This window comes from Cupressus sempervirens, chromosome 8 (assembly GCF_028749045.1).
Source record: "Cupressus sempervirens isolate cs-2001-9-10 chromosome 8, ASM2874904v1, whole genome shotgun sequence".
Lineage (NCBI taxonomy): Eukaryota > Viridiplantae > Streptophyta > Pinopsida > Cupressales > Cupressaceae > Cupressus > Cupressus sempervirens.
The window spans coordinates 322770155-322842243 of NC_143125.1; positions in this window are offsets into that span (position 1 = coordinate 322770155).

Genomic DNA, 72089 nt, shown 5'->3' on the forward strand with positions numbered 1-72089 from the left:
GTGAGTAGACAAATTCAAACATTTATATGCTTTACTTTTGTAGGAGTATTTTAGAAATATACCTTCATCACCTTTTACATCAAACTTTCCTTTTCTAAAATCTTTCAAGATATAACATTTGCTTCCAAATACTTTTAGGTAACTTACATTGGGTTTGTAGCCATACCATAGTTCATAAAGAGTCTTGTCTGAATCCTTCTTCAGTTGAACTTGGTTCAAAGTATGGACTGCAGTGCTGATAGCTCGCTTCTAGTTTTTGATAGCAATATTCTTTTCAATCATCAGATTCCTTGCACTATCTATGATGGATCTATTTCTTCTTTCAGCTATTCCATTCTACTCAGGAGTACCAGGGGCTGATACTTGTCTTTTAATTTCTCTTTCAATACAATAGTTATTAAATTCATTGGAGATGAATTCACCACCTCTATCTGATCTTAAGGATTTCAATCTTTTCCTTGTTTCCTTCTCTACTTTTTCCAAATGCTATTTGAATTTCTCAAATGCTTCTGACTTTTCTCCTAGATACATAATAGTCATCATTCTAGAGTAGTCATGAACAAAAAGAATAAAGAGTTTTTCTCCACTATAGCTTTTTACTCTAATAGGTCCACATAAGTCAGTATGCACAATTTCCAAGATATCTTTAGATTGATAGTTTTTGTTTTTAAATCTAGTCTTTTCCATTTTGCTAATTTGACAATTCTTGCATAAACCAACATCTACTTTCTTCAAGCTAGGAATACCTCTTACTTTCCTGAATTTTCTTATTTTCACTATGTTATCAAAGTTCACATGACATAACCTTCTGTGCCATAACCAACTTTCTCCTAATTGAGCAATAAGACATGAGCAATCACCAAGATCAAGATAAAATAGATTACCTTTTGTTTGTTTGTCTGATCCAATCAGATTCCCTTTGTCATCTAGTAATCTTGCCTTGGCATGCATGAATTCTAACTTGAATTCAATGTTGATTAGCTATGCCACACTCAGCATATTATGTTTTAGTCCCTCAACCCAATAAGCATTGTCACATACAAGTTCATTGGTTAATGAGATATGTCCTTTTCGTTTGATGCAACAAGGTTCATTGTTTCCAAATCTTACACTACCTCCATCATAATGTTCAAAATGTTCAAACTTTGTCTTTTCTCTAGTAATATGGTGTGAACATCCACTATCTATGATCCATGTATCATTTTTACTAACATGAGAGATAAGTGTCATCTTATCTCCCTCATCAGATTCATCTTTCATAGCAATGTATAATATTTCATCCTTACTATTGTTAGAATCCTTAGCCATAAAGAAAGTTTTCTTACCATTGTCCTTGTATGATTTGTGATTTTTGAAATCCTTGTTGCCTTTGTACTTGTGACTCTTCTTCTCATCCTTGATCTCTTTGTTTGGGCACCTAGCAGCAATATGACCAATTTCTTCACATGAAAAATAGATTAGGGGAACTTTACCTTTGTATTTTCCTCTACTTCTAGAATGTTTCTTTGCAAGTAAAGCTTCAACAACTTCAAGATCACTATCTGAGTTTTCCTCAGTTTCTTCTTCACTATTAGACTAATTTTTCTTTATCTTATTTCCTTTCTTTTTGAGTGAAATTTTGACCTCAAATGCAAATTCAATATTTTTGGAAGCTGGAACATAATTGTCAAAGTTGTCTAGCTCAAAAGCTATCAATCTTCTTACTAGGGCATCCAAACTTATCTTGTTATTTGAATCACATCTCACTTCTTGAATAGAAGATACTCTAATTACATAGATGGGAAGAAAATTTCTAATAATTTTACTTACAATAGTTTCTTCTTTGATCTCTCCTCCAGATGCTCTAATTGCACTGACATTGGCTTTGATTCTTTCCACATATTTGGCAACATTTTTATCTTCTCTCATTCTCATCTAATCAAATTTTCCTCTAAGGCTTTCTACTTTGGATTTCCTTACATTTTTATTACCACCATAAATGTCATTGAGTTTGTTCCACATTTCAAAAGCAGTTTTGCAATCTTCGACCTCATCAAATTCTTCATAGCTAAGAGCAGATGCAATATCAATCATCATGACGTTATGGTTCTTTTTCTCAGCAAGATCTTCAACAGATAATGTACCAATGGGATTTTTGTATTCTACATCAAGATATTTGCAACTTGAATCATTGATGGTAGCTAGATCAAGCCTCATGAGTCCTTGCCATGCTAAAAACTTGTCTCCATTAAGCCTTGGAATCTCTCTTTTATAAGACATCCTAATCTTTAGCTTAGGTCCTTGAAACCTTCCTGCAAACACCAAAATCTCTGATACCAATTGTTGAAAATATAGGAGTAACTAAAGGGGGGTGAATCAATTACCACAAAAATAAATCCCAAATCCCTTAGATGTCAACAAAAGTAAACTGATAAAACTAATTACTACTACAGCTCGATAAATATATAGAAATTTTTGTAACTTGGTAAATGTAGAGTATGTATTAATTTAGCAAATCTAACATTAACAGTAATAACTTGCAAACATGAGAGAAAGGAAATGAAAACATAAGACACTAGATTTAATATGGAAACCCAATATGGGAAAAACCACCAATGTAACTAGTTATTGTTTTTCACTTTTCTAAAGTGAGCCCTGTTAGGAGCCAACCTAGTTAAAGGTTACAGAACACATTGTTAGGTTTGACCTTGTTAGAGGATTTAATCACCCTATTAGGAGTGGCCTTGTGAGAGGTCTTAAAAAAATTTAATGGAACTATCACCTTGTTAGAGGATTTACAACTGGCTATTAAACCAAATATGTTAAGAGATTTTAGATCACTGCTACAATGGTTAGAGAGTAACAATGAAATGATCTAATTGTGATGTAATTGAATTGTTGAATCTAGATCTCTGTTCTACTTAAAATTTGATCCTTCCTGATTGAATATTACTTTTCTTCTCCACAAGGATATCTTCTTATCCTCCAAGTTCGCTCTCACTCTTTCCTTCTTAATTCAATTAACACACTTGCACACACTTGAAAATCACAACTTGACCTTATATTTATATCATCTAGATTGTCGAGTTGGCTCAATAAAAATTAGAATGATCACTAATCATTACCATAGTCATCTAGAACCAATACTTAAAATAATTAAGCTTCTCATGCCAAAACAACAAAATCCTTTATTATACGACCCTACTCAGTAAACATTGGTTCTGAGATGATTTCCTATGTTAACCAACAGAAGCTTGATTAACACTACAAACTTGCAAAAATAATTTGGTAACCAAGTAACTCAATTAGCACTAACTCTATCCAGCTTTCCCTTATTAACCATGTAAACTCAATTAACACTTTTTTCTACCATAATTTCCTTCGATGCCCAAGTGAGCTTAGAAGACACTGTCTTCGCAGAGTAAACTTTAGGAACACTCGGTAGACAAGGAAAACTATCTTGTTAATCAAGTGAGCTCAATAAGCACTAACTAACAACTAATATGACATTTTTGTGACATTAAAGAAAATACACAATTAGACAATTGTATCCAAAAGTACTATTCTTCATCTTCTTTTAAGATCAGCAATAATTGTACATGGTAAATAGCTTCCAATACTCTCTCACTACATCTGTGCACTTACACATCCTTCAGTGCACTTATATGAATCTTTCTAAATCTCCCTAAAGAGATAAATCTCCCCCATTTCCATCTCAATAGGTGCATCTCTTCTTATGTACATTCACTCAATATGTTTTTCATGTACATTCTCTCCCACATTGACATCAATTTCAAAGATTTCAAACACAATATCAATTGTTAATTAGCTACTCAAATCATCAACTAGCTTGAGTGTCCAACGACATTGTTCAATACTAGATACCTAGAGTCCTTAATGACTTAGTACATATCATATACTCACCAATACAAGAAGCATCAGCATGTTGTCCAATTTAACCATAGTGCTCTATACCACTAGACTAATGCACTCCTTGCATCAACTACTCTAAATAGTAGGGGCATAAGCCCTAGTATACCTCTTAGGTACTCAAAAGTATCTTTAGGCAAAGGTTTCATAAAGATATTTGCAATCTAATATTTAGTGCTTATATACTCCAGCTTTATTTCTTTCTCTCCTACCTTTTCTCTCAAAACATAATACTTTATGGATATGCACTTAGTCTTAGAATGCAATACTAGAATCTTAGACATACTTACTATACTTGTGTCATCATAGTAAATGATAATAGGTTATGTAAACTCAATTCCAATATCCTTCAACATTTGTTTCATCCACATAACTTGATTACAGTTATTTGTTGTTGCAACATACTTTGCCTCAGTTGTACTCTAAGATATACAATCATGTTTCTTTCTCAACTAAGAAACCTATCTTTCTCCAAGAAAGAATGCTCCACCACTGGTGCCCTTTCTGTCATCTATACTGACTACCCAATCTGCATTAGTATATGCACACAAGGTGAAATTACTTGATCTATCATACCATATTCCATAATCAAATGTACCTTTCAAATATCTAAATATCCTCTTTACTAATACATAATGATACTATTTTGGATTAGCTTGGAATATTTTCACAATCCCAATTGCATTTTCTATATCTAATTTGGTGTGAGTCAGATGGTCTAATCCTCCAATCATAGATCTATACTTCTTCTATTAAACTGTAGGTGTCTCATCCTTATTGGATAACTTGTGACTAGTTATCATGAGTGTACCAATAGGTTTGCAATTCTCTAAACTAGATATTTTCAAAAAATCTTTTAGATACTTAGTTTGTGAAATAAATATCCCATATTTATTCTGTGCAATCTGCAATCCTAGGAAAAACTTCATTTCTCCTACCATGCTCATTTCAAATTCATTTTTCATATTTTCAAAAAACTAATCACTTTCTTCATCATTTTATCTAAATATATTTTCATCCACAAATATTAAAATGATAAATAGACCATCATCAATTTTTTTCAAATACAAATTACCATTTGTTGTACCTTTTATAAATCCAAGCTTTGATAAATACTTGTCTAACCTTGCATACCAAGTTATAGGTGATTGCTTTAGACCGAATAGTTCTTTCTTTAGTTTGCATACAAAATATTTATCTTATGTTAGAGGGAATCCATCAGGTTGCTCAATGTAGACTTCTTCAAGTTCTCCATTAAGAAAATTTGACTTGACATCCATCTGATAAACCTTAAAATTCTTGCTTGCTGCATAAGCCAAGAACATCCTTACTACTTCCATTCTTTCCATGGGTGCATAGATTTCTTCATAATCTATGCCTTGTTGTTGCGAATATCCTTTGCAAACAAGTTTGGCCTTGTTTTTCACAACTTCTCCTTTCTCATTCATCTTATTTCTGAATACCCATTTGATTCCTATTGCATTCTTATCTTTAGGTTTAGGAACTAATTCCCATGTTTCATTCTTCATAATTAGATCTAGTTCTTCTTTCATAGCTTGCATATAGTGATCATCCTTTCATGCTTCATATATGCTTTTAGGTTCCACTTGAGAAATTAGACACAATTCATCATTTACTCTATTCCTTGTCATCACACCTTTATTCTTGCTCCCAATTATCTTCTCTAGAGGGTGATTCTTTGTCATATTTCTGCTAGAAGTGGGAATTGACATCTCAAATTTGATCTCTTCCCTAGGCTCATATCTTTGTTCTTCTCTATTCTCAATAAATACTTCATTCTACAAATCATTGTTAGTCTGAAAAAAAACTTCAGCATTATGTCTAACAATTCTAAAATTATCCTCATCTTCATCAGAATTATAATCTACCATTTTCTCTTTAGTGCCAAACTTTTCATCAATCCTTACATTGGTGCACTCAACTATTTTCTTAGTTGTATAGTTGAAACATCTATATGCTTTTCTTTTTAATGAATAACCAAGAAACATTCCTTCATCACTTCTAGGATCAAACTTACCAATATCATCATCTCTCTTTATGTAATACTTACTTCCAAAAAATTTGAAATATTTTACTGATGGTGAATGACCAAACCATAACTCATAAGGTGTTTTGCTCATACATTTTCTGATATGTACTCTATTTAGAGTATATACTGTAGTGTTAATTGCTTCTCTCCAAAATGTCTTTGAGACATCATTCTCAAATAACATCACTCTTTTTGCTTCTACTACTGACTTCTTCCTTCTTTCAATGATCTTATTTCTTTTAGGTGTTCTAGGTGAAGATAATTGTCTTTTGCTTCCATTCTCTTCACAGAACATGTTGAACTCTCTAGAAGTGAACTCTCCTCTATCTAATCTTAACACCAGATTCATTTTTCACTCTATTGTTAAATATCTTGAATTTCTCAAAAGCTTTAGACTTCTTTTTAAGAAATGCTATCCACATCATTGTAGTGAAATCATCAACAAAAATCATAAAGTAACTTTCACCATAGAATCCTCTAGTCCTTGCAGGACCACCCAAATCTATGTGGACAATCAATTTCTCTATAGCAGAAAATTTCTTGTTAGGAAAACACACTTTCATTTTCTTAGCCAAAATACACTCCTTGTATACAACATTAATGGCCTTGATAATCTTAGGTAGATCTCTTATTGCGAATGTATTGCTAACTTTCACAATTTTATCAAAGTTTATATGACAGAACCTTCTATGCCATAACCAATTGTTATCAACCTTCGCAATAAAACATATTATTTCAATAGGATTCAATTGAAATACATTATCTCTAGATCTAATTTCAATACCAATTAGCTTACCATCTTTGTCTTTGATAATGCAAATCTTTTCTATGAACTACAATAGATATCCCTTGTTTACCAACTATCCAACACTTAACAAATTATGTTTCAACCCATCAACAAAGTAAACATCATCAGTATTAGTTTTACCATCAAGAGTGATAGTTCCAATCACTCTAATATGATAGGTTGTATTGTTACCAACTCTAACAATACCTCCATCATGATTTATGAACGTAACCAATTTGTTCATTTCATAAATCATGTGATGTGAACATCCACTATCAATTATTCAATATGATTTCTTCTCAACTTGGGTAACTAGAGCTCTTTCTTCTCTATCAAGGTTATTTTCCTTACTAGCCACGAATCCTAATTCATCATCACTTTCACTCTGATCCTTTTCATCATATTCTTCATCCTCATTAGCATATAAGAGATTTCTATCCTTATCTCTTCTAGACTTAAATTTTCCTCTGAAATTTCTCTCTCTTTTAGGACATTTAGATGCAAAATGACCAAATTCATCAAAAGTCCAACATTTAAAGATTTTCTTACCATCTTTTTCTCTTCTTACTAGAAGGGCTATTCTTTCTTCAATCTTCTTATCTTCTTCAAATCTACTACTACTGACAAAATCTCCTCTTACACTTGTACTTCTTGATAGATTAGGTTGAATGTGCATAGAACTAAAAGCTATCATAAATCTAGCTAATTCTCCAAATTGTTTCATTTTTGCTTCTATAGATTCTAATCTTCTAAGCAATTTTTCCTTTATAAAATCTTTAGTGCAGGGCATTACTAGCTGAATTATCTGAGATGTTTTCTTGAATGGTGATGATAGACTTTTCAAGATCTTCCATATAACCTCATCATCATGTTTAGTTCCACCAAGAGATCGAATACCTACAACAATTTTTTATATTTATAATTTCTAATGGATTCATCTTCCATCATCTTGGCATCTTGAAATGCACAAATCCAACCTTTTAATTTCATTCTTTTTGCATGATCATCACCTTCAAAAGTAACTTCTAATGCTTTCCAAAGTTCATGAGAAGTTTGAAATGTCTTTACCTAATTGTATTCATTATTTAGAAGAGTTGATATTAGACCTTCTCTAGCTCTCATGTTACACATGAATAGATCTCTTCCTCCCTCACTACATTCCTCTATCTTTGATTCTTCAACAATTTCCTTCTTAGCTTTCATCAAAAGCCAATATCCTAGACCCATGCATAACAAATGAGTATTCATCTTTTCCTTCCAACAATCATAATTGGCCCCATTGAATCTCAAACTATCTATCTTGAACATATTCACCATTGATCTCCCAAAGTTGTTAAGCCTTATCTTCAAGGACCTGATGATTTGACACCAATTGTTAGAATATAGAGTCCACTGATATAACTAAGAGGAGGGGTGAATCAGTTATACAACCATCATTACAAGCATTAACCTTTAAAAAATTAACCATGTGAGTAATATAAATTGAAACCACAACAAGATACTCATGCATAATTAACACCAAATATGTTAGCTAGGGAGACCCTTGATCAGAGGGAAAACCTCAGTGGTGATGGTACCTACAAGATGGTGTACTAATATAAATATTCCTTGTCAGAGGATAGACCTTGTTAGAATTTTATTACAACATTCAATACATATGATTCCATGTCAGGAGACTTTGAATCCCTATTAGGAGATTCCAACCTTGTTAAGAGTTGTACCAACCCTGGTAGGAGTTGTGGAAGATAGCTAGACCCACTTCCTAAACAACTTCAAGGTTAGGATTAAAGAACCCACTATCCATATGATCTCTATATTATTCCTTGCAGAATAATAGAACTAAAATGTACTTCTTCCTTTGTCTCTTTCCTATCAACCAAACTTCTTCTCCTTCAGATCTTGTAACCAAATCTCATATTGTGCATCCAATGATCCCTTGGATCACTTATATGCATTAAGTAAACATTTTTCTCCTTCTTGAGCTGTGCACTAATACTTCACATTCCACTTGATCCTCTTAATCCAAGTCTCTTTTTAAATAATCAAAACAACTTTCCTTTATACAATATCTTTATAAGAATTCCTTGAGTTACCCTTGAGGCTTTCCCAATTATTTAAAATAAGATAAGTAATTAATTCAAAATTACAACAATGTTGTTAGCTCATAGTTTATACAAAACTTTTATACATGTGAAACCATGTCTTGTGCATATGCTATCATCATCATACAATCATCCTCTATCACTATTATCTGCACATCACCTTCATTACTTCTTAGATGAAAGATAGCAATAGATCATCATAACTCTATTTTCCAATGCTTTGTTTTTGCTCGGCTTCTAGTAAAATAGGTGTGACTTTTGTACAAAATTGAATTAGACTTATTCCTTTGAATCACATCATCAAGAAAACCTTAGGAATATGTCCTCCACTACACATCACCTAAAACTTCATCATCTCTTTTGCATACTAAGAATATTGATTTTTATTCTTCTAGTCCTAATAGAATTACTATTGTGTTGACATTAATGAAAAATACAATCATGAATGCAACATATCACTACTCTTCAATGCTTAGGTTACTCCCCCACTATAGTACCATCAACATTCATGCTAACAAGTGTGGATAGCTTGGAGATTTTTTATGACAGCTCTAGAACACAGCTATACTTAGTGGAAAGAGTTGTACAAAATTTTGAGCATCATTTCAAGCATTTTCCTCTAAGGCTCTAAGTTGGATGATTTTGTAAAAGGCAAGAAGTTCATGATTTCCATAGGGATGTAAGGGAAAAAAATGAAGCTTTAAACTTATTAAATCCTCAAGAAATCACTTTTTTTATCTAAAATTTCAAAGAAGCACATCTAAAAAATATTTTGCTCAAAGGTCAAGACCCATATGTTGGAAACTAAGAATTGTGAAATTAATTTTTCAAATTTTGATCTTGTCACCTCCAAAAGTGAGTAGGTGCACAAGCGCACAAATTTTGAAGTCTTAGAGTAGCACAAGGTCCCAAGGGGCATAATTGCAAAGGTTCATAGGTGCAAAGGTGCACAAGTGTGCTAACAGTTTTGGATTAGTTGTAGTGGCACCAACACTTAACTGCCAATTCTATTTTTATTGTGTTTCATGCACTAACAATAAATTTTGGTAGTAGTTTAATTGGTAGAGACACATAGTGAAGCCCAAGTTTTCATATAAAGAAGTGTTAGAGACTCCTAAATCATCCCAAGTCCTCTCTCTTATTATCTTGTTCTTTTTATAAGTTTATCAGTCATGTAAAGGTCTATGCACCTTGTAATAAATAAAAATAAGAGTGCAAGCCTACTTAACACCTACTTAGGAATCTTTTTGTACATAATTTGCTTAAAATTAATGATTCTAGCATGATTTTTGCAAGGAAAAAGCCCTAGATCCAAAAATTGCATTAAGGATGGGGTTTCCTATAAACACAAAGATGTAATATATATTCAAGGCCAGTGTTTTGATGTAATGAAGTATGTTATTGATGCTCTCATTATGTTTGTAGTGTTTCTTGTTGGAATGTGTGTTTCCTTTTTGAATTTAATGTTCATGAATAGCAATGGATCCAATGGTTGTATTTTTTTTAAATGATTTTTCAATCTATTACTTTTACTTTTTGTCATTTGCTAAAAAATTCCTCTATTGTGATGAATTGGAGAAAGGATCACCTTTAAGTTTTTGCATTACAATTTGTCTCATTTGCACAAACTTTCTATGGCAGTATGATTTGATGAGTTGTAAAAAATCCTATAGTTTTTATTTTTCCCCTTAATGATTGCATCAATGGAGTTTAGGACATGCTTCTCCTAATTTCATTGAATTCTACTTGATCTCTTTTAAAAATTTAATTCACAAATGCTTTGTGGCTATGACTTATGTCTATTCAAAATTTCATTTTCAGCAATTTCCTTTTAATTTCTTGTTACCCTATAACTTTTTATTTACTTTTAGACAAGTGGTTAGAATAGGAATTCATATAATTGAATTTTTTTTAGAATTTGCATTCATCATTAAAATTGGAAGATACAAAAAATACATTAGTTTTTAATAGCATTTCTTCAAAAAAATTACAGATCCAAAGATACCAGCAAAGGTCTCCTTGTAAACATTCATATTTATCTTCAATTAAACTATCTAATGGATTGAAAAAAAATCATTTGGAACCTTGGAGTTGGTTAATTTGATTAATTTCTCAAGAGAGAAATTCAAAAGGATTTCTACCATTAGCATTGTGCAAAATGATTGCTCAATAGAAGTGGCGCTAAAAGGAGGGCCAAATTCTACAAATTTTCTAAGTCTGAAGTTTTCTAGTCACTAAGTCATGAAAGTGCAAAGGTGCACCATCCCAAAGGTGCAAAAACTAGAAAATTTTGTTCGATCATCTCCCTTTTAGAGAGCATTGAGGTCTTCACCCAACAATGTGAGTTCCTAGAACTCAACCATTTTAGTAAACCTTGTAGTGACAAATGGATTCCCAAATTTTGTTCATTTACACTAGACATTTCATCATCATAATCTACCTCACACTCTACTACCTCTCTCAACCCTCACCAATAAAAAATTTGGCTACCACCATCATGCACCATGGATTTCTTCAATGCCCAAAGTTCACCACTAAATCTAACTAGTCCATTGCATGACTTGCCCAAAAACCCTAAAAAGTTTTGCCCATATTTTATCTATGGAGAATTGCAAATAGCCAAAGAACATATTAAAATTTTCAAGGAAATATGTAATTGGAAGAAGATTCAGCATATGGATGTGGTTTATTTCTTTTTCCCTTACACTTTGGGGAAAACAACATTCAATTGGTATCTCAATCTACCACCAGCATTTTGGCATAATTCAAGGTCTACATTGATCCAGCTATCTTACATCATCAGTTCATATGAATTAAGAGAGATCTATATGAGTCCATTTTTTAGTTAACCATTTCTTCTATAGGATGTATCAAAAAATAGAGTCTCCTTACACTATACCCCAAGAGGCTACCAACCAGATCTATTTAGGAACAATGGATTCATTAACTTCTATTTTTCTAAGAAGGATCCCTCCTTGGACATTGATACCCTTGAGAAGGTCTTCAAAGATGTCATTACATTCATGAAATAGATACATCCACATTGTGGAGGAACTTTGTGGCTCCTCTCACTTTAAATAATGTAGCAACCATACCACCTTTTCTAGCAAGAGCACCCACTATGGTCAATCAAATACCCATATTGAATCAAGTACCTTCACTGCAATAGGTTACTACTACTCTACTACCAACATTCACATATTCATGGTATGAGCCCCAAAAGGTTGCATTCTTTGAGAAGAAATCTTCTCCACTTGCTAAACTTAAGAAAAATATGGATATTGAGTTAGAGGCCTTGAAGAAGATGATGTCTCTTTTATCCAATGAACTCATGCAAATAAAATTGAATTCCTCAAGAAACCAAGGAAATTATTCAAGACAACTTGCTAACCAAAATAATTATTCTCAAAATAGAGAAAAAATTATGGCCCCTACAATATCATCAATAATGAGAATAATGGTATTATAGGTATGAGTCCAAGTAAAAATAGATATGAGTACAATGATGTTTCAAACTAGCCTCCCCAAATAATGGAAGAATAACCTTTGTAGTTTAGTGCAATGTTTTTTGAATCATATGATAAATTTTTAGGAGAACAAAAATGATGAAGATGATCAAGAGGAGTTGGTGTTCCTATTCAATGAAGGGAAATAGCATGGATACTTTGGGATACATGTATATTGTAGAAATAATAGAAAGAAAGAACACAAAGTTTGAATAGTAGAGAAGAGCCTCTAATTGATGATGTCTCTATATGGTTACACCATTCTCCTCCAGACATCTAGGTTTGTAACAATCCAATGCATTATGAGGCTCCAACCAACATTACCCCATTAGTTCAAAAGAAATTACATGTAAAAGATAAGGTTTTGAAAGGTTTTATGGATAACATAACAATAAATTTGAAGTACGATGGAGAAGGTAATAATTCAAACATCCTTTTGCCTCCTAACTATTATTTTCTCCATCAAAGGATTCAATCCAAGTTGGAATATGCTAGTTGTCAAGATGTAGTATCTATTGTGTTAGTGCAAATAGATCAGCCTACTAAAATTGCTGAAAATAGTGAAATTTTTGCAAAGTTTTATGTTGCAATGAGTGTGGATATTACAAAAAAAATTGAGGAAAAAAATTTTGAGGTTCCAAAAATCTATGGAGTTGCAAAAATTCTCCAAGTTGCAAAAAGTGATAGAAATGCAAAATATTCTAAGGTTATTGAATCTTTTGAATCTTTTGAGTTAGTTCTGTTTAGGTTTTGTGTCTTTTTGCATATCTTATTTTGAGTCTTTGAGTTAGGGATATAGTGTTTTTTGTTGGTGTTGTTCCCAGTATATGGCCCATCCCAATTGGTTCTAATTTTTGCAAGAGGTATTTCTTAGTCATGGCACTCAAGGGATAAATATTGTAAGAAACTTTATACAAGTCTCATGTAAGCAAGTATTAGTCTTTGGTTGTCAATCTTAGATCCAAAGTTTATAGTTCTAACCATTTCACATATTTAAGAGTGACACATAGGTTATTGTTCATCTAGGTTAGTAGTTATTGAGATTCATCCAAGTTGATTTATATGAGTGATGGTGGTTTCTAGTTTCCCAAAATTTAGAAAAGAGGAACACAAAGAATGAAAGTCAAAGAAAGTAAAAAGATTAAGAAAGTTCAAATGCTTTGGTAGAACAGTCAAAGTGCTACCCAAGCACTTTGAAAAGAAAAATCTTATAAAGGGTAGCACAATCTAATTTAAGCCTTGTATACAGAACAAAGCTCAAGCAACAATGAAATAATTATGAGATCTCTAAAATTACAAAGATTACAGAAAAGGAAATCTAAAGGATGACTCATTAAAAGATCCCTCTAAGTGAATTCTCACATCTGGCCAAGAGTGACAAAAAAGGGTTTCTTGAAGATTCTCAAAACTCTTATTGATGGGTGAAGATGGTGTTAGAAATGCCAAGGTTTTTGTTACACCAAAAGATCAACCTGTCAATGCCTGATACAATCAATAGTCTTTTAGAACCATAGGAGGTGGTTAATCCATGTCATAAATTTTGTGAGCGACGTTGGCCCACTACCAATAATCCCCCTCCTAGCATCACCCATTGTGACCTACAAGATTTGGACCTATGACCAAGATCAAAGATATAGAGCTTGGACATACAAACCTAAATGAGTTCCTCTTCTTATACAACTATTATGTCAAGATTCAACCCATGCATTTTGGGAGTTCAGATTGAAGAGGCATAAGGAGCTCAAGTCCATGAAAATGTTGGACTATAAGGAGGGAATAAATCATCAATAGAATCATAAATAAATATTTAGAAGTGCTCTAAGACCTCATCTAAGGAAAACCTAGAAATTATTTTCAAATCTCAGAACTTTGATTTTTTGGGACTTGATCAGCTTGTGCAAGTCTCCAAGGTATGCAAGTGCACAAGTGCATAGGTGAACAATTATAAAAGTATTGGAGATTCCCAAAGTCCCAAAGGTATAAAGGTGTATGAGTTTGATATCTATATAACATCACTAATGCATATGTTCCTATGTGCACATGGAGATGTCCACCATGAGGTAAGAATACCAAAAGGAGAAATTGCAATGTGTGAGTGTGCCTAGAATTTGAGCAAAGATTGTTTATATTTTATTTTTTTGAGTACAAAGATAAGTCATCATTTTTTAGAACTATATGGGGTGGTTTATTGTTGCTGCTCATAATGAGAAATCTATAGACAACCAACCCCATGTTCTTATTGTTCAAGATTTTTGTATATAGGTTTTTGTTCCAAATCTTTTCAATCAAATTAGGTAGTTGTTATTTTTTTTTTAGGTAGTCTTTTTTAGAGTTTCCATCTTCTTCTTTTTGAGACTTTAATTGAAGGATTCGGTGTGTTCTGCCAGGGTTGTTCCCAACATATGGTCCATCCCAACTAGTTCTAATTTTTGGAAGAGGTATTTCTTGGTCAAGGAACTCAAGGGTTGTTGTAAGAAACTTTATGCAAGTCTCATGCAAGGAAGAATTGGTCTTTTCTTGTCAAGCTCATATCCAAAGTTAATCATTCTAACCACTTCACACATTTAAGAGCGATGCATAGGTCATTGTTCATCCAAGTGAGCAGTGATTGAGATTCATCCAAGTTGATTTGTATGAGTGACAATGATTTCTAGAGCCTCTCTATGTTGCTTCTTGGCTTGTGAGTTTCCAAAAAATCAAAAAAGAGGAACACAAATAATAAGATTCAAAGAAAGTAAAGAGGTTAAGAAAGTTCAAATGCTTTGGTAGAATAGTCTAAGCGATACTCAAGCACTTTGAAAAAAAAAGATCATGGAGGGTAGCATAATCTCATCGTTGCCCTAAATACACAAAAGAGTTCAAGAAATAATGTAATATAAATGAAGATATCTCTCAAATTACAAGTATTGCTAACAAGGAAATCTAAAATATGACTCATTAAAAGAGTTGTCTAAGTGGATTCTCACATCTAGCCAAGAGTGACAAAATTGGGTTTCTTGAAGATTATCAAAGCTCTTGTCGAGGGGTGAAGATGGGTCTTGGTTATTTCTCACTTGTGGTTACCTATGCTTGAGAATCGAAAGGAATTAAGATGTTATGCACACACTGAATGTAAAAAATAAATTTTTGGATTGATGGATAAAATTATTTGTAACATTTTATCAAAATAATGTTAAGTCTATTATTCAAATGAATATGAGGGTGCCTGCTGATAAAGAAATGCCTCTTTCATTTCTTCCTTTTGTTGAGCCTATTTATTATGGTTCCATAATACATGCCCCATTTTTTACTTCAAAAATGGGGACCACCCTTTTTTCTTTTAGGTAATGGAAATCCATTCTTCAAAATAGGGTGTCTTTTGAGATGTCTCAAGAAGTGGGAACTACCATGGTCTAAGTTTGGTAGTTGGGAGAAGGTAGCACAATCCAACTTTGATGGTCAAAAAGATTGATTTGGGTTAACAATTGCAAAGGTGTGCAAGGTTTGCATCTCCCCCCTTTTTCATAGACCATGCTTACAAATACAAGAGCGCACCTCCAAAGTGTGCAGTTGCACACCTACATAGGTGCATAATTGCACAATATGTGTTAGTCCATTCAAATACCACACCTAACCAGTTTAGTACACATTGCATAGGTGCACAAGTGTACAACTTGTGGTCATTTTATGTTTGTAGTTAGTCAGATAGTTTTTCACTAGTTTCTTCAAATCACTAAGAATCGTTTTGCCTTCTAGACATTAGAGTTTACTGATGATTACATCCTTTCATGCAAGTTGCCATGGTTTCATAGAGTTTCACTTCATAGAATTTCATTTCATAGATGTGAACTTGGAGATCAAAGATATAGAGCTTGGACACACAAACTTGAATGAGTTCCTCATCTTGTGCAACTATAATGTCGAGATTCAACATATGCACTTTGGGAGTTCATATTGAAGAAGCATAAGGAGCTCAAGTCCATACCAATGTTGGACTATAAGCAAGGAATAATTTATTAAAAGAATCATAAAGAAATACATAGAAGTGCTCCAAGACCTTGTCTTAGAAAAACCCAAAAGTCATTTTCAAATCTAGGAACTTTGACTTTTTGGGACTTGACTGCCTTGCCTAGGTCAGTGTGCATGTGTGCAAGGTGCACAAGTGTGTAGGTGCACAATTTTACAAGTCTTGGAGATTCCCAAAGTCCTAAATGTGCAAAGGTGTGTAAGTGTGATATATGTATTACATCATTGATGCATATGTTCCTATGTGCACATGGAGTTATGTATCATGAGGTAAGACCACTAGAAGGAGAAATTGCCATGTGTAGGTGTACCCTTATGGTGGGGGACTCACTAAATTGAGTGATATCTTTCCATTATCCCTCTCAATTTGATGGTTTTCAATTTGAATATGATGCAAAAGGTAATAAAACTTATGTTTGGATTAACCATGACCATGGAGAGTTACCACAACTTTTTATTTTTTGTGATTTGTACACAAAATTTGAGCCAAGATTGGCTAAATTTTATTTTTCTAAGTACAAAGACAAGTCAACATTTTTTATAACTATATGGGGTGGGTTATTGCTACTAGACATAATGAGAAATCTACTAACAACCAACTTGTGTTCTTATTCTCTCTAACTCAACCCCAAGTCCACTCTCATGCCACATCTCCTCCACCTATCTTAGTTAACTAAAACTTATCTCACACCTCACTTAGTTAACTATCCATTGGTGATTCTTATCTCCTTCTCACCCAATTGCCTATAAATTGAACCCCTCTCCTATCACAAATCATCCACCTTCATATGAAAACTTATAATACTATTTTGAGAGCCTAAGAACTATCAAAATACCATTATAATGGAGAAATCCACTCACTCCTCCATTGTTAAATCCTTCATCTATCTCTCATCCACAAAATCTTGAGGCCACACTTGAGCATGCATCTCCATCCTTAGGACACATTTACTTATTGATATAAGCTTCGAGTGTTCTCCTTTGGTTTGCATTACTCTTATTTTCTTTTATTGTCTAATCTATATGTTGATATGTGATTAGGTTGTGAATGTTTTTCAATTTCTTAAATTTATTTGCACTTTAGTTTTCATAGCACAAATTTTGGCATGCCTAGTGGGACCCTGCAAGTGGGCCATTCATTCATCCATTTCAATCAATTTTTCTTACATGCTAACAATCTAATATTTTTTTCTTTTTTTCTTTTTTTTTTTGAGTGTGTTGCAAGGTTCTTTTTTTGCTTGTGTAGGTTAGGAAACGTATTTGGGAGGAAAAATCATACTTTGAAGACTTCAAAATAGGCTTAAAAACCTCTTGACTTCTTAGGAAAAAAATTTCTAGGTCATTTTAGCAAATATGTCATTTCCTATAATGCATGTTTTAACTCTTTCAACACATTGTATCACATTTTTATGCATTTAAACATTGTTATGGCACATTTACCAGGTTCTTGTAACATATTTGCATGTTCCTATAGTGCATTTACATGTTCCTATAGCACATTTTCATGTTCTTGTAGCGCATATATATATTCTTGTAGCACATTTTTATTTACTGTAGTGCATTTTCATGTTCATGTAGAACATTTGCATGTTCCTATAGCGCATTTACCTAATTAAATAGTGCATTTGTTGAAACTGCAATTGTCCATTTTGTGCATGTATAAAAGAATCTAAGCATCATTTTAGTGCATCTATTAATTATTTTAGTGCATTTGAAAGTTGTTTTAGCACATTCCTATAGAATATTATCTATTTTACACTATCTTTCAATGCATTTGCATGATCCTATAAAAAGTAAAACATTCTTGTAGTGCCTAGTGAAGTTTTATGCATCACTTTTTCTAATTTTTTCAGTGCATTTGTATAATTTTTTAGTGCAAATGATATCTTCTATAGTTCATTTATAGAACTACAAAATCCTAGAGATTTGATTGTGCATTTCATCTTTGTGCAAGTGGAGGAGCTTAGGAAATTGATATTTTACTAACATTGTTCTTGCAAGTTTTTGTTAAGTTCTTAAAGGTTGTTTTAAGAATTTACTTGTATGTTTAACCCTGGTCTAAAATCACACATTTCAATTTGGGCATAAAATTTGATTGAATCTAATCTTGAGTGCTTTAAAGGAAATCAATAACCACACTCTCAAATGGAATGAATGATTAAGCAACAATACAATCTTGAATGCCAAGGATCAAAGAACCAATACCATAAATCACACTTCAATTTGGGCATAAAACACTTTCACACAATTTCAAGTGCCTAAAAATCAAATAACATTGCAAATAAACATATTTTGATTTGGGGCTTAAAAAGAATTCACAAAGTCTTGAATGCTTTTAAGGTAAAATGCTCTTATTCCCATCTTTTTCCAAAGCTTTCATGCTCTATTTACTTTGTTGGCTCAATTTATTTTGTTGATCATCATTGTTAAGCTAGAATGAATATTTTATGTTGTTCACAAGTGTCTTCAAAATAGATAAAAAAATCTTAAAAAATTAAAGTTGGAATGAATAAAGTGTCTTGCATGTCTGAAGATGTAATTTTCAACATGTCTTTGAGATACCTTTTATTTTTTTGGTTTGCAAAGTAGAACCCTTAAATTACGTGATGTGTGTACCAAAATTTGTTAGCAAGATCATTCACAACAACCTAGGAGTGCTTCTAATGAGTTCATCATCCTCTAGGAAGCATCTCCTCTTTGGATAGATGCTCAAACTGGTAAACCCCTACAATTTGTATATAAATAAGAAGAAAGGTAAACTTTTTTCTCCATCTAGACAAGTTTGGGCAATGTGTTTCTGATGGTGGTCTAAGTTGGGAAAAGTTTCCCATGATTTTAGCATGGTCAGAATAGATTCTCAAGTGAATCATGTGTGTAAGAATTGTTTGACTTGACTCCATGGATCTAATTATGAACCAATTAGTATCTACCCTTTTATCCTTGGTGTGTTGCTATTGGTGCAAGAGAATATAAGGCTTCTCTAAAGTTATCTAAGATATGTTTTTTCCTTGGTAGAGGTATAAGGCTACTTAGACTTCATCCTCAAGAGTCATTGTCCCTACAGAAGGGGGACTTCTATTTATCATACCTTGAAGGATCACTGATGTGTAAGTTTTTTGATCGACTCTTGTATCGACTCACCTCTTTGGGAAATATCACACTAGATCCATAAAACATCAAGATGGGATCCTCTTGGCAAGCTTAATGAGTAACACATTGAAATCAAATTGACCATAGGGATAAAGTGTTCTTGAATTATCTACATTGTAAAATGACCTCGTGAAAAACATTTGTAAAAACATACACATTGGTTACTATAAAATCCTTTTGCTAAAGAGATCACTTGTTTGTCTCTCTCAAAAATTGCTTTGTCCTTTGAGAGATTTTTTTCTCACAACATGTCCTCTCTACTATCAAAAAAGCCTTATCCTTATTTTTTTCAAAAATGGTTGTTAGAAAGTCCATTTTCAACAACCCTAGGTCTATTTTTCTCAATTTTATCTCTTACTTCTAAACTAAGCTATTATATCATAAATTGATAAAGTTGTTTTTTACCCACTTAGACTCATTTCCTATCCCAAGATTCATGTTTTCCAACCTAAGTAAAAGGCATACTTAGCATAGTCATTTCCTCAAACCAAAGTTGAAATAAACCTAAAGCCAATTAGTGGAAACCTCATGTCAAACTTATCAAAATCCAAGTTTAAAAAGGTCAAACTTAAGCTACCAACAGTATATAGAGAAATAGAAGTTTAATGTAAGAAACACACACACAATCCAAGACTTGCTAAACTATATAGAATTGAGAAAGAAAGTATAGAGGTTTCCCTACAATCTAAGTGGGATCAAAAAATTTAAAACATGACCTTCAAATGTGGATTCAATCATAGCATCATCAACTACACTAGCTAGACCCACTTTGATTAGGACCTTCTTCTTCCACACGCACTTTGCACTTGTAAAATCATAGATTTTCCCCTTAGGGTTATCATATAGGTTAATATACCCCTTAGGAATTTTTAGATCCATAATCCTTGGATCATTCTTTAGAAATCCCTTCCCATCCAAATCATATCATAGATCAAAATTCCCCATCATCCTTAAGAATTTAGTGTCACTTTGTTAGAGTTGTCTATCCTACATCCATCATACTATCATGATTATCCCTTTGACTAAGAATTTTCTAGGGTAGTATATATTTTTCACTTGTGCCCCTCATCACCTTTAGATAAAAGGTTGGGCTCCACATTTGATCATCACTTGGGTCATAAATCCATCCTAGAGTTTACATTAGCATCATATCTTGATCTTACACATAGGGTAATATCTCTTTTACTTTGACATAACATCACCAATCCTTTAGGTCCCCAAGTAATCATATCATAAGAAGTAGGATTATCCATCATCCTCCTTTACATCTATCATACATCTCTACATCCTATAAAATCCTTGCATCATAGTTGTCACATCCTTAGGAAGCTTAGAAAACACCCATTTCATATTTGCACCCATCATCATACCATCTTGCTTCTCACCCTTATGAGCATTATCATTTCATGCCACCTACGACACATTTAAGCAAGAATAAAAGGAAGAAGAGGGACATGGACCCTAGTCTTAGTGGTCACTTGACTAGTATGCAGCCAAACCCAATGGTATCCATGAGCACAAATGACCCATCACAACAAAATCTGGAAGATTTGGGTCCCTCGCTATCAGACATAGATGTCTTTATAAATCAACCTGGGAATGCAACCCTTGTCAATTTTATCATAGACAAAAACAAAGAAATCATCATTGCAAATTTTTAGAGAGATAATGTAGGTGACTTTGGCTTTTGGAGGCCACCACCTTTGGACATATTAGATCCTACACATTCATTGTTTGGAAATCTCTCACCAGCCATTGCTACCTCTAATTCCAATGACCACTTTTTATATACCAAGAAGAGGAAATAAAATAGTGATACTACAAATAATTGACCCAAATGTAGCCTCCACCCAACCCAGTGCTCCCATCCCACAAAGCAACCAACCCACCATTATGCAGTCATTGGTCCACGCAAAACCTTAGCAACCTACCATCACACCACTCACATTTACAATCACTTAAATCACTACTACTGCTACCACTTCACACCTCACATCAATTCCATTCAACATTATAGGACCTTCCACCTTCCAAACTATTGCTTCTACCTCATACATACCCACTAGTAGTGCACCCAACACATCCCAGTAGAACACCCAATCAATATTACAATTCACTATAGGAATACTACCAATAGGGCCTAGCAATCAACCTCTCATCACCCCTAGTCTATTTTTATCTATTTCAAACATCACCACTTCATTTATACTTGGTCCTTGGAATTTTGGACAATCATAAGGGCATACCACAAGCCTCCCAACTAGTAAGTCCTTCATCCCAAAATTCCAAACACATCATCCACCACCACCACCAACCAATCTACTACCACCCATGACCAATTACTTTCTATTCCACCCTTAGGGAGTAGCCAAGTGATACCATAATAACAAAAACCAACAATGGGGACAGTTCCCTACATTAACTATTTGGCACCCCTCAACGCTTAGTTGTCCTCCCAAGAAGGAGCACAACAAACATACATTGAGAAAAATGTGCAATCTTAAAGCATGGCACCAACATAGCCACCACCACCCCTCTAGAAACACCTACCACATTAGCAGTATGTGCAAAAACCCATGCAGAATCATCTATCTACCTATCCTCCCTAGCAACAACTACAACATCAATAATTTACCTAGGAAGTACAACAATACATCCAACCACCACCCTCAACAAAAAATAAATTCCATCCAAGCAATAGTTCAATCCAAATTTCACCCACAAAAATACACCCAACAAAACCATCCATACTGACCCACTCTATCTAATACTTACCTTGTAACAGGGGCATCAAGAATGGGGGCACCAGCAATAACACCTATCAACCCTGAGTGGGAAGAAATGAAGAATGCTCTAAAGGCACTCAAAGATGGAATTGAATCCAAGACCTTCAAATTTGAATAATTTTGTCCATACCCATTCGACAGAGCTATCACAATGACACCCTTCCCAAAGCACTTTGAGATTCCCAAATTTGATAAATTTAGGTGGAAATGAGATCCAATCACACATGTCAAAGAATTTTACATTTATTTCCAAGAAATGTCCTATAATGACATATTCCTCATGCACTTATTTCCTAAAATTCTGGGAGGTACCACTCTAGAATGGCTCTTTCAAATAGCCCAGGGCATAGTAACACATTAGCTGATCTTTCAAAAGCCTTTGTGGCACAACATGCCCATCTTGTTGAAATTGATTCATCAGTGGTCAATTTAGTCCACATTAAACAAAAAGAGGGTGAAAGTCACTTATTTCTTGCAAAGGTGGCAAACTCTCACATCATGAATCTCTTGTAAAATACTAGAGCACCACCTTGTCAAAATGTTCATTGACCATGCACATCCTTGACTCTCTCACCACATAGTCATGAACTACTTATAAACATCTAAAGAGATCAAAGAGAAATGAATGGTCCTTGAGCACGGGCTTATTAATGATGGAATCATAAATCTTCATAAATAAAATAACCAAGAGCAAGGATAGTATAATGATAAACCATGGTATTGGAACAAGAACAAGAACATAGTAAGAAATGGTGCCACTAATACCTAATATGTCCATGTAGTTGGTGTCACACCCAACACATCAAACACCCCTCATCAATAGGCATTCCTACAAAAACCATCATATCAACCAAACACATGTTATCAACAAACATATAAACAACCTCCACAACATCAATATCATCACAACACACCAACACCCTCTTATCAAGGACCAACAAATCAAACCAATGTTATCACCATTGTAACTAGACAAAAACCAAGGGTCAAAAAACCACCTCATATATACACATCCTTGGGGGAGCTACTCAATGTCATTTTCAAAAAACTAGCCCATGATAATCCCATCCACTACCCACAAACACAACTATTGGACCCAAGTCAACCTAAAGCACCATGGTACAGAGAAAATAAATTCTACAAATTTCATGATGTGAAAGGGCATTTCACCCTCAAATGCATGCAACTCAAACATTATGTGCAAGATGATCATAAGGAAATAATAGTGGGAACACAAGCCTCTCCAAATGCAAGATTATTGATCTATCAAAATGCATTCCCACTACACAACAATAAAAATTTGAGCAAGGCACCTATATAGAATGAAAATTCCACCAACAACAATAGAGAAAATAATACACAACCCAAGCAAGGTGACAATCATGACAAATCACAAGACTACACTATAGTATATCTTGACCATAGTAATTTGATTGGATGTATATCCCAAGATGAACCTTCTATTAATGTGTTAAATATCAAGGGCCCAAACAATCAATATGCGTTCACAACATGATGAACCCAACTCAATATTATTGAGCCACCTACACCTACACTCACTCCTTTAGAAACATAATACAATATTCTAGAACACCTTGTAAATATGGTAGCCCAAATATCCATCTTAGATTTACTCCACACTATCCCACTTTATAGAGAAATGCTTTATAATGCCCTCCACGAATCTTGTGTCCCCAGTTATATCAATACCGCAATGTTTAGAAACCTAGTGGGACACCTCTCTACCTCATGAGTGCTATCCTTCAAACCATTCTGGTGGTCTGATTTTTCACAGTGTAGAAAAATTCCAAAATATGTGTGAAAAATAATGTAATCCTTGTGTCCTATAGATTAGGGTTTCTCTTCTTATCATTTTTCAAAATCTTGTGTTACCCTAGTTATGCCTTGATTTTTGTGTTCAAATTTTATTAAACTCTCAAGGGTTGTCATCAATATAGTCTTCAAAATGTCCTAAGTATATTGAAACCCTAGGTTTTCCTTGAATTTTCAAAAGGATTCGCAAATATCCTAAGTTCTCTTCTCTTATGGTTCTACGGTGTTTGGGCTGCCCATATGAGCGTTGTGATCTCTTCCTTTTATTTCTATGGTCATGCTTCACTAAATAGTGTAGGGGCATAAAGGAATTTTTGGCTTATGGGTATACGGTTGTATAACTCATAACAAAAAAGAAATGGACTTTGGAGCTTTCCGATCATACGATTGATCCTTGGGCAAAGGTTTGTAAAAGGTTTTCATATATTGGGAGTTTTGACTTATAGTTCCACAGTGATGGGTTAGCCTTGATGAATGAAAGCTTCGCATTAAGGTACCTCCTATATCACCTATTCTCTAGTATTTCAAATTGAAAACTAATCTATTAAAAGCATTCTTAATACTAAAAATGGACAACACTTATGATAGGACCAATTGTTATCACCACAAAAGGAAGCAAACCAAGAATGGTAGGCTCCTAATGGTATAACACATGATGAAAGGAATTTTTCCTTGATAGATAGATATGTGTGCTCACAATTATGCTCAAGCTTCAAGTGGATGGATGGTGTGCATGAAGAGTGGTTTCAACAATGGAGTCATGGAGGTATTTTATCATTATAATGGTATTTTGGTGAGTGACCATACCATAATTTGAAAGATGTTGCATTTGTACTTTTCTTGACTCGTACTTGGTTCAGTGTATGAATAGCCACACTTATAGCTTCTCTCCAATATTTTAGAGCAACAGTCTTTTCCATCATTAATGTTCTGGCACAGTCAATCACAGATCTATTTCTTCTTTTAGCAATTCCATTTTGTGGGGGAGTTCTTGGAGCTAATGTTTGTCTCTTGATTCCTTTGTCATTTCAGAATATCTCAAATTCATTTGATGTAAATTCACCACCTCTATTTGATCTCAAGCATTTCAAACTTTTTCCTGTTTCCTTTTCAACTCTAGCCACATACCACTTAAACATTTGAAAAGCATCAGATTTTTGCTTTAAAAACATAACAGTCATCATCCTGGAATAATCATCAACAAACAACATTATATATTTGTCTCCTTTGTAGCTTTGTACTTCCATTGGACCACATAAGTTAGTACGGACTAACTCAAGTACTTCTTTAGATGTATAGTTTTTACTTTTGAAACTTGACTTGGTCATCTTTCCTAGCTGACATTGTTTGCACATGATATTGTTAGGCTTCTTCAGTTTGGATAAACCTCTGACTTTCTTCATTTTACTGATATTGACCAGATTATCAAAGTTGACATGACATAGCCTTCTATGCCATAACCATACATCAAATTTTGCAACGAGACAAGAGGTATTTTCCATATCAAGATAAAATAGATTACTTCTTGTTTGATCTCCTTTTCCTATCAGTCTATCATCAGTATCATAGATTTTTGCAGTTTTATTTCCAAATTCTACTTTGTAACCTACATTGCCTAACTGTGAGACACTTAGCAAATTTTAGTTTAGTCCTTCAACATAGTATGCATTATCACATGAAATTTGATTTGTAAGCTTAATGGAACCTTTTCCTTTGACTTGACATGGAGCATCATTACCAAATCTAACACAATTTCTATCATACTGAGTAAAGTTAACAAACTTACTTTTGTCTCCTATCATGTGATGTGAGCATCCACTATCTATGATCCATTTATCATTATTGTTCATGCATGTTACCAATTCTATTGGCTCTTCTTCATCAGATTGGTCCTTCATGGCCACATAAACAACTTCATCATCATTATCATCAAAATCCTCTTCAGCAATATAGCACTTCTTGCCTTTGTCTTTGTAATCTCTCTTGTCATCTTCTCTTCTATTTTTGTTCTTGTTGCCTTCCTTGTATTCCTTTTTCTGTGTACACCTTGCAGCAATATGTCCTACTTCATTGCAATTAAAACAAATGATAGGCATCTTACCTTTGAATCCTCCTTTGCCTTTGTGAAATCTTCTAGCTAGTAGTGCTTCCAATTATTCGACATCTTCCTCATCAGTGCTACTGTCACTAGATACATATTTCATCTTTCTTCTTTCTTTCTTTGATTTCACCTTATCAGCATCTTTTAATGATAGCTTGGCTTTGAAAGCAGATTCAACATTCTCAGGTCTATAGTTGCCAAAGTTAGATAACTCAAATGCAATGAGTCTTCCTACTATGCCTTCAAAACTTAGATTTTTTCCTGGAACACATCTTAGCTCTTGTATAGCTGATACTCTAATAGCATAGATAGGGAGAAAGGTTCTTAAAAACTTACTATTAATAGTATCATCATCTAATTGACCATTCAAGCATCTTATTGCACTTACCACTTCCTTTATTCTAGCTACATACTGAACAGTATTCTCACCTTCTTCCATTTTCATATCATCAAACATTCCTCTAAGACTTTCTCTTTTTGCTCTTTGGACATTCTGATCTCCTTCATAAATGTTAGATGGGGCTTTCCACATCTTGAATGCAGTGTCACATCCTTTGATATCATCAAATTCAGCATAGTTGAATGCAGAAGCAATTTCCAGCATTGTTTGATTGTGTTCCTGTTTGTTTTTTAAATCTTCTGCAGTAGGAGCACCAGTTGGATCAACATGTTCAGTATCAATTGAATTTCAGGCATAATCTCCTATGGATCTAAGATGTAGCTTCATCAAGCTTTGCCAAGCAACAAAGTTGTCTTTGTTGAGCTTGGGAGCTTCTCTCTTAGGCATTTTGATCTTTTCTGCTTCTAGTCCTTTTAAACTAAATTAGCAGCTGAGGCTCTGATACCAATTGTTATAATTTTTTAGAATAACTAAGAGGGGGGGTGAATCAGTTATTCAAGTTCCAAATGCCATAATAACAATCTTTCCTTTTTCTCTACAAATCCTTAATGGTGCATAACTGAACTTATCATGCATGCAATTTAAATATTAAAACAACTAAGAAAAGTAGACATGCATCACACCATAACACTAAGAATTTGATAACCTAGAAACCCTTCAGGAATAAGAAGGTAAAACTGGGGTGGGGATGATACCCACAAAATAACTGCATAATTGATTTTAACCACTTCTGATGGTCTACCGTGTGAGAAGCCTGCCCTGTTAAAGGCTACAACACATTGTTAAATGTGACCTTGTTAGAGGATTTCACCAAATTGTTAGGAAGGGGCTTGGTTAAAGGACTTTGTAACATTCACTTGGAATGTCACCCTGTTAAAGGATTTACAATATGGCTATTAAACCAACCTAAGTCCATAGGATTTATCTTAACTGTTACAATTGCTAGAAAGTAACAACAATGGCTTTGATCGGATACAACTTACAACATAACTTGCAGATTATAGATCACACTTCAGTTCAATCCTTTTCTTGGCTTTTAATCACTTTATTTATGTTAGCTTGTCTTCCTCTCAAGCTTTGTTCCCTTGAGTCTTCTTTACTCATCATACCAATGCAATCATATCTATGGTCATCCAGTGAAATAGAGTATTCTTTGCTCTCTTTCTCCTTAGCACTTTTCTTCAGTAGCTCATGCTTTCATACTTTCTCTCTACCACCACACTTCTACTTCGTGACCCGATGACTTCTTAAATAGAAATCTAAAATATCTTTCCCACTCAATTCTCCCTCTCCAATTTTAGGGTTTCAATGGATTAGGTAGGATACAATGTATCTACCCTATATTTCTTCTTCATCTAGAAACCTTGTCTAGCATATAGTTGTATTCACTAAAAACCATTTTACATGGTGTTCTATGCCACCAGCTCATCACTCTTATCTTCTATCTGGTTTACAAACTTCTAGGTAACAATCTTGTCGGCTCAGACCTAGTGAATCTTCGATTTCAAAATAATGCAGCAACTCGACATTATTGGTTTACTGATACTCAGCTTGTTCTATGTTACTCGGCACTTGTTTCTTGCTCGGCATCTATATCTTTACTCGGCACTTGTTTATTGCTTGGCATCTATATCTTTACTCGGCACTTATTTCTTTCTTAGCATCTATATCTTTACTCGGCACTTGTTTCTTGCACGACATCTATATCTTTACTTGGCACCTATTTCTTGCTCAAAACTTGATGTTTACTCAACACTCTCTTATGAACTTAGTTAGGCTATCACAAATATCATAGCTAAACCCTTACATCTTTGATATGTTTTAATGTGTCTATTATATGTGTCTTAGAATATGTCAACAATACACTATTTCATCAATGGCTTAGCTGATCCTTGTACTTCATTACAACATCATAACTTCAACCTTTCTCTAGGTACTCTAGTTACATCTTATTGATTGCCGACTCCTTGTCAATCAACCAATTGATAGTATTTGGATCACTAAAAAAATTGTCATTCTTACAAGTAGCAAGTTTGACATCAATGACAAAACAATGATTGAAAACATTCTTTTTCCAGTTCTTTTGCCAGTCCTTTTGCTAGTTCCATCATTCTTATTCAATCATTTCCAACAATTTTGCCTTTTGCTTGTTGCAACTCATGCTTATATAAATGAGTTTTCAAGGCATTGTGATAGCTCTAAAGGCTTGTATAACTTTTTCTTTTTATCATAGAAAAGTACAGTCGGTCCATGTTTTTGTAGTTGTTTTAAAAGTTTACTTTCAATTTTGTACTCTTTGATAATATATAGAAATGACAAAATCAATAAGATATTCTGGGCTTTTCATTGATTTTGTATGGGTCATTGTATCAATCTTCTAAAGGATAATATAAAGGGGTACTTACAACATATCTCTGTCACCAATTTCTATCTCCATTTTATGGGTTTGTTTACTTTGAGGTCAATTAAATAAAGTTTAATTGACTAAATGCAATCTAGATGGGTTGTATGTTGGTTTTATTGTTGCTTTTAATTCAAGGAGTTATGGAAATGCTTCAGTAAATCAGTAGAGTTTATGAGTTTATAAAAGGGATACTTCATAAGAATGGAAATGGGTGATTACAATTGATAGATTCATTTACAAGTTATTTGAACTAGATCTCCTGCCAATAGTTAACCTTTTTCCCAATGGATAAGACACCGGTCATATAAATCAGAAGTGAGTGAGAGTAAATTCTACCACTACATATCAAATCAATTATAAAGTCAAAATCATTTTCATTGCATTTTGTTTAAGGTTATAAATGCTGGTCACCACTCATTTATATCTAATTTTTGAGTCTTAGGTAGTTGTTATTTCCAAAAATATTTGTGAACCCTAGGAGGATTATGACTAGATCTACTCATGGGGGATGTATATAAATCTAAAAATATCAAGAATTAGATAAACTGTGTATGTATTAGGGACTAAAGATGAGAATTAGAATGAAACTAATGTAATTCTCATACAATAGTAGTAATTTGAATCATCCTCTATGTATACCCACCTTGGTTCTGTAAAGCCTAAAGAGTAGAAAATCATCCTTGGTTTTTTTTGAAGTTGGATTCAAGTTGTTTGCATGTATAATTGTTGATAGGAAGTGGCTAATCCTTAGATTATGTGAGTATTATCATTCTGGTATTGAGCATTTTGTTGTTCAGTAGTTTCAAACACCCACAAAATGGTGACTCTACTGGGGATATAACACTTTATGTTGTCATAAACCAATATATCATTTAAGATCTATGTTTCCCTTGGGTAGAGTCTAAGGTAGGCATTTCACATGAACTTTTTTGTGGTTTTGAGGGTTATTTGCATTTTGTCTAAGATTATTAGCGAAGTAGTTGTGGTTTATTTAGCAATTATTCCCATTCTAATAAGGTGGTTGGTGAATCAAAAGGTTTTAACTAGTATCAATATTTAGAAATTTTTTGTCTCAAATTATGGAGAATAAGAAGAACACATGGGCGAATGTAAAGTAAAACCCAGGAATCAAATTACAAACTAATCTCCCTCCTAGGGGAAGATAGAATTGGGCTATGAAAAGGTCTTAGATGCATACAGAAGACCACTCCCAAGAGCAAGTAATAAGGGGAGAGAATGTTCATTTTTTTTCTATGGAAAGGGAATCATCTCGCCAAAGTTCTAGATCCCATCCCGGACTATCTAGTGATGACTCTTTTAGCACTCCCAAAGTAGTATGTCAAGAGACTATCAAGAAACTAAATGCACCTAGTTTTGACAAAAGAAATATTGATAATCGTTTCCAATGAAGTATGCACCCTTTCCTATTTGATTGTTCTCAAGAAGAAATAGGGCCAAAACACTTAGATCTTAAGGATTTTAATGATGAAAAAACTACCAATTCTAAGTTTACTATCCCTGATCCTGATGAGATTGAGATCCTGAGAATGTAGCTAGTTGAGCAAGAAGCCATAAATAAGAAATTGTAAAAGGAGAGGGAAGAAAGGATTATGAAAGCTTTTGAAGAAAAGAAAACAATACTTAGGTGAATTGCTGCCCTAAAGAAGAAAAATGAGATAGCAACCAGTGCTTGGCAACCAGAAATTATAGGTCAAGTTGAATAGGTTAAGGCACAAGAGCAAAGGTTGTTAGAAACATAGAATATAAATCTAGAAGGACTTGTAATATAGAAAATTAAGAACTATAGTGCTCTAGAAATCTACAACAATAAAGCAAAAAAATGTACAGCATGTTGTTGATGCTAAGGATAAAGGAAAATAGAAGGAGATTGGTGCTAAGATTAAGGAACCAACAAAGATTGTTCAGATCCATGCTTCCATGTCACCTTTTGATATTGAGTTGGAAAAGAAAAGGAAAGAAAAGGATTCTTTGGTTAAGAGATTGGAAATTGTAGAAAATGAAGTAGTTATAGCTGAGATGAACAACAAGATTAAATTCTTGGAAAATGCTAGGAAGCAATCTACAATTATGCCTAAAGATGATGGTGGATCTAATAATGCAAATCAAACTATTACTAAGGTACCTACTTCTTTATAAAGTGGATCTTAACAAAATTGTTTGTGATGCTAGCACTAGTAATACTATAAATCATACTAAGAGAGACATTGCTGATCACCCCAAGATTGATTTACAAAGGAGATCTATTTAGTTAGAAGGTTATAGGAAAATATGTTTTGATGGAATCCCTAGTTTCCCTAACCCTATCCTACAAGATATGAGGAAAAGATTGCCTAAATTTTTTGGGAACAATGCTATTTCTTGTGAAAACTATTTAAGGAGTTTTCTTGACATGATGAGTGATTATGATGTTGAAGTTGAAGATTTTATTATGAAGTTGTTTGTTTGGTCATTAATTAAAGATTCTAGAGAATGGTTCAAGAGACTTCCTAAATTATCCATTGTTGATTGGAAAGATATTGAGTATTACTTCAAAGAGCAATATGATGACAAGAAAAATCAGAGCTATATTTTGAGTGAATTCAATAACATTAAGAGGCTACCTAATGATTCTCTCACTAAATTCAATAATAGATTTCAAAAGAGGATGTATAAGCTCATACAAACCATGTGATTTGACGACAAGATATGTCTAATTACCTACTTGAATGATTTTGATGGAAAAATGGCATACCAACTTAGGGATAAAAAACCTAGGACTTTAAGAGATGCTTTTAGAATTGCTATAAATATAGAGAATAATCTAAGAATTTTAGGGAGATTAGAAAGTAAAAGAGATGACCCTAGGATGTTTGGAAATAAGGGAAATAGAAAGGAAGATCACAAAGTTGTAGGCGGAAAAAAACAAGAGCCTAGTGAGATAAGTTAGGTTTTAAATGCTATAAAGGGTCTAACTTTCCTCAGGTTAAGAAAAATAAAAATCCCATTGAAAATAGGGTCCCTTATCAATCCAATTTTAGTAGATAGAATAGACTACAAAATTTTCCTTATAACACCACTTGGAAGGATGGTCAGCCTAGTGTCCCTCCCCCCAAGAACACCAACAACAAGGTCACCCCTAATCCTTTATCGAAAAAATTTGTAAATTTGGTGGATGATCTTGAGTTCACTATTGAGCCTACATGGTGCTTTGTATTTCAATTACATCATGTTCCTGAATCTTGTGCGGTAGCCTTGTCTTTTCCAAGAAATTAGACTATAGTAGAAGAATGTCAAGAACATGAAGAAAACAATGATGATGTAGGATGTAATATGTTTTAGTCACATTATGAGTATTATGATTGTGAAGGTTATGATAGAGATGTAAATGGGAAAAGGTAGTTTCAAAATGAAATGTAGCAACAAGTATTTTCTGATGAGAGTGGTGTTGAAGGCAATGTGTGTAACATGGTAAATGCCAAAGAAGAAGTGGCATTAAGGAAGCCTTCTAAGGAAGAGATTGATCAAATTACTACCAACATGATAGCTCAAGTGTAGACTAGAAACATGGCTCATAAAGAGGGCAATGACAAGGTGGCTAGTGTGTTTATAAAAGGGGTCAATCTTTAAAAAGTGGAAGCTATGAAGCCTAAAGAAATCCTTGCTATAAAGGTTTAAATTACCAATAAAAAATGGGAACCAAAGAAAATGGATAATCCCAAGGTTTTTGAGCTTCCAAATAATATTCCCAAGAAGTTAGATGAGAAGGTATCAAAAAAGATCACTAAAAATGACAAGAATCATCAAGATGTTGTAAACATTTTAAATAAACATCATGAGAAAAAGAGTATAGTGATTGATGGTCCCTCTGATTCTTTTATAGACATGACCCATGTCTTATCACAAATCACTATCAAAGTCCCATTGTTTGAATTATTAAGAATCCCTAAACATCAAACTAAATCCATAGCATGGTTGAAAGATACTGATACAGAGGTAAAACATGACTATAATGAAAATCATAATCCGAAAGAAAGTAATAAAGAAAAGGTGAAAGACAAAGAAGCTAAAGTAGTTGTGTCTCAAATTCCTTAGATGTTTTTGGATAGCTCTATAAATCAATGTTTGTGATGTGTTGAGCCATTTCTTTTTAGTATTTTAGTAAATGGTAAAACATCAAAAATTTGCATGATTGACTCTGGTGCTTCCAATACTGTGATTCCTTTTGAAATAATGAAAGAATTAGGCCTGAAGGTTGATACTACTCAAGGAAGATGTTGTGCTATGGATAAAAGAGAAGTGATAGTTATATGTACTATTAATGCTTTACCATATAAATTGACAGCTTATCCTAACAAAGAGCTTATTATGAGTGTATTACTTGTTGGCATTCCACCTCAGTATGGCATGTTGTTGTCTAGAAAGTGGAGTATTGCCATGGGAGGGAGTCTACAATGTGATTTATCATTTGCTACTTTCAACATTAAGGGGAATTTGGTAAAAATAAATAAAGAGCCTAAGAGTATATATATGATAGAAGAGGAAATAGAGGATGATATGAAAAACTTTGTGGATACAGATGTCAATGCATTCTAAGCTGAGGTTCTGACTTTGAAGAAAGGTAAGCATAAATCTCAAATAGAAGTAGAAGCTGACACAAAAATAGACAAAGGTGATCTATGGGCTATGCTTTTTGATGGTGCTTTCTATAAGGATGGATCTAGTGCAGAGATTTTATTGATTTCTCCTACTAGGATAACATACAAATTTTCTTTTACATTGAGTTTCCCTTGTACTAACAACATAGCAGAATATGAGGCCTTGTTATTAGGACTCAAATTAGCTCACAAGCATGGGATAAAATGTGTACATGTTATAGGGGATTCTAAATTGGTTGTATCCCAAGTAAGAAATGTTTATGTGTCAAAAAACAAGAGATTAAAACATACATAAATGTTGTATGGGACATGATTGAATATTATGATGCATTTGGGATAGTTTGGAAAGATAGGACTAACAAAAAATGGAAAATTTGCTAGCAAATATAGCAATTACATTACATTTTTTGGTATATCTAAAATTGAGATTCAAACTAGGTCTTATGCTCTCAATAATGTCTAGAATTGGCAAATATTTGAAGATGGTAAAGACATTCTAAGATTTTTGAATTGTGAGAATATGTTGTCACAGCAAGAGATTAAATGTGCAGCCTATGTAGAAAATACAAATGGAAAAGATACTATTTTTGGGTAGGAATTGTACAATTGAAGACAAACAAAATCCCAAAGGGTTTAGTTGTTTTAGAAACTATTTTTGACAACCAAGACAGGTCACAAGTTCATGCTAGTAAATATGATGCTAAAGATATAGAGGAGGTAAATTTAGGAATTGAGGAAACACCTAAGAAGGTATATATTGGTAAGAAATTGTCTCCTAAAATTAGACAAGACCTGATAGATCTGATAAGGAAATATATACATGTGTTTGCATGGTTATATGATGACCTAAAATCTTATAGGGAAGACCTTTTTCAGCATGAAATCCCTTTGAAACCAGATACTAAACCTTTTAGGCAGAAATAGAGGCCAATAAATCCAACTTTGGATCCCAAAATGCAAGAGGAACTAATCAAATTAAGAGATGTAGGGATCATAAAGCCTATTAGACATTCCTTTTGGGTGTCCAATTTAGTCCCTGTTAGGAAGAAAAATGGAGACATAAGGTTATGTGTTGATTTTAGGAATCTTAATATATCTTCATTAAAGGATAACTATGGTTTGCCAAACATGGAGGCTATGCTGCAAAGGGTCACTGGTTCTGAACTTATATCCATGATGGATGGATTTTCAGGTTATAATCAAGTGGTTCTTAAAGAATCAAAATAGTTTAAGACTACTTTTACTACTTCATGGGGTACTTATGTGTATGTCAGGATACATTTTGGGCTTACTAATGCTGGGGCTACTTTTCAACGAGAAATGGATGTGGCTTTTGCTGATATTATTGATAATTTTTTGGCTATATATTAGGATGATTTAACTACTTATTTTGAGGATGGAACTAATCATTGAATGCATCTAGAAAAGGTATTTATTAGAGCCCTTAAGTATGGTATTTCTTTGAATCCAAGAAAGCGTAATTTTGGTGTTATTGAAGGAAAGTTGTTAGAACATCTAGTTGGTAAGCATGGAGTGAGGATTGACCCTAAAAGGGTAGAAGAAATAGACAAAATTCAAAAGCCTAAAAGTGTTAAGAGAATTTAGTCATTTTTTGGGCAAATCAACTTTCTCAGAAGATTTGTGACTAATTTTGTAGAGATTAGTAGACCTATATCAAGAATGTTAATGAAAGGATCTAAGATAAAATGGAATAGGGAGCCTAGCATTGCATTCTAGAAGATCAATCAAGCTATCAAGGATGCTCCTATTCTTAGGGCACCAAATTATGATAAGCAAATGCATATATTTTCTTTTGCTTCATTTCACACTATTGCTACAATACTATTACAGAAAAATGAAGAAGGTTATGAATAGCCCATTGCATTTTTTAGCAAATCATTACAGGCAACAGAACTCAAGTATGATATAAATGAAAAATAGGTATATGCATTAACGAAAGGACTGAAGGCTTTTAGATGTTACCTAATGGGGGCTACTGTCATTGCATTCATCCCTACTACTACTATAAAGGATGTATTTTCACAACAAGAAGTATCTGGTAGAAGATGTAGGTGGATTAATAGAATACAAAAATTTAACATTGATATTCAAATCACCAAACTGGTTAGGGGTCAAGGTTTGGCCAAATTGATGATAGAAGCCAATTTAGAGGCAAATCAAATCAATCAATTGGATGATAGTTGTAGGGATAATCTTTGTGATATGGATACCTCTGATTGGTATGTAGATGTGATTTATTACTTGCAGAACATGAAATCTCCACCAAAATTAACAGACAACTAGAGAAGATTCCTGAAGTTGCATGCTATAAGGTATGTTATAGTGCAAGGGAAATTATGGTGGAGGAATATGGAAGGGGTCCTTTTGAAATGTGTAGATGAAATTGAGTCTAAAATGATCTTAAGAGATATGCATGAAGGTGTGTGTAGGGGTCATTACATGGCTAAAACCACTGATCATAAAGTTCTGAGGGTTGGGTTTTGGTGGCCAACACTTTTTAGAGATGCTAATGAGTTTGTGAAAACATGTGATGCTTTTCAAAGGTTTAGTAGAAAGTTAAAATTTTCGAGGAATTTACCATTAAGACTTATTGAAGTATAGGCACCATTTCAACAATGGGGAATTGATTGCATTGGTGAGATTTCAAACAAATCTAGTGGTGGACATTCTTGGATCCTGGTAGCTACTGATTACTTCACTAAGTGGGTTGAAGAAATTCCTACTAAGAATGCAACAAGTAAAGTAGTGATTAATTTAATTCTAAATAACATTGTGACCAAGTTTGGATGCCCACAGAAGATTGTAACTAATAATGCTATGTGTTTTAGATCTGAGGAATATAAAGATTTTTGTAAGAAGTACAACATTATAGAATACACATCATCACCTTATCATCCCCAAGGAAATGGTTAGGTAGCATCAAGCAATAAAAGTATATTGAAAATTATCAAGAGGATTTTAGGAGAGAACAAGAAGGCTTGGGATTCAAAATTGCCATTAGCTCTGTGGGCTAATAGGGTTACTATGAAAAAGGCAATTAGATGTGCTCCTTTTGATTTGGCCTATGGCATACAATCTAGACTTCCAAAAAATAATTTAAAGGAGATGTATAAATTTGTTCAACTTTATGAGGATGATATCATTGATGAAATGTAGCTCAAGATGGATGATAGCTAGCAATTGGAAGAAACAAGAAGAGAGTCTTCTGTTTAGAATGCCAAGTTATAATCACAGATGAAGCACTTATATGATAAGAGGGCCATTGAGAGAAAATTTGAACTAGGTGATATGGTGTTGATGTGGAATGCTAGGATGGAAGATAAAGGGAAGCATGGTAAATTTGATCCCATTTGGCTTGGCCCATACAACATTTGTGATACAAATGGTGAAGACTCATATTTTCTAAGGGAACTAATTGCAAATATTCTTGAATTGCTAGCTAATAGACAATTCTTGAAGAGATACTTTTCCTAAAGTATCTGTGTTTAGGGTTTCTTGTGTCCTTGTACATTATTTATATTTTGTAAATCCCTATATTAGATTAAGGTAAAAGTAGGTTTTGCAAGGACCCAAAACCCTTAACAACAAAAAAAAGATATTCAACTAAGCCCACCAGGAGAACACACTCCTTAAAACCAAAAAAATAAACACAAAATCAAGTTTTATAGGGACCTGAAACCATAGAATGTAGCCAAAAAATACATCCAGGTTTTACAAGGACCTATAATCTACAAGTTACATAGTTCAAAATGAAAACAAAAAAAAAGGAGACAAAGAAACTACTACAATTCCTTAATAATCTTTGCAACCTCCTTACCCACATTAGTTGTACTAAGAATAGTATCAATAGGGGTAAGACTAGTTCCAATAGCATCCTTAGTAGCTTTTTCCTCCACAACCTTCTTCTACGAGCTTAATCTGGTCCTTTTGCTAGGTCCTCCCAAAGACACAACCTCATTTGTCTTCTTACCCAAACTTGTCATAGCCACACACAAACATGAAGTCACTTGCTCCACTTTTTGTCTGCTCTCCTTTATTAGGTGCCAGAGATCTTGTTCATATTCCTTTAGTTTTCCAAGTATATTTCCCACCTCGGCTTCCAGCAACATAATTTTTTAAATCCCTATTGGTTCCTTGGTGTAGTCTAGTTTCCTATTTCTATTGTCTTGTTTATGTGCTCTTTGAAGAAGTTTTCATTATTGTCTCAGCTATGTGGTCTTCTCCACCATTGATTCTAAAATTCTTGCATAGACTCGGGTAGTCTATCATCCCTAGATAGAGCCACTGGTGGTCTAATTTTTCACAGTGTAGAGAAATTCCAAAATATGTGTGAAAAATCATGTAATCCTTCTATCCTATAGATTAGGGTTTCTCTTCTTATCATTTTTCAAAATCTTGTGTTACCCTAGTTATGCCCTGATTTCTGTGTTGTTTGAATTTTATTAAATTCTCAAGGTTTGTCATCAACATAGTCTTCAAAATGTCCTAAGTATGTTGAAACCCTAGGTTTTCCTTGAATTTTTGAAAGGGTTCACAAAAATCCTAAGTTCTCTTCTCTTACGATTCTATGGTGTTCAAGCTGCCCATACTAGCATTGTGCTCTCTTTCTTTTGTTTCCATTGTCACACTTCACTGAATGCTATAGGGGTATAAAGGAATTTTTAGCTTATGGGTATATGGTTGTATAACTCGTAACAATGAAGCAATGGACTTTGGAGCCTTCTAGTCATATGATTGATCCTTGGGTGAAGGTGCATAATGGGTTTTCATATATTGTAAATTTTGACTTATGATTCCATAGTGATGGGTTAGCCTAGATGAAAAAAAGCTTCTCATTAAGGTACCACTAGCTATACATTTTTCTTTTAAGTGTATAAGTGTAATAAGGTCTAAAAAGTTTATGTTTGTTGATTTACAGGGGCATGAGTAATAAGTTGAGCAGATGGGCAGAAAGGTGAATTGGTTTGATTTATGCTCTCGCATTTTGATGAATGGCATAAGGGGGTAAAGACCTGTGATGACATAAATGGATTTTACTTTTCTATGCACAAAGGAAACTCGTAAGAGCAAAGCAAGGTTTATTTTCTTCTACGTGCCTTTACTATTTTGGCTTGCAGGGAACTATAAAGTGGTGTCATAAGGAGGAATGTGTTCTGTGGGACATGATAAATTGCCACTTGGGCCCTAAGAAGAATGAATTACATTGTGACATGTCGCATATGTCAAATGGGCCCAACCCACATGGACGATAACTTAAGTCATTCATTTTGCATGCGCGTAAATCAATGGTGATGGTTTTTTTCTGAGATTTGATCTAGATCATTGATTTGTTGAGAGAAAAGTTTTCCCTTACACTCTTACATTTGCAAGGATACCATGTGGATGAAGAGGTGCTTCATGTCTTTCTTCATGGATATGAGATTGGTCTAGTCTATGAGCATAAAAGGTAAAATGAGGAATGAAATGAATACTTTACGATTGTACGAGATATGTTGAAGCATAAACACATAAAGATACATACATTGAAAGGGTTTGAGATCTTATGTTAAAAGGGGTCATGTAGGAGCATAAAAAATATTGCAAACCTATACTTAAAAAGGGCTAACACTTCTATGCTTGAAGTTTCCTGAAGGATTACCGGATAAGCGTAAGGGTTTGATAGTTATATCTCTAGAGTTATGAGGATTGAAGGGTTTTGACTCAACATATAAGTAGAAGACCAAATTTGAAAAAGAGGTTGGGTGAGGTGTCATACCAATTAAGAAAAAGGACAAATTCACTATAGCCAAGTAAAAAAAAAACAAAAAAAAAAGGTACTTCAAGATCGAATTACACAGTTGATATTCTCTGCTAACACCCTACATGGATGGTATTAAAGCTCATGCATGAAAAATTTACTAAAGCTGGTGGATTGCATGATTAAACTATAAAGATTTGATTGAAATTTTAGAGTATTTTCCACTTTTGAAGAGCTTGTGTATTCTTTTCAAAAAATGCTATAGGCATCCATAGCTTTGTGTTCTCCATACCAATGGTGTAGGAGTTTAAGATATATTTGTAGAAAATAATGGCTAACATGGATGTTGAGGAGGTCCCTACTGATGAAGTAGAGGTTGAAGAGGAAGGTGATGATGTTGTAGAGGTCACACCAGAAGGGAAGAAGAAGGGTACAATGAAAATAGAAAAGAAATCAAGGGTTCGTAAGCCAAATAAACATGTAGAGGAATGGTTGAAAATATTTCCAGGGTCATCTAATGCAGTTTTGGCTAATGACCATATTTTTAAAGACCCTTCCTATGCAAAGATGCAAAATTCCCTAAGGTTGATGGTTTTAATCTATTCATGTATTTTTACAAAAATAGAATCAAAAATGTACCAGTATTCAACCCATGGAATAGGAATATGGAAAAATTAATATTTATTGAGGTATTTGTTGATGTGAACTTGTCAAAGGCTTTGATAAACTCTTATAATCTAGTCATGAGGTCACTCCATAGACATAATGGGAGTATTTTATGCACACTTGATAGGACTTCTTTCATAGAAGCTTTTGGTTGGGAGGGGTAGATGGATGTGCCCATAGATATTGATGACATACAAAGAAAATTTGGGAGGAATAAAACTTATTATCTAAATAATGTGATGTTGCCCCACATCCCCTACAATGTCAAAAAGGCAGGTCAGATACCAAAGAAAGTAGAGGATCACTTGCCATTGAGCATATTCAAGAACTATTTTAAGAATACTATGTATGGATTACATAAAGTTCTGGGAAGTGATGGCGTAGAAGATTGTGTATGGTTCATTTTTTTGATAGCATGTGACATATAGGACCCTTTCCATAACAAGGAAGATGACTATGTGGGTTTCATTATGGATAGCATGCACCATCAGATTGTGAATGCCAAGATAGGAGAGATGAAGGACTTCAAATTTCATCATTACTCATTGCTAATGCACCTGATCCTGTATAAGAACATTGTTTATATTAGTCAAGATTTCATTGATCAAACATCTGATGAATTTAGTGAGTTTCCTGTGCAATTATGGACTCGTATTTGGGATCAAAATTTTCACTATTCAAATGCAATTGTGTTTTTCAATTTGTTTAGTTCTATGATCATGAGAATGGTAGATCATACCTTCTTTAGGCCCCTAATGTTTTCAAAACATTACTCAGACCTTCCTTTTTGGATGAAAAAATGAAACTAGACCATAATTGGGGTGATATATTTTTGTTTGAGTGTACCTTGATGAGAGTTTATGCATGCTGATAGCCACCTCATATATTGCCCAAATATCTACCTCCTAGGTTAGCTATTATCGAATTCTTTTGGCAACCCTTATTGATGAATAAAGAGATGATTCCTCCTTCCCTACATAAACCTACATTTGTGTGTAGAAGTTTTAAAGTAGAAGATTTTGTAATTGGAAAAAATGTCTATGAAGAACTCGTTGAGTATCTAGGTCACTATAAATTTGTTACTGGACCTTATAGAATGTATGACCCTTAAAATTATATAACCAATGAGGTCAAATCTATTAGGGGTTATATTCTGTATCTTAGTAAACCCATCCCTGTGGAAGATTTAATTGCAAATATAGTAGCAATAAGTGAGTTTGATGATTTTTTGGGGAAGTATGGTGAGATCAAAAGAGTAGAAGATGCCTTGAAGAGGACCAACCTAGACTTTAAGGGTTTTTACATAGATATGCCATATCCTAGCAATTTGAGGAAAATGATTGAGAATTTTGATCATATTATGGCCCAAATGTCAAGTGAACCAGTAGGAGAAGAGGTAATAGTGAATAGAGAATCCCCTGAGCTTGATGTCTAGTTAGAAATTGATGTTGAGGAGGAAGAACAACCATCATCTTCTACATGGGTGGAAAAAGGAAACAAGAGACAAAAAAGCATGCATATGCTAGAAAGGGTGGTAAGAAGAACCCTACAATTCGTACTAGGAAATTATCAGTATTTTGTTGATATCAGGCAGAATTACTTGCATGAAAGGGAAATAGAGGTAGGAAGAGCCTCAATTGATTTATAAATTGTAGCCTCCAGATTGGATGATAAACTCATCCAATCTAGGAAATTCATGGAAGATGATGATTTCATCAAATCATTTGAATTTAAAAGTTTTTTATATAAATTTAAGAAAAATGAGCTCACATTGAGCCTTATGCCAGGAGAAGATCCTCAAAAGAATAAAGAACTACTGTATAAACTACTAGCATATAATTCAAATAATGAGACCATGACCCCTGCAAAAGCCAGGGAGTTCGTGCATAGAAGTGGTATGATTCTAATACTAGGATGGGATATTGAAAGGGCCTTTGTACTTGACCAAATTAGAAGGCAAGACAAGGAAATCAGTTATGAAGCCAGGAATAGTGAAGGTTTGAAGAGAGGGTCAGGTTTTAGTATAGACACTAAGACCCTAGCTGTATGGAGTGTTGCCCCTGATACTAAGAAACCTAAACTGTTGAATGTAGAGGAGACTGCTTAGGGCAATATGATTGTTTGGACATTGGACAATAGCACTGGAAAAGAAATTTCTAGCATGGTTGAACACTTTGCATTAATGAATGAGGCAAAGATGGAATAGATTGAGGATAGACTTGCTACTCCCTATAATGAATGCCTAGATGTTAGAAAGTTGTATGAAGAAGAGCTTAAAATAAGCTATGTGCAAAAACAAAGAATAAAAGAGTTGGAGGGAAAAGTTCAAAGCCTAGAAGAGGAAGTTACATCTCTGAAGGACCAAACTACAACAGAGGTAGAACATGCACAAGGGAATGTGGAAGGGGTTAGGCACACAATTGAAGTAGAAGTTCAGATAGAGGACATACCCATAGGGGTAATAGTGCTAGTGCTAGTACTAGTGGTAATTTGGAAGGTGAGGTTCCTCAATTTGATAGTGCACCAAAGAGGGGTATAATGTTGAGTATGCTAAATCATAGGGTAAGCATCTTGAAGTGAATCTCTCAAGATGCATATAATGCATTCACCAACTTTCAAGCTACTGAGAAAATGTACAAAGAAGCATTAGGTTGGCTTGACCCCATTTTCCAGAAATGGGGACCTTACATGCAATTTTTTGATAGATTGATACCTCTACTAGCTAAGAAGCTAGACCTTCCTGATAAGGTCATTTTTGTTAAACAGGGTATGGATAAAGTAAAGGATTTCTTACAATTTTTTACAAGATAATTGGCAATCATTCAGAATAAGATGAAAGTTTTGGTTAATGGTTTTTATTCCTTAATATTTTCTATCCTTAATTTTGATAGCCAAATAAAAGATTAGAATGAATGGTCTAGTTCTTTTCACCATATTGTAAACTTTCCACAGGTGGTATCCATTTTTAAACATGACACTAATGATTTTTCTTTCAATGAACTCAGTGATACTTTGTTCAAAATTGAAACTAAAATGAATAATATCATAACAGAAGGGAAATCATTCATAGAAGCTAGGTGGCAAAAAAAATTTGGTGAACTAACAATCATTAAAGCATGTGAGTGGCCAACAAAAAGAGAAGTCGTTGTATGGGAGGAAATTGTAGAAATAAAGGCTTTACCAATAGGGGGTAGTTGAAGAAGAGGACAAAATTGAAGATTTGATGCTCTAGCTGTCATATGAAATTGTTTCTATTGTTTCTTTTTCTTATGGATATAAAGGTATTTTGAAAAGCTTGTTGTATTCCTCATTGTAAAAGGACACCTGTAAGTCACATTTTGCCCATTTTCTTGTTGCAACTCATGCTTATATAAATGATTTTTCAAGGCATTGTGACAAGTCTGAAGGCTTTTATAACTTTTTCTTTTTATCAAAGAAAAGTACAGTGGTCCATGTTTTTGTAGTTGTTTTAAAAGTTTGCTTTCAATTGTATACGCTCTGATAATATATGGGAATGATAGAATCAATAAGACATTTTGGGCTTTTCATGAAGTTTTTATTGGTCATTGTATCAATCTTCTAAAGGATAATAGAAAGGGGTACTTACAATATATCTGTGTCACCAATTCCTTTCTCCATTTTATGAGTTTATTTACTTTGAGGTCATTTAAATAAAGTTTAATTGACTGAATGCAATCTGGATGGGTTGTATGTTGGTTTTATTGTTGCTTTTAATTCAAGGAGTTATGGAAATGCTTCAATAAATTAGTAGAGTTTATGAGTTTATAAAAGGGATACTTCATAAGAATGGACATGGGTGATTACAATTGATAGATTCATTTACAAGTTATTTGAACTAGATCTCCTGCCAATAGTTAACCTTTTTCCCAATGAATAAGGCACTGGTCATATAAATTAGAAGTGAGTGAGAGTAAATTCTACCACTACATATCAAATCAATTATAAAATCAAAATAATTTTCATTGCATTTTTTTCAAGGTTATAAATGCTGGTCACCACTCATTTATATCTAATTTCTAAGTCATAGGTAGCTGCTATTTCTAGAAATATTTGTGAACCGTAGGAGGATTATGACTAGATCTACTCATGAGGGATGTATATAAATCTAAAAATATCAAGAGTTTGATAACTGTGTATGTGTTAGGGACTAAAGATGAGAATCAGAATGAAACTAATGTAATTCTCATATAGTAGTAGTAATTTGAATCATCCCCTAGGTATACCTACCTTGGTTCTACAGAGCCTAAAGAGTAGAAAATCATCCTTGATTTTGTTGAAGTTGGATCCAAGTGGTTTGCACATATACTTGTTGATAGGAACTAGCTAATCCTTAGATTATGTGAGTATTATCATTTTGGTATTGAGCATTTTTTTGTTCAGTAGTTTCAAACACCAACACATTCGATGTCTAAGAAATTGAACTAGATTAGATCCTTCCACTCTGCATTATCATCATGGTCTCTGACTTTGTCATGAAAAGGGTCATGATAGATAGTGAGTCCACCTTGAACCTATGTACTTTGAATTTTTTTAAGTAAGTAGGATACACTAAGTCAAACATTATCAATGATGTCATCACTATCAAGGCCTCTAACAACTTGGAAAGAAATACAAAGGGAACTATCTTGTCAACCATTAGAGTTGGGCCAACCACTCAAGAAATAGTGTACCACATAGTTGATCTTAACCTACCCTTTAACATCCTCCTTAGCCAATCATGAATTCATTCCATGAAGTCTATTCCATCCACTTATCATCAATATGTCAAATTTCTGCATCATGGTACTAAGATAAGCATCTATGCTGATCCAGGACCCTTTGTGTATTGAAATGTGGTAGAAGTTGTTGACTCCTAAATTAATAGCTTTTTAATAACCCAATGATAAGAACATATACACTTAGGGAAGCTAATTCCCATGTTCAATGTACCTATTCAAAGACTAGGGCCAACTATAAGGCTATTTACTCTCCTTCTTCTTCTTCAAGATTTGCAAGACTAGGTGGGTGGACCTCAAATTCTTTATATAGTACTAATGTCAAAGCATATAATTGAATCTATCTAATAGATAAAACCACTGAATCTTCTATGTTTAAGAAAAAATTCATGGGCATGAAATAGCTAATAATAGGGCACATGAATCTAATAAACTAAGGGAAACCTCTTTTTGACTTTTAGACTGAAAGGAAAAGATTTTTGATTAAAGATTGATATCAGCAAAATCCTAATATGTAACAACAAGAAAAAGTTGATCTTACAATTGATTAGTGCCTTATCTATTGGTAAATTCCATAAGTTACAAACACAAATCCTAGAAATCATTGACACATATCATGTATCAAGACCTCACATCTATCCTATCACCTTGTGAATCAAACATCAATTTTCATGAAAACCCTTATACTTATGCTATATCCTTTTGATGAAACTTGCAACCCTGTCAAAATAAGTAAGCATTTACTTGGCTCTTTGTTCCAATGGAAAAACCTAACAAGACATAAAACTTTAAGGGGCTACAAATGGGTATAAACTCTTTGTTCCTAAATCACAAAACATTGAAGATAATAAAGGAAGGAGACAAGAATCAGAATGAAACTAAGAAATTGATTGTTCATTGTATTCATCTCTTTGAAACAATACACTTAAGATGCATATAAATAACTAAGAAATAACTCGATATACCAAGACCATACATAAAAATTTGTTACTATTGTTCATATATAGAGAAAACTAAAAGTATAGTACCATAGTCATAAAACTAGAACTAACTATGTTATCACAACAATGAGAAAATTTCTCTAGATCTAGAACCCTTATAATGAGGAAAGAAGAGAGAGATACATAGACAAGGAAGAGGCTCCTAGATTAGATATGATATTGCCAAGTGTCCTGTTGAAACTCTTCCCTCTGTTGTTGTAGAGCTGATCTCCTCTCTCATCAATTGTGAATCAAATCTCATTAATGCTATGGATAATTGACTTGTAGAAACATACCCTTAAAAAAATAAAAATAAATCCCCTCTATAGAAAAACTAGATATACATCAAAATTTGTACATGAGCCTTCAATCTAATCTCACTTGTCTTCATTTTCCCTTGTTGTGAATCTCCAACTACCTCTGCTAACAAAACATTGTCACTTGCAACTACCCTAAAAAACATTTCAATTCTTCTTGGTAGTCATTTTAGTGGATCTAATCTTATCTTAAACTAATTACAATCTGATATTATTCCTTCTAAATTTGTAGATCTACATAAATACTGAAGATGCCCTAGATACACAAAACTTCTTGTAGCTTTTGCCATTGAAGACCTATACAAAATCTAACTGTAGAAATGAAAATTTTAGGTTCTCCCAATCTGGCAGTATATTATACTACATCTTTCTAATTAAAAATTTTCCTCTAAAGTAAATTTGAAAAACTAGTCCCCGAGCTATGACTAGAGCATTAATTGAAAAATTTTAAAAAGTCTATAGTCAAAACTATATAAAAACTTTTAAAATATTCAAATTTTTGAATGAAGATCAAAAAGAAAAAAAATTATTACTTCACATATTCCCCTCTTTTTGTAATCTTAGTCAACCCTCCTGGTTGATCACCACATGGTAGCTTCACATTTGGCAAATTTTGCACAGTCATCACTACTCATTTCTGACAAGTTATCTTATTGCACGTTTGGGGCCTTAATCCTTGACCTGACCTTAACTCTGGCGACCATGTGATTAACCTCATTTCACAGCTTTGTGGCTCCATCCCCTTAACTATGGTTAAAACATGCGACCAAGTGAAATAAGGCATTTTGCGTGGTCACAGCATCTTTTTGGACCTAACACTTCATGTCACGACTTGGTGACCAATGGCTAACTAACCATTTTAGTGTTGTTGCACACTTTTTGCCTAACTTTATTGTTTACACCATGAGCATATCATGAGAAACCACCTATCACATGTTGATGTCATCTTTTCACCTTTGATCTATGGCTTGCTTCAAAAATTGGGTGACGTGTCAGCTGGCAATCTGACCATGGTGGGCCCTCACGTAAGTATGTGGCTTCCAAAAGCCTTTGTTTTTTAGACATTATCATATTGTGAGGTCAGATATAAAAAGTATTTGAAATGCCTCCACCTAGCAAATGTGGGATTAAAAGAAAAATCTTCCTCCCACTTTATACAAAAAGGTGGTTCAACTAATGCAAAAGGCCATCTCAATGATGCATCTTTACTTTGACTACTCCCCAATCTTCTACACAGCCTTCTATTATTTCCAATCCATCTATCCGAGGTTTTATGAAACTCACACCCATCCTACATGAAAGAGTTTTGTCACATCTCTCTCTTAACATCTCTTGTGTGGCTTCTCCTTTCAATATGAATCCCTTGCAAGAAAGAACAAATTCCACTTTTTGAATTTTGCATAAGTATTTGAACTATTATTGGCTCCTGCATACTTGTGGAGGAAAATCTAAAGAATTCACTAATGGTTGAGAGCATAATCTAACAAAGGATATCCCTTATTCTACACCCTAATTGCTCATCAGCAAACTTCATAGTGGTCAGCAAGCTTCAAATGCATCACACATTGATCAATGAACATGCTCTGACTAGGACCAGAAAACCATGTTGTGCAAGGAGGAAAATCTTCAACTAATTCAACCACCCTTGCTTTGCTTGATACAATGGGGTCCTAGGAAGCTTCATATGTCAATTTGATTAGGGAAGGCCACCACCATTTCATTTTTCCATTTAAGCCACTAATAAACCCCCCCCCCCCCCCCCCAGTTACCATGAAATGCAGCTAAGAGCACTCACATGATGCTTGGAAAGGGATAGGAAAAATAATGCAATGAAAAATGTTTGAAGCCTATTGATTCATCCTTAAAATTTTATAACTCATCTATTCACATCATAATACATCTGAAAAGGTAATCATTCTCTTATTGGTAGGTCATTTATTTAATTGCTTTCTTCTTTAGTGAACATCCAATATGTTGACAATCACCAAAGGATTCAAATGAAAGTGTACTATAGGTGATTTTTTTGTTGTAGTGTTTTAAAAACATATGTTTCATCTCCTTTGAAGAATTAAAACATTCAGCAACATCAAGTAATTTCCATCAATGTGCGAGAACCAAGACTAGCTTTATCAACAACTTTTTGAGCTTCCCTAGGTCAGAGAAAGCACTTGGGTAATGAAAGCATTTATTGTCATTTCATTCATTACTCATTGTATGTGCAAACTTACACACCCCTTTTAATTTTTGGACAATGATGTTCATGCACCAAAACATTTAAGTGATTATAATCACTAACATCTTTTGAACAACTTGAAACCTCGACATCTTATCAATTTGTTGAAGTCAATCGGGCCCCCAAAGTGGGTTCGGCTAAAAACAAATCAAACTAAAACACCTAACCTCCCAAACTGATCCATTAATCATCTAAAATAGATTTAATTGAAATTTGACCATTGTCACATCATTTAAAACTCATTATAATCCCTTCCTGTAAACTTTCATTTTTTGACTAAGAAGCTTGAGAATCAGCCTTAAAAATTGATTGAAACCAATAATCTAACACATTTGTTCTTTTTTCTACATTCTCTTAACCTATCATATTTTGTCTCATGACAACATTTAAGTCAAAATATATTGACCGTCAAATTTACTCAGTCGAAATTGCCTGTAAACAAACATGTTAGAAAACAAGAACATGCATTCAGTTTTGGCTTAGAAAAAAGGTGAAACTAACACTTGGGAGTATGAAAAATGGGGCACTATTTCACTATCATGAGAAGAGTATAAATATGTGATTAGGTCTCATGACAAAAAAATAGGGCACATTTGGAAAGCATGCAAAGTTAGGTACTCATATTTGCAAGATTGGGAATAGTAGCAGAACAATGATTTTTGCAAATAGAATGGACCTGGCAAGGTGTGCAAATGGATTCATCAAGACTAGTAGAATAACACAATTAGAAGTATTTTTGAACTAGAAAATATTGGTACAATCCATTTGGTTTCATCTATCATGGATTCAGAGTTAGGACATCCCGAACAGGGGTACCGATCAATCTACAGTTCTTGACACCAGTAAAACTTTACAAATTGTGTTTGGAATTGCATTTGAAAACTAGTCAAATAGATTTTTCATAGGCTTAAAATTGGAAAATTTCATGTATCTGACCTCTAGAATACAATGCAAAAGGAATTTTCTCAATATGGTCAACCAAGTCAAAGTTATAATCGGTCAACAGGGCTTCCTAGAATTTTGAGAAATATGCATCAGCATGATAGAGATAAGTAACCAACTTTGAGGGATTCAAAACCTAGTTAAAAAAATCTAAATGAATCAAAAACCAAAACAAAAGTTCTTTGATATGTATACTAAACACTCCCAAAGTAGCGAGTCATGAGACATTATCGGGTGCAAGATATTCAAATGCAAATTGGGCTTCCCATCGTTGTTTGACACTTAGGCAAAAATGCAAAACTAAACATTGCTCGAAATGAAACTTCACAAAATGAATCAAAGTGATAATTTATCATCATAGGATGCATGGATATGTTGAATTCAAGGTGTTAGAAACATAAAATACTCTCCACCATTAAGATCAACTACTAGGTGGTGTAAGAGCACCTAGACAAACACCTAGGTCCACCTTAGGTTCAAGTGAAGACAAAGGATCAAGGGAATCCTTGAAAGTTAATTGGAATGTCTTGAAGCCAATAATTACAATATGAAATGATCAAATGAATGTAAACTTGAAAATTCCTAATAAGGGATTTCAGAGCAAAAATGATGTAAGGGTGGCCAATGGTGCCAACAAGGGATCTAGGTTGATTAGGAAGGTAAATTAGGTCCTAGAAGATTCATTGAGTAAATATATAGAGGTAGAAAGTACTAGTTACAAGAATAAACAATAAAATAAGGCTAGGATTTCAAATTTTTGAATTCCAATGGTCCAATCCCATTTAGGAGGGAAACTAGTTTTTAAATGTTTAAACATGTTATAATTAGTTGCAACTGATGGAAATTGGTTGAGGGGGTTGTAATCCATCCTATAAAGCCTTCTCAAGGCATAGGATCAACAAGACAAGAGAAATAGTATAGATCTATTAGCATTGGTATGGACTAGTAATGAAGAAGCAATAAAAACTCCATTTTGCAAGCTTTTGGTGTATAACCTTTTGATTGGATTGTTTTCTCTATATTTGGATGGAAATATAAAAATATTTTAATGTCTTCCAACTTGTTTCTAATGCATTAATCCACATACTAGTTCCTTTTTCCAAAAGTGTTGATTGCAATTTTGAAGATTTCATTGTTTTGTGAGGTTTTGAGTGTTCAGGAAGAATCTTATCATTCCATGGATGTAGGAATCTGATTCTCATGGAATGATTCTATAAATATATGTGAATAATAATTCTAACAATGTTTGGGTTGAATATTGCAAAGATGGTGATCAATAATGGAAGCTATGTAGTTGTAAGTAAATGAAATGCATGGCTAGGGAGAAATAGCATGAGTTCTAGCCATTGGAGGGTGGTATTTTATGGTAGATTATGTCTAAATATTTCATGGAGATGGTGAATCAACTCTTAGTTTATTGATATTGGGTTACGAAGGCGCACATTGAGGAAGCCAAAGGTTTGAGGGTTTGTAGGAGACCAATTTGGGGGTTTCTTACTTCCAGAGGCTAAAGCATCAACTTAACTTGATATTCCTTGGATTGGAACCATTTAAAGGGACTATTGAAATTCTTGAGTGCTAGGAGCAAGTAGAACTTGTATTTTCTTTGGAAAATGACCTTTTTTTATGCCTAAAAGGGGTGCACAATTGGAGGATTTTTTGGTTGAGCCAAAAAAACCTATACCAATGTTGAAGAAGTCTAAAGTGGATGTCTAAAAACCCATTTTTTTTGTGAAGTGTTTTGGAGAGTTTTCTAGAAAACTTGACTTCTTTCTTGTTGGAGATCTAATAGGGGGCAATTAGGCCTACTTGGCAATTTGTAGTGTTTGGGTGCTAGGACTTGGTTGGAAGCCTAAAACTGATTGAAACCCCTTGAATCCACCTCATAATGGTATAATACATCCACCTTTTCCTTTAGGAAGGTGTAGGAGTTGAAGAAGGCATACTTGTTGTTTTTAAGGGTTTGGGGAACCTTGTATTTCCCTTATAAATATAGAATCAAGAACTTGTTTGGCCCCACCACACTTTTTCCCCTACATCACCAAGGTTGTGGAAAATATAGTCTCTTAGATACATTTTTCATTGGTGCCTTGCCTCTTGACCCACACACTCAGGTATGCTCAACCTATCAAGAACCACAAAAAGATACAACATAAGAAACCAAAGCCACCATCAACTTATGTCTACAAATTAGACCGAAAAGGTTACTTCAGGGAGGAATAAATATCCAATTGTAAAAATGATGATAAATTTTTTTTTAAAAATAGAAAAGGAACAACAAAGGTTTCCCCTGGTGAAAACTCCTTTGGAGCTCCATTGGATCAATCAAAAAATAAAAGAGAAATAAAGGACACATTTAATGGTGAAAACCTCACTAAGGTGCCTAAAGATGGAGATTTCTTCCTTACCTCAAAAGATCATAGATTTAAAGTATCATATATCCAAATGGAAGAGACAAGACCACTCAACATCAGTCTGATAGAGACACCCAATATCATGTATATCATAGCATCTTTTCCATCAACCCAAGAAGAACTTCTCATTGAGGTACTTCTAGAAAACATTGGTTGATTTTCATGGTCATGCCAGGATATTCTAGGACTAGACCCTAATTTGGTTGTACATCACTTGGCAGTAGATCTAGAAGTCAAACCATTCAAGAAAAAATTCTGGAAAATGCATCCCAAGGTTGCCTTGCTGGTAAAAGTGGAATTGGAAAAGATATTGGAAGCAAAATTCATTCATCCAATCAACTACTCAGAGTGGATTTCCAAGATGGTACTAGTCAGAATGCCACTTAGGATCTATATAGATTTTAGGCACCTTAATAAGGCTTATCCCAAAGATGATTTCCCTTTTCCAAATATCAACATGATTGTGGATCTTACAGTTGGCCATGAACTATTATCCCTCATGGACATATTCCCTGGGTATAATCAAATATGGATAGTAGAAGACGATCAACATAAGAAAAAATTCACCACCCCTTGGGGAACCTTTTGCTACAACATGATGCCTTTTGGGTCAAAGAATGTAGGGGAAACCTATCAATGAGCTATGATGGTCATTTCCATGACCTCATCTATAAAACCCTTGAAGATTATGTAGATGACATCTTGGTCAAATCCGTTGATGCCATGAATCACCTATCTCACCTTGAAGAAGTGTTTGATTAGTTATCAAAGTACTGCTTCATGTTTAACCCCAATAAATTTATTTTTGGTATTACAATTAGGAAGCTCCTAGGATTTATTGTATCATAGTGTGGCATTGAGATCAATCCCCACAAGATCAAAGCCATCATGGACATACATCCTCCCAAGACATTGTGACAACTTCATTCCCTCTAGGGAAATTAAAATTAGTAAGACAATTCATCTCATAGCTAGCAGATAACTAAAAGCCATTCACACATCTACTCAAGAAAGACAAGAATTTCAAATGGGACCCTATATGTCAATATAGCTTCAAAAAGATAAAGCAATACCTGGTCAATCCAACAATCTTAGTTCCACTAGTTATTGGGTGGTCATTGATACCATACATATTAGCGACTCCAATAGTGTTAGGCACCCTTCTTACACAACTTGATGACAAAAGAAAAGAAAAAGGAATCTACTATATCAATCATACTCTAGTTTGCTACAAGCTTAATTTCACTCCTATATAAAAATCTTTTTTAGCTATGGTTTTTCCACTCAGAAGCTTTGCCATTACATGTTGAGTCATACTATAGAACTCATCTCCATGAGTGATCCTTTAAAATGCATGCTATCATGCACAACACTTAGAGGTTGCCTAGGAAAATGGGTAATGGTCCTCAATGAATTTGACATCCACTATGTCGATAGAAAGGCAATCAAGGGATAGACTATAGCAGATCACTTGGTTGATGCACCATTAGTTGATGCTTATCCTTTGGTTATGGATTTTCCAAATGAACATCTCTGCATGATAGAAGAACAACCATCATGGAAGCTATACTTTGATGGATCCTATACCTTCCATGGGTTAGGAGTAGGAATATTATTGGTTACCCCTCAAGATGACCACATTCCCAAAGCATTCAATCTACAATTCCAATGCACCAATAACTTCATGGAGTATGAAGCTCTAATTGTAGGGCTCAAGATAGTAGTTGAATGGAACATAACAGAGCTACAAGTCTTTGGAGACTTGTAATTAATTATCAAATAAGTTCTTGATGAATACTGAACAAAGGATGACAAGCTACTATCCTACAATGAATTAGTCAATTAATTAAAGAAACATTTTGCCAAGATCCTATTCATGTAGGTAGCAAGGTTACAACACAAGGCTTTAGATGCAATGGCCACCATCAGTTCACTCTTTGAAATTCCTTAGGAAGCTACAAAGGATGTGTTCTTAATCAAGTAGCTACACAAACCCACATACATGAAAGATGAATCAACATGAGTATGGGTCTTGGTTGGTCCTCAATCCCCGTGGTACCATGAAATTCATGTTTATCTAAAAAATGTTATCATATCCCCTCACCTCACATGAAACTAATGCCAAAACCTTATTCACAAAGTCTCCCACTACTTTATCATAGCCAACACCCTATATCATCGAGGTTATCATGATACTCTCTTTAGGTTTTTAGACCAAAGTGAGGTCACCATGACATTAAAAAAGGTGCATTTTGAACTTTGTGGTTCTCGAAAGAGTAGTATAGTCCTAGCACAACAAATCCTAAAAGCAAGATGATATTGGCCTACTCTTGAACATAATACTTGTGAATTTGTCAAAAGGTGTCTACCCTGTCAACAACATGAAAATTTGATTCAAGTTCTGGCACAAGATCTCCAACCTATCACACCATCATGGTGATTTTCATGTTGGGGGTTTGACCTCATCAATATCATTACACCCCTATCTTTAGAAGGCCACAAATAGATCATCACTACTACAAATTATTTCACCAAGTGGTTTGAGGCAGTCCCACTCGTCACTGCCATAGGATTTCAAGTATCTAAACTCATCCTTTATCATATTATATACCACTTCGATATCCCAGCTACTATTTTTACAAACCATGAAGGTAATTTTGAAAACCTTAATATGGAAGAGTTGTACACCTCCCTTCACATTCATCACTATTTCTCCAAAACACACTTTCCACAAGGTAATAGTCAAGTGGAAGCAATTGACAAAATTCTACACAAAATCCTCTAGAATTTTTACATTGATTCTAGCCATTATTGGCATCTACAAATCAACCCAGACTTATGGACTTATCAAACCTCTTTTTGCACATCTACAGGCATAACAACATACTCCTAGTTTATGGTGTCAAAGTAGTCTTTCCTATTGAGGTTGAAATCTCATTCTTGCGCATATATTTATGAGGAAAAATATTAGATGAGGACTACAAAGTTGCCAAACTCACATAGCTAGATCTACTACATGAAAGAAGTCAGCAGACCTATGACCACCTCACAATCTATCAAAATTAACTCAAGCACAACTTCAACAAAAAGTTTCACCCAGAAAAATTTCAAGTAGGTGACATTGTCCTTAAAGAGAATATGAAAGTCCTAGTAGATCAAGAGAAGAAGGGAAAGTTTGAACCCACATGGCTTGGTCCATATGTTGTCACAATGCCTTTTAACTCAAGAACATATTAGCTATGAACACTAGAAGATGAACCTCTGAATGATCCAACCAACATCATTCAACTCAAGAATTTCTCCACCTAAGTCCCTTAGTGTATCCTACTAATCATCAAAAAAGAGAAAAAAAATCTTAAAAGGTCCTTAAAAAACAAAAAACTTCATCATGGTGAAAACTTGGCAATTCAAGCACCTTAGATAGGTACATTGGTGAAAACGTAGCAATAGGCACCATGTGTACTTGGCTTTCCCATTATCTATCAGTGATCACACCCTCACACCGTCTCACTTGATCTAATCATCCATCTAACGATATCCCAAGGTGTACCAAAATCACATGATCAAAATACTTGTACCAAACACTATACTTGCATAAAATCAAAAAAATGTTATACTCTATCATGATCCATATGTACTATAGCTCCACCATGTATGATATTGTCCTAGAACTTGACATGTACTATAAATACATCTAAATGTAACATATCCCATGTACTATCAACAACTCTATCACATTATCCTTCACCCTCAAAATGTGTACTATACAAATCCATCCCATGTACATAGCATAAAAACATCCTCACCATCCCCTATAAATAGCTCCTATACAATGTCATCCTTGTAAATATCTGAGTTATTTTCATTGTGCATACTATCCTCCCATATCAATCACTAGTCATCAACGCATCCTCTATTAGTCCTTAGTCATCAACTCATTGTTCTTTAGTCAGTCCCATTATACATAGCCCAATCTCATTTCATCTCACATTAGATTAGGTCCTCTAGTTCTCATTGCTTCGTGCTTCAGAAGATTCTTTGTAAGAAACCCTCTATCACTAAAATGTTTTCCTTAGAATTTCTAGTTGCTTTTTGAGTCCAGCTGCTAGGTGCTACCAATAAGTCCTTACAGGATACATCTTTCCACTCGTCAAACTTGGGTTCATCAGTATTGAGTCCTATTGATCTCTTTAGCACACAGTTATTTTTTGTTAATTTACTCTTTCTTCCAATGTTGGATTTCAATTTTGTTTCTTGATTATATTTTCCAAGAAAAATTTGTATCCCCTCCTTAAGGTCACCACAATCATTCATATCATGGTGTGTTGCAAATGGGGCAATCAACAAGCAAGGTCCTGATTTGTCTTCCATTTTTTTGTTCTTTTCTACCTATGAGTCAGTTGGGTATAACCCTTTCATATCCAAACATATGGTCACTTATGATTATATGGTGCACTTGAGAAATATCACTTATTTGTTTGCTACCCAGTGTTGTTTCTTTTTGAATCCCTGTTGGGTTTCATGTGTGATGTTGGGATAATCCTTGCATGTATTTTTTGAGTCATTCCTATGCAAAAATGATGATTAGGCCTTGATGTTCTTGGTAACCTTGGTTGGTCACCAATATTGCTATATTAAATTAAGTGCTCAACTACATGGTGGTTCTCTTTATGGAGAATCCCATGCTCAAGCTTCAAATGAATTCCAACTCATCCCCCAATTCATAAAAAAGAAACCCCAAAAAGAATTCATTTTTATCCTATCAATAGCAATTCTAAAATCATCCTATCAAAATTTATACTACATCCTTATCCAATCTTGAAACCTATCTAAAAATCCTACAAAGTTTCCAAAATCCCACCCATTCATCCACCACATCCTAAGGGTTAAATTTGAAAAGCAAAATACCCCATTTTCCCTCATGTCTTCTATCCTATTTCACAATTTTATCTAATTTGTACAACTAATCTCCTATCTTCTTGTACTCCCATAGTGAGAGCATGAACCACTTTTTGACATTTCATCTAGTCTCATTTTCTCTCCTTGCTACCTTTTTGAGGGGGCCATCACACAGTACAGTCTTTTATCAAGACTGGGTTAACCTAGTTGCTTTAAAACCCTCTTCGTGTCATCTATTATTTAAAAAACACTTCAAAATAATGTTGCACTAACACTATATCAAGAGGGGCAAAATGTAGATGCCTAAATCTCATCACATAAATTCCTAATCAAATTTAGTCATCTTCTAAAGCATATTTTAATTAAATAATAAATATTTAATTATTTTAGAACTATCCCCTATTTAATTAATTTAATTAATGAATTAAAATAAATAAATGCAAAACTCATTTTATTTAATCTCCAAAACCCTTCTCTATGTAATTAATTTAATTAATTAAGTCCCTCCACCCACAAACACATCCTCTAAACCAAGAATTACCCAAACTCAACTCATGCACTAAATATTCCTCTTTTAATTAAATAATTTATTTATTAATTAAATCTCATGCGCTAAATATTCCTCTTTTAATTAAATAATTCATTAATTTAATTAAATAATGCACTAAATATTCCTCTTTTAATTAAATAGTTCATTTGTTTAATTAAATCTCATGTACTAAATATTCCTCTTTTAATTAAATAATCCATTTATTTAATTAGATCTCATGCACCAAATATTTCTCTTTTAATTAAGTAAATCATTTATTTAATTAAAACTCATGCACTAAATATTCTTCTTTTAATAAAATAATTCATTTATTTAATTAAATCTCATGCACCAAATATTCCTCCTTTAATTAAACAATTCATTTATTTAATTAACTCTCATGCACCAATAATTCCTTTTTCAATTAAATAATTTATTTATTTAATTAAGCTCACCCACCAGCATTTTCTTTAACAAATCCATCTACCTCTCACATCATCCAATCAACTGAGCTGCCTCATCCACCTTACCTAAAACACATCACCTCCTCTTGTATAAATTAAGGCATAATTTATTCCCTCTAACTCAAGCCCATGTCTACCCTCATGCCACATCTCCACCTATCTCAATTTATTGAAGCCTATCTCGCACCTCACTCAATTAACTATCCATCATCAATTCTTATTTCCTTTTCACCCATTTGCCTATAAATTGAACCCCTCTCCTCTCACAAATCATCCACCTTCATATGCAAACTTATAATACTATTTTGAGAGCCTAAAAACAATCAAAATACAATTATAATGGAAAAATCCACTCATTCCTCCATTGTTTAATCCTTTATCCATCTCTCATCCATTAAAACTTGAGGCCATGCTTGAGCATACATCTCCATCATTTGGACACATCTACTCATTGATATAAGCTTGAAGTGTTCTTATTTGGTTTGCATCCCTCTTATTTTCTTTTATTGTTTAATCTATATGTTGGTATGTGATTAGGTTGTGAATGTTTTTCAATTGCTTCATGTTCTTTGCACTCTAGTTTTCATAGGACACCATGTATACCTCAAATGACTTTATTAGGACACTTTGGTGAGTTTGGCACTTCTCCTTGTTTGATTGAGTGATTTATCACTGCTATTATGATTCAAATAACCACACTAGGATGTGAACATACGGGTCACTATGAGTAGATGAAACTAAATTCTATCTTAGGTCATTAATAATAAAGGTTCATTGTGGCACATAATGTATACCTCAAATCACTTTATTATGACACTTTGGTGAGATTGACACTTTTCCTTGTTTGATTGAGTAATTTCTCACTACTATTGTGATTCAAATAACCACCCTAGGATGTGAACATATGGGTCACTATGAGTAGATGAAGCTAAATTCTATCTTAGGTCATTAATGATAAAGGTTCATCATGGACATATAGAATAATTATAATTGCATAACATGAGATGAAACTCTAACTTGTCTAATATGCTTGTATGTAAGAAATATATGCTCATCCTAGTGTTTATTCCTTAATGCTTATGTTACCTTGCTATATCAAAATGAAAGGATATTCTAGTCATCATGGCTATTGTGCTTTAATTCTTATGTCTAATTCCAACATTAATTGAATAAAAAAAGAAAAATACAAAAAGAGACAAGTGTCATCTTCATATCCTTATGGTAGTCTAAATAGTGAGGGTTGTATTGACACTTAAGATCCATAGGATGCTCAGTGATGGAAAATAAGATATGTATCACATTTTGATTATATCACCCCCTTACACATTCGATGATATATACAAGGTATAAAACTCTTAATTCAATCTTATTGCATGTGTCGTGATGTATTCTTATGTTTACATGAGATACTTTTATATGATGTTTTTGCTTTTGATATCATGCTATGTATGGATGTACTTTATCTTTCCTAATGATCTATGATGGATACAACATGGGATTATATATGATACTCTTTTGATATTATATGTATGGACCATGTGTTGATGAACATTTGTATAGATAGCATCATGTAGTACATATGAAAGATCAAAAAAATCAACACATGGTCCATACATATCATATCAAAAGAGAATCATATATAAATCCCATGTTGTATCCATCATAGATCATTAGGAAAGATAAAGTACACCCATACATAGCATGATATCAAATTCAAAAACATCATATAAAAGTATCTCATGTAAACATAAGAATAAATCATGACACATGCAATAAGATTGAATCAAGAGTTTTATACCTTGTATATATCATCGAATGTGTAAGGGGGTGATACAATCACAATGTCAAAAATGAGTGCTATCAAAGCACTATAAATATAAAGGTCCCAAATGATACAAATCTATAGGATGTTGTACATCAGAGTGCATAATACCAATATATCAAAGAATGATTAGTGAAATCAGAAAGAATAGAATGAAAGAGAAGCATCTAACTACAACCCTCTCCCTCACCATCATGAGGTGGAAAATTTGCATGTGTTGGAGTAATTGCACCCTTAAAGGCCAATAAGTATCTATAAAATCTCATGGCATGTCTCTCCTTGGGATCAGTTGCTACATAGGACACATAATAGTATATTGCTTGTGAGGACTAATGGATCGTCTATCTCTTTCAATCTACAATTGCCTAGTCAACTTGGTGATTTGGCTATCATGATTAGCTATCCTGATATCTCAAATAGCTACCTAGAGCTATAAGTCTCCAACTTGTCTTTATAAAGCTCAGAGTCCTTGGATGATGTCTTATGCTTGTATGATTGAATCTCATCCAATTGCTTATTCTTGTAGAGCCTAATCTCTCATCTTCTCATCTATAGCCTCTAGCTACTACTCCTATCATTGTGATATATCATGTCCTCTAGCATCCACTCTTTGTCCCTACTCATGGCATATGGTTTTCTCATCTAGGTTCACATGCTCACCCATCTGTGTATCATCACCTCTACACAATGCTTCCATGCTACCTCTAACTACACCTAAGTTACCTATATTGTCTTGGATTGGTCCTTGAAACTTCATCTCTTCTTACCTTTTCTATCATTTCTCCTAGGTAGAATTGGGGTAAAATCTAATAGATCCTCTTTAAATCCCCTATATTCATGTCATTAAGCTTGAGGTAGTATTTATTTCCCCTAGTTCCTTCTTTCCATTCATTTATCCACTTGTAATCCACTCTCGACATTAAAATAATTATATCTCAGACTTTGTGCCTATTTTTGGGTATCTAAGACCTATTTTGGGATCATGAAGGGAATCTAGAAGGTTCTAGACTATAGCAATCGGGGGCACAATGTACCCCTGATCCATCAAGGCCATAGTGTGCCCCTAATTAGGCCCTATTTTGGGTCCTCTACTTGGATCCTATGTTTGGTTAGTTTCAAGATGCGAACTTCTAGGCAACTCAGCCTGTGAGAGTAAGTTATTTTGAGCCCTTTATAAACCCTTCCATTTGGTCCATTTCTCATCCATCAAGTTTACAATTCAAGCATTCACGCACTCAAGTTCTCTTCAAGCATTCAAGGTGTTCAAGAAATTGCTCCATTGAAGATCAATGGTTCATGCATTCAAGATATTGAAGGATTTAATACAAGATCTACCATTCTAACATTCAATATCTCCCTTCATATATTCAATATCCCTTGTTGCATCTTCTACATTCGTCCTCTCAAGATCTACATTCATCTACTTGTATTCCTAAGGTAGATTTTAAGAACATTCATTCATGAAGGTTTTGATTTCACTTTTACTTCCTTTGTAGATTTTTGAAGTTGAGTCAAAGCTATTACATCTACATACTTTATTACATTCCAAATTCAAGAGAATATTCATTTATTTACATTGTTTTTATGTTAGATTTATCACTACTACTTGCTAGTCTTCTATTTCAATTCAAGGTTAATTCCTAAATGGGGGTTTGACTAAGTAAAATCCCTCCCACCAACAATAAATAAACAAATAATTTATTTTGCAAGTTTTGGATCTCAAATTGATGAATAGGTTGCAAATCTGGATACCCTTTTTGTCATTTATTAGAATTGCAAAATTAGAATCAACATCACACACATTTCATCAAGGGTGCACTACACCCTTGATGCTCCATTTCACCCTTGAAGCTCTAGTTCACCCTTAATGGATTTCCAAATTATTTTTAGTTTCTTTCATTAGCATAATTTTCAATTTGCATAGAGGAAATTAGCCCTTTTAGAGGTTGTTTGACAACTTGTTTCAAGGTTTGTATCTCATGAGGTATTTCATCATTCTCTCTTTCATTTCTATATACTTCATAATTCCATCATATCTTCATATCTTAGCTCTATATTTCATATCTTATTTCTTAAACCCTCTTAAGGAGGAGGTGAGAGGGAAATAAATATGAGATATTCATTCCTTTTTCATTGGGGTTTGTATTGATACTTCCTTTTGTATCGATCTAACCTAATCCAAGGGTTGGATCTTGGTCTTGCCCCTTCTAAATTTGTTGGGGTTATTGGTCCTATTTTACCCATACACAGTACCATACTCTTTGTGCAACCTATATTGAGTTGGTCTCAAAGCATGTCTGCTACTGCTAGCACTAGGATCCAACCCTCACTGTGTGAGGTGGAATAGGAACATGAGTGACTCTCTGCACCTATGTGAGTGTCTCCTCCCTAGTTGGAGGTGCCTCTGCTACCTCAACCTATCCACCTATCCTAGTAATGGGAAGGTGCTCCCATGCTTATATCTATAAAATTATCACCCTTGTTTCCATGCTCCTTGCATAAAAATAAACAACCTCATGTATCTCATGGTATATATGTGTCAGCATATATTGGCCCCATCAAAATACCACATGATGCATCATCATCCTCTCTAGCATCTAACCCCATCCACATTCCAAACCATGATAACCTCTATCATGCATCTGAAAGTGGCCGAGAAATCCAACAAGTACACAAGGAAGAAGATGAGTCAAACCATATCTTTGAACTAGCTCATCCCAGGAAATTGGTTTGTCCAATATCATCTCATCTCTAAAGAATGTCTCAACACCTCAATACCTTCAATATGGGGATCATGTACTCAAATCCTTAAGATATGGTAAATGTCATTAGGTATCATTTTTATCTCACTAAGGGGGAGGTGGAAGGTATTCATCTCGCTATGGAAACACTACATCAATATTGTCAAAAGGTCATGATTCACCCAAATGTTAGGTATATCATAAAGATGTGATAATTTTATCATGTCTATATAAGCTACTTTAATCTAAGATAGATGTCTGATCAACCATGTGTGGGCGCATGTGTAGAGCAAAAGGAGACATCTGGGAGATCAACCTGCAAGAATGAAAACATAATAATGTATCAATAACTGATTGATAAAAAAGCTCTCAGAAAATTGGAAAACTATGAAATAAACATATACACAAGTTGTAAACAAGCAAGAAAAGACATTTGTAATATCAAATTTTTTTTTTTTTTACTATATGCCTAAGAATTTACATCACTATTTTGGTGTAAGAAAGTAGAATAAGGGAACTGTCATTAATTCTTGTATAATAATACATATGTTGTTGTGTGAGTAAACTTTGTCATGTGACTATTCTTAGTGTGTGAAGTGACAAAAGAACATGTTCTATGCTATCTTGTGTGACTAGTAGGAAGATTTGAGACAAAAATTTAAGGGAATCCCATGCAATAAAACATGTTACTAAAGAAGTCTTCCACAAAATTTATCACCGTGTGAGATCAGTAAATGGACTTGTTGTGTGAAGAAATACAAAATTGAAAAGAAAATGTATTAAAATAATGAAAAACTCAAACCAAATGCAAGAATTTTATATTGACAAAATCATAAACAAAGACTTGCTAGAGGCAGGTAATCTCTAGGGAAATTGTATCACATCTAGAGCTCAAATCTATGCATTTGGCTCATAAAAGAAAAATGCAACATCAAATGTGTCAAATGAATTGAAAATTTCCTTTTGGAGATTTATATAGGTTTCAACCATTTTTTCAAAAATTTCTCTAATTGGTGTAAAAATCACCCCCTAACTAATTTTATGGTCCTCAATCCATCTTTGGGATCAAAATTAAAAATATGACATCATTAAACAACTCAAAATTAAAATCATTTTTTTTGGGACTGACATAGTCTATTGCTTGTGCAAGCATCATAATGACACAAAATTAACCCAAAAAACATAATCAAAACATACTTTTATCAAAATTTCAAACATCATCATAGAAATTCAACTTTTTCAACCCAAGTCAAACGTGGTCATTAGACCCCAAAGTGATACATCAATGCTCTAAATCTTCTATAAATTAAATCTATATCATTTATAGTCATCAATTAATCTAATTCTTTTATCAAGCTTCTTCAGATTATCAATCTTTGTATCATCTTTTCATTTCACTCTTGGGGGGTGTAAGATGAACACACCATCAATCTATCAACCTATGCTCAAAATGAAAATTCCTCATCGATAGGGGCAACTTTATCACTAGGGGCATGTTAGTTTTATTAGAATCCTTATCAAACTAAATGCTCTAATAAATTAGTCTTATTAATAAAATTTTGTTCAATCAAGTTTAGAATCAATTCTTTTGATTAACTGGCCTTTGTTCAATCAAGTTCAAAGTTAGTTTCCTATCATTTTTTTGTTCAAACAAGTTCACAATCAGTTTGTATCTCAATCAGCCTTTGTTCAATTAGGTTCAAAGTCAATGCTCAAAAAACCTTTGATCAATCAGGTCAATGTTAGTTAATCTATCTATCTCAGTTGGTCTTTGTTTAATCAAGATTAGAGTCAATTTCTATTTCGAACAATTAATCTTTGTTCAATCAATTTTAGAGTCAATTCGCCTTATCAAATAACCTTTGTTCAATCAAGTTCAAAGTTTTTTTCAGCTCAATTAATCTTCATTCAATCAAGTTTATAGGCAATTCTTTGTATTAATTGAATTTCACTCAATCAAGTTCAAAATCAGTTCTTTTTCTTAGTTGACCTATGATCAATCAAGTTCAAAGTTGATTATCTATATTTATCTCAATCAGTCTCTGTCCAATTTTCTAAGTATCATAAAGTTTATCTATCAACATAGACACTATTTTGATTGGTTTAGTTAATAGAGCTAATATTGGCATGCACACACTTGAGGATAGATAGAATGGAGTGTGAGGATTCCACATCTAAGAGCACTAGGTTGTATGGACAACATGGAAAAACATATAGAAGTTTTTCAATTACAATGTTGAACATACATGATAGGTAAAGATAAGGAATTGGATATTTTAGGTTAAGGAATTATTATTTTTATCAAAATAATTACTTGACTAATTAGGGATGATATCCTAGATGTTAACTTCAAGTGAGAAAAAAGTAGTCTTACACACATGTGAAAACATTAAGGCTAATAGAACATAATAACATGGTATAAAGGAAAAAACTTTAGATGCAAAGTTTTGTGATGTCGATGACAGTGAAATGCTATTGTTTTGTATTGAAAATTTGATGTTAAGAGTAGATAAAGGTAGTATGTGTGAAGATTGCACAATGAGCTACAAAGGTTAAATTAGATATTGAAGATATCAACATTGGCAAGACATTTTTGCATCTATACCTTTTTTGTATAGAATATTATTGTATATTACATGTTTGGGTAGTGGGCTCATCTTGCATAATTTCTATTATTCTAATAATAACTCCTAAGAGGCTTAAGGCTTCTAACAAGGCCTAGTCCTCTAATAGTGACCAAGACACTATATAGATGTAAGAGACTCCTAATAGGGTCAATATCTTTCACAAGATACTTTTGATTAGTGGATCATTTTGTGGGCACCATCCCCACCAAGATTTTCCCTTGCTCAATTTTTCTCTAGTTAATAAAATATGGTGGTATGTTTGTTGAAAACAATTGATCAATTATATATTGTCTTTGATGTTACACAATATGTCATATCATTGCCAATCAGTGTATGTTGAGCTTACTCGGGTGATGAAGACATTTTCCTACGTCTTTTGAGCATTCCAAAGTTTTCCAAGCTCAAAAGTCAATGTCTACTGAGTTCACTTAGGTGACAAAGGAAAGATCACAGAAGTTAAGTGTTAACTGAGCTCAATTGGTTAATGAAGGAAATGTTAGATGGAACCAGTGTTAATCAATCTCACTCAGTTACTAAAGGAACTTTGTGAATATCTAGTGTTAACCAAGTTCACTTGGTTAACATAGACAAATCATTTTTGACTTAGTGTCTACCAAGCAGGTTTGGTTAACAAAGGATTTTCTTATTGTTCAATTGATTTATTTGTTGGTTCTAGCCAACTAAGGGAATGAATATTAATTATTAGTTATACTCAAGCTAACTTGACATTGTGTAAGATATAAATATAAGGTCAATTTGAGGATTGAAAAAAGAAGTGAATAGAAGATTTGAAGATACATAGAGAAAGAGAATTTGAAAAATAAGCAAAATATCCTTATGGAGCTACAAAGATACATTCAATCATAAAGGATCAAGTATACAAGCCAGAGTTGAGATTTGTTATCAAAAATTTAGTTGCATCATAAATTAGGTAATCTCATTGTTACTTTCTAACCATTATAGAAGTGATCTAAATCTCTTAACAAAGTTGGCTTAACAACTATTTGTAAATCATCTAACAAGGTGGCATTTCTAGATTGAAGTGTCTAAAGACCTCTAACAAGGCCACTCCTAACAAGGTGAATAAATCCTCTAACAAGGTCACACCTAATAGTATGTTTTGTAACCTTTAATAGGGTTGGCTCCTAATAGGGCTCACTTTAGAACAGTGAAAATCAATAACTAGTTGCAATTGGTGGTTTTTCCCGAATTGGGTTTCCACATTAAATCTTAGTGTCACTTGTGTTCATGCTATTTCTTTTATGTGTATGTAACCAAGTAAGGATAATCACTAATAATATCTTAAGATTCACAAGTTTAGTTATTTTCCAAGTTACAGTTGATTCTCAGTTCTTGCTAAGTTACAACATTTACTAGTGTTAATTGAGGGCCTGTGTGTTTGTCGAGTATCAATAGAATATAGTTTAATTAGAGTTTATGTTTTGACTTGTTTTGGAATCTAAAGGATCTAGGATTTATTTTTGTGGTAAATTATTCAGCCCTCCCCTCTTAGTTACTCCTCTTATATATCCAACAATGTTTTGCATTACTTTATGTTTGTGTTTACTATTAAGCTTAATCAGCTTACTTTCATTTATAAGTTATAAGATTGTTAATGAATCCATAATTGGGAAAAAAAATTGTGAAATGTTGATTCATGCCCCTCCCCCCTTAGTATTACCTATTTCTAACAATTTGTATAAAAGTGTAGTTACTCAGATAAGGCCTAACAACTTGAGTAAGATCTCTATGGATATTGATCAGTTACAGAAGAACCTAGAAGAAGCTCTTGAACAACTTTATGTATTTACAAAAGAGAGATATACTTTAAAAGACAAGTATGAAGATGCCAAGACTAAATTTAGAAGATGAAGGACAAAATTAAACATATCAGATCTAAGGAAGAGCCAAAAGATCATACCAAGGATTGAAATGAAGTTTCAAGGCATAAGAAAGAAAATGAGATCATGAAGCATGAGTTAGAGATTAACAATCTAAAGTTGAGCTTGAAGGGTGATGATTACAAGATTGAATCAGATATGAGATCTAAGAATGAAGACATGAAATACAAACTTGCAAGGATAACATCTGAACTTGAATCATCAAAGTTCTAGTATGTGGAACTTGAGAAGTATAATGTAATTGTGAAAGGATAGTTAACACAGTATAGGCAACATCTTGAGAATTTGTATTCCAACAATGAAAAAATTAATGAGCAAATCTATGTGAAAAGACATTCTTATGATAAGACTTGTCTTGGATACTTTGAAGGAAAATCATCTAATAAAAATGAGGTTACAAAGGAATTAGATAATGTGATTCAACAACCTGAGCATGAGAATTAAAATCTAAAGAAGGTTGAGTCAAATCAATCTAAAGATATACCTGAGCAACTTGAACAAGTTGAATCACCTAAACAAGAAAGAAAACACTTTAGAGGAATATGTGTTGAAAATAATTGATTAATTGTGTATCGTCTTTGATGATACACAAAATGTCATATCATTACTAGTTAGTGTATGTTGAACTCACGTGGGCAATGAAGACAGTTTCCTGTGTCTATTGAGCATTCTAGAGTTTGCCAAGTTCAAAAGACAGTGTCTACCTAGTTCACTCAATAATCAAAGGAAATTTTATAGAAGTTGAGTGTTAATCAAGATCACTCAGTTAATGAAAAAAATGTTGGACATAACTAGTGTTAACCAAGCTCACTTAGTTATCAAAGGAACTTTGTGAATATGCAGTGTTAACTGAGTTCACTTGGTTAACATAGGAAAATTGTTTATGACTTAGTGTCTACCAAGCATGGTCAGCCAACGGATTTTATTTTATTTTTTTCGTATATTGAGCTCAGTTGATTTAATTTTTTGTTCTAGCCAACTAAGGAGATGAATATTAAGTATTTTAATTCATATTCAAGCTAACTTGACAATGTGTAAGATATAAATACAAGGTCAAGTTGAGGATTGAATGTGTGCAACATAACAGAAGATTTGATGATGCTTAGTGGAAGAGAATTAGAAGGATAAGCATAATATCCTTGTTGAGCTACAAAGATACATTCAATCAGGAAGGGTCAAGTATTGTAATATGTTTCTAGATTTGATTGTGTTAAGATTTTTACCATCAACATTTCGAATCACACTACATCATCCATCATCAAGGTGAAGAGCGAGAGTAGCTAAATGACAAGAAGATTGACAACATTTGAACTGGATGACTATTATAATTATACTCCTAGTTCTAGCAATCTTGAGTCTCCATTTGAAGCCAAGGTATCACTCAAGAAGAAAGCTAAAAGATCTACAAGAAAACAATTTGAAATTGAAGAGGAAGATAGTTTTGATAGTGATCTTGAAGCCATTGAAGAATTTCTTGCCATAAGGTATCCCAAAGGCAAAGGAAAGTATAAAGATAAATTCCTTTAATCTATTTCTCTTGTGAAGAATTTGGACACATTGTTGCTAGGTGTCCAAATAGAAAAGAAAAAGATAAAAAGAAGCACAACAAGTACAAAGGAAAGAAGGATTTCAAGAATTTTAAGGACTATAAGGACAAAGGTAAGAAGTCTTGTTTTATAGCTAAAGATTCAGATAGTAGTGAAGATGATGAATGGCATATATTGTTATAAAATATGAATCTGATGATGAAGAAGATCAAATGGCACTTATATATCATGTTAGCAAGAATGATACATGGATTATTGATAGTGATTGCTTACATTGTATAACTGGTGACAAAAAAAAATTTGAACACATGGAACATTATGATGGTAGTATGAGATTTTGAAATAATGAACCTTGTTGCATAAAGGGAAAAGGTTGTACCTCACTAACCAATCAACTTAGATGTGATAATGCTTCTCGTGTTGAAGGAATAAAGCATAATCTACTAAGTGTGGCACAATTGAATAATATTGGATTCAAGGTAGAATTCATGAATGGGAAGGCTAAGCTACTGGATGGAAAAGGAAAATTGGTTGGGTCTGGAAAATAACAAAAGGTAACCTATTCTACCTAGATCTCAATGAAAGTCCATGTTTTATTGCTCAAGTAGAAGAAAACTAGTTGTGGCATAAAAGGTTATGTCATGTTAACTTTGATAATCTAATCAAGATAAGCAAGAAGAAAAGAGTAAGAGGTATTCCTAGTTTGAGGAAACCTAATATAGGTCTATACAAATATTGTCAAATTGGAAAGATGGGATAGACTAGTTTCAAAAGCAAGAACTATCATTCAGAAGAAGTCTTGGAGTTGGTTCATACTGACCTTTGTGGACCTATTGGAATAGAGAGCTACAGTGAAGACAAGTTTTTCATTTTATTTGTTAATGACTATTCTAGAATGATGATTGTAGTGTATCTAAAATAAAAATCTAAAGCTTTTCAAAAATTAAATGGTATCTAGCAAGAGTAGAGAAAGAAATTGGAAAAAAGCTAAAATGTTTGAGATCAAACAGAGGTGGTGAATTCATTTCCAATGAATTTAATGAATTTTACATTGAAAGTGGAATTAAGAGACAAGTATCAGCCCCTGGTATGCCATAGTAGAATGGTATAGCTGAAACAAGGAATAGATCCATTATAGATTGTGTAAGAACCTTGATGATAGAAAAGAATGTTGTAATCAAATACAAGAGGGAAGCAAATAGTACTACAGTACATACCTTGAATAGAGTATAGTTGAAGAAAGATTCAAATCAAATTCCTTATAAACTATGGTATAGCTACAAACCTAATGTAAGTTACTTGAAAGTATTTGGTAGAAAATGTTATATCTTGAAGTAATCTAGGAAAGGTAAATTTGATGTTAAAGGCAATGAAGGCATATTCCTAGAATGCTCCAATAGAAGTAAAATAGATAAATGTTTGAATTTATCCACTCATAAAATCATAGAAAGTGTACATGTGAGAATAGATCAGTTTGTAAAAAAGAGTGAAGAGGAAAGTAGCAACAAACCTGAGGATTATAGAAAGTTTTTTTTACTATGAACCTAATACATTTCCAAATCTATTTGGAAGTTAGCAGGCCTCACCTCCCAAGTCCCCAACATCTCTAAAAGTCATCAAGTTGCAACCAATCAACCTAAGTCATAGTCTGAAGGACTTGAGTCACAATTAAAAGCTATCGAGCTAGTGCCAGAGCAAAACAAGTTAGATGGACCCGAGTCATAAATAGTGGGACTTGAGCTTGATATAGAAGATCATGAAGAAGTCAATGGAACATGTTCTAAATCCAAAGCACCTATGTTAGCAAGATATGTCAAAAGGCACCAACCACTTGATCAGATCATTGGAGATAAATTAGCTGGAGCAATGACAAGAAACAAATTAAAAGGAACATGGTTGCTTGCTGAATTTAAACCTAGAAATATTAAAGATGCTTTGGATAATGAAAGTTGAATTGAGGCTATGAATTAAAAAATAGAATAGATAGAGAGGAATAAGAGTTTCCTAGACCTAGCGATAAAAATATAATTAGCACAAAGTTGGTTTTCAGAAATAAGCTAAATGAAGATAGAAACTTTTCAAGAAATAAAGCAAGGTTAGCTTGTAAAGGTTATTCTCAAGTAGAAGGTATTGATTATGGTGAAACTCTTGCTCATGTTTCAAGATTAGAAGGTGTTAGAACTTTACTAGCATATGCAGCACACAGAGGATTTAAATTGTATCAAATGAATGTAAAATATGCATTCTTGAATGGAACTATTGATGAGGAAGTCTACATAGAACAACCTAAAGGTTTTGTGGATCCTAGAAAAAGAGATATGGTTTGAAAATTACACGAAACATTGTAAGGTCTCAAACAAGCTCCCAGAGCTTAGTATGAAAGACTTCATAACTACTTGATAAACATTGGTTTTCAAAGAACAAATGATAACAATAGTTTGTATATCAAAGAAGGACCAGACAAGAAAATTGTGTTGGCAAAAATCTTTGTGGATGACACTTTATTTACAGGAAATAATGACTTATGCAAGGCATTTTCAAAAGAAATGAGTAAATAATTTGAGATGTCCATGTTTAGAGAGATAAAATTCTTTGTTAGATTATAGATCTAGTAGAAGAAAGATGGCATCTATATTACTCAATACAAATGTATCAAGGAGATACTAAAGAAGTTTGGAATGGAAGATTCAAGACTAGTTGGAACATGTATGTCTACTAGACATAAACTTTCCAAAAATGATGATTCCAAAGAGGTAGATCAAACCGCATATAGATCAATGATTGAAAAATTATAGTATGTAGTGCACACAAGGCTTGATATTGCATTAGTAGTTGGTATGGTGGCAAGATTCTTAGCAAATCCCAAAGAAAAATCACATAATGGAAGTCAAGAGAATCATGAGATATCTAAAAGGTACTGAAGACTATGGATTATGGTACAAAAAGGAGGCAATTTGGATTTGAAATCATTCATAGATGTTGATTGGGCAGGAAATGTTGATGACAGAAAGAGCACCAGTGATGCAGCATTCTTTCTTGGTAAAAGACTAGTGTCTTGGACAAGCAAGAAGCATAATTGTATTTCTCAATCCATAGTAGAAGTAGAATATGTGGCAACAACAGTTAATTGTTCCAATGTTGTTTGGTTCAAGCAACTATTGGTAGGTATGAAGGTAGAAATTAAGAATCTAGTGATTGTCTTTTATGTTAACACTAGTACAATTAATATATCAAAGAATCTTGTGATGCATGATAAAACCAAGCACATTGCTATAAAATATTATTTTTTGAGAGAATTGGTACAAGATAAAGAGGAAAGATTAGAATATGTGAATATTAAAGAACAAAATTCAAACATATTCACAAGCCATTTCCTAAGGATGAATTTTTGTATCTAAGAGGTAAGTTAGGGGTCATTCCCCTATCTAAAGCTCACTAAATGAAGTTTGGTGATGCATCAACTAGAGCATGTTGAAGATTAGATAGTTGGTGTAGTATTGACAAGGCACATTTCAAATGAATCAATACATGAGGTACATTGATATTCACTGAATATTGTCTTTGGCATGAGATGTCAAAGGGGGAGAAGTTTATTGTTATATCTCATAGAAACTTCATTACTTCCAGAAATGTCAAAGAGGGAGAACTTGGTCTGATATCAAAGAAGGAAAGTTTGCTATCAGAAGAAGATGTTAAAGATAGAGTTTTGTTGATAGAGAAAGAAATTAAAGGCAGAGGGAGTTCACACTAATAGAGTGAGTTTTCATGGATGAGAATTAGAATTAAACTAAGGATATGTTCCTTACTTTATTCTTGCTCTAAAAA